General features: G+C 38.3%; 1 protein-coding gene across 1 annotated transcript; it reads left to right on the forward strand.

Moving 5' to 3' along the window:
- Positions 1-3,538: 3,538 nt before the first annotated feature.
- Positions 3,539-7,274, forward strand: LOC131634405 (NAP1-related protein 2-like). Its single transcript, XM_058905068.1, has 10 exons — positions 3,539-3,836; positions 4,050-4,172; positions 4,284-4,334; positions 5,257-5,328; positions 5,470-5,583; positions 5,678-5,739; positions 6,417-6,480; positions 6,616-6,672; positions 6,798-6,845; positions 6,971-7,274. Exons 1-10 carry the CDS (start codon positions 3,714-3,716, stop codon positions 7,037-7,039), a joined length of 783 nt encoding a protein of 260 aa, XP_058761051.1. The 5' UTR covers positions 3,539-3,713; the 3' UTR covers positions 7,040-7,274.
- Positions 7,275-72,089: the final 64,815 nt, after the last annotated feature.

Consider the following 72,089-nt stretch of genomic DNA (forward strand, 5'->3'; position numbering starts at 1 on the left):
CATGCATGAAGTCACATGGTTTTGCATTTGAGTCACATTTGGAGTTATGTGATAATTGGTTTATATGCAATATGTGATAATTGATTATTGGTGATGTATTGATACATGACTGGTAATTGTGTTATGTGCTATAAATGGTGAATTTCTATACTTGTAATATTTGTGAATGATTACTTGTTATATGAATTGTTAAGCCATGTTATGTAGATAACATGAGAAGTGTGTGATGATTTCTTGGAATGTAATTGTTGTTGCTACACATTTCTCATATTATGTTTATCTATAATAATTTGAATTCTCACCCTTTTGTTTGAATGTTACCCTTTGTTGGTAATGTGCAGGTTCAGACGCACAGTAGCTTGTTCGTGGTTTAACCGAAGAGCTTCTGAGTTTATTGTTTGATTAAGTAGCGAGTCATATGCTCTGATCATGTAACACTTGTGGGGTTTCTTTAGACTTATGCCTATGTTTGGATATTTCTATGTTCTATGTTTTGTTGGATATTTTGGATGTATTTGTTTGATATCTTGGATATGTTGTTTAAAGGCTATGTTGCCTAGATTGTGAATTTAAAGTAACATGGTTGTTGGTGTTACTTTGGAATTGGTAGATGAATATAATATGGGATATTTCATTGAATTTATATGAAGCAAATCCTGTTGTTTTCCGTAAGCGTTTATGCATAATGTATGAAAGCATGAGATTTTCAAATTGTGTTACAATATGATTAGTGCATATTATGAATCTTGGATGTTTGTTTTAGGTTTTCATGTTAATGAAAATAACATATGATGCCCTTTTTCCTTTATGCATGATTACTCTATGAATTATATGTTATAATTTTGGGTTAGAAAAGGGGTGTTGCACGTTACGCTAGGCAAACCTAAGAAAAAGCCAAAAGACTACATTATAATGGAAGAATAACTTGTGTCAAAGGAATGAGGCTATAATCCCCTTTCCCCACCCCCACAATGGTTATAATCAAAATGGAAAATGGAAAAACTAAAGGAAGAACAAAAGGAAATCATACTTCTTCAACTTCACCCGTGCCGGTGGAGAAACCTTAGAGGATCTTACGAGATGATTATTGATCTGCTGTCGCGCACGAATAAAAAACGAGTACATTTGAAAGTATAGTTAACGGTAACGAAAACTCGAGTATCGTATCACAAGGATTCTTGTTTTGTTATTAACTAATAGAAATCGAATTGAGAGTTTATGGTTTTAGAATCAATTTATAAAATAGAGTAAATAAATGATTATCAAATAAGCTAAAATGACTAATTCTACTGATTCGGGTTCCGACTTATCATCGGCTATAATAACAACAATCCCTAAACGGCTTCGATCATGAGATCAATAAGACAAACGCTTATCAAAATCATACGTGTTATGTTCCTTACCCAATTAAGCAAACTGTTAAGAATATGACGAGTTAACGAATAAATCAAACGATAACACGCAGTTAAATTTAGGAACATGCATACAATCAAATTTAATCAATTCTATCCTATGAGAAACAATCGAATTAAGAAAACAATTGTAATCAAATTAAGCAAATGATTTCGTAGAAAATAATTGAACAGAAATCGAATTTAAATTAGTATTAGAATAACCTCAAACCAATGGAACCCATAAGCAGCAGGATTTGCCTTCGGGAGTTAGTTCTTCATTCTAATCATGAAAGCAAAGGTAGAATTCGTGAAAAAAGGTCTAAAGTATTGTAGCGGCTGTCACCCTTATAAAAACAAATAAGGTTTTCTTCACTACTAACTCAAACCGGGTCGAAAACATAACCCAGGCCCATAAAATAATGACCCAAAAGCAAGTTATTCTAATGACTGAAACTTCAACGAAATTCTGAGAACTATGCATTCCAAATTTGTCTTTGACTCCAACATGAAAGTCGTAGGTCTTTCTCTTAGTTTTCTGGCGAATACTAGAACACGTCGATCCGATTCTCGTAGCTTCAGTTATGATTTTTTTATTAAAAGCTGTCAATCTTGAAAAATAACATACAAAAAATTAAATAAAGGAAAAAATAAACTAAATTATAAAAACTTCATAAAATATAAAAATAAACAAAGCAAACCATGAAAATTCCTAAGTAAAAACATAGAGGAATGTGCGTCAAAATGCATTGATGAAATTTTCCCGCACTTGATCTTTTGCACTCCGAGCAAAATAAAATCAATACTCAAGAAAACACAACAACATCAAATACTCATTCCAGGCTACAAACTCTTCTTCGGTTAAAATAACATCTATATGTACTAATCTTGCATACTAAGGATATCGTAAGAACACTACTTCGCAATTGTGCAGTCATAAACCTCTTTCCTATACAAATCAATCTGAATCATGTTATTATGCCTAAGTCTAACTTACTCATTCTCCTTGTTGCCCTCTTTCATTCTGGCGCAACCACATTAAGCCTGTTATCTCCATACACTCATAGTAAGACGACCAGTTAGTAACTTTGATCCTCTTAACATGGGGTTCTGGTAACTAAGTAGCATAACCCCTTGCTTACCCAACTGTAACTAAGTGATCATATAAGCTGTCTTTCCCAAAGAGAAATCTTCTACATTTTATTGTTGTTTTTATGATAGTGATATTTGAAAGGAATAATGAAGGAGTAACTAAAACGAAGACTTCAGAGGACAACCATTGCATTGTGGTTGGAATAATAATGAAGAGCATTAGGAAAAAATGAAAATGTTGCATCTACTAGGGTTAAGATTAGGTTTTCTAAGAGGAATACAAACACAGTGACACATGTTTCGGCTAATCAGAATAAACATCATCTAAATCAGGCTTGGATCAAAGCACCTGAATTATATTAAAGCCCAATTTGAATTAGACATGAGGCCCATATAATATACTTCACTTTTTATTAAGAAATTCTAAATAAATCACTTATTTCAACTTTTAATATAATTAAAATAATTATAGTGTTTGATTAATATTATTGAAATAATTATTTATTTAATATCTTCAATTTTATATTTTAAGTCAAAATAAAAGTACCACTAATATTAGTGTTTGATTAATTTTTTTTTTTGGTTCAAAAAAAAAGTACCACTAATAAATGATACTAATATTTAGTACTCTCCTTTCTTTCTTTTTAAGTGTCATTTTAGCATAAAGCTGTTCAACCAAGATAATAAATTATTAGAGTTGTTTTTTCTATTGTATCCTCATTTATTTTCTCTTTCCAAATAAATTCAATCATCACTATCTTTTTTCAATGACTAATTAAGAAATTTATTGAGATAGTAAGAATATAATTGACAAATTATAACATTAAACTATAAAAACGACATTTAAATAAAAACAAAAAAAATTCTCTAAAACGACACTTAATAAAAACCAAAACCAATAATTTTTTATTAGTACAATTGTAATATTAATTAACTCATAGGAATTATGGATTTAACTGCAAATTACAAAAATATATGATGATTTTTTATAAGCCGAAAATATAGCAATGATGAATTTAACCGTAGTTAACAGATGTCATACCATAGTTTACTCCGTGCACTCGCACTTTCCTTTTTTATGTTACACACTTTACACTCTCTCACTCACCGCTATAAACCTCAAAAACCCTAACACCTTCAATCAGACACGCTCGAGCATAACGAGGTTTGTCTCCTAGGGTTTGCACACAACAGACCCTCTGTCTCTCATTCAGAACAACAACAACAACGATGGTGGCCGACAAGAGCAAGAAGCTTAAGGTTTCTGAAAAGGGCGACAACGCCGAGGAAATCGACGGAGAACTTGTCCTCTCCATTGAAAAGTTGCAGGAAATGCAAGATGAGCTCGAAAAGGTATCCAAATTATGTTTCTTGTTATTATTTGCTTTCAAATTATGTTATTATTTCCGGTGTTGAAGTTGAAACGTTTTTTTTAGTGTATTGTAATTACCTCAATTAGCATGAACCCTAATTTACATAAAAATTGATTTTTTTTGACAAAAAAAGTAATGTAATTGAGGGTTTTGTTATTATAAGTTAATTTAGTTGTGATTGTTGTGGTTTTAGATCAATGAGGAGGCTAGTGATAAAGTTCTGGAAATAGAGCAGAAGTACAACGAGATAAGGAAGCCGCTGTATGATCAGCGCAATGATCTTATCAAGTCTATTCCTGATTTCTGGTTAACTGCTGTAAGTTGTTATCCGAGGCTTATGTTTTTATTTTGGTTTGATGATGTGTTGTGGAATTAAGAAATTGTTGTTGGGAATGTGTTGTTTACTTTATTTTTTATGGTTGTGCAGTTTTTGAGCCATCCTGCTCTTGGTGAACTTTTGAACGATGAAGATCAGAAGGTTTGGGTTTTATAGTTGCATGCAATTAAGTTTTGCCTTATGACGTAGTTTTGTTGTGATTCGATGATATTACTTGAACAGCATTTAAAACCCATTAACATGTTTCGTTCCTGTGTTTTATGCCTTGGAATTTGTTGCTAATTAAGATTTGTTGAAATCTATAAAATTGGACCAATTTTGGGTTTGACAATTTTTCTAACATTATTTTCTTACAAATTTAACTCTTTCTGTGAGTACTTGTAAAAATTCCTATGCAAGTTCTATTCTGCTTACTTTCGACTAGAGCTTTACCTGAATAAGTTCTTGGGTTGTTGTTGTGCTGTTAGTTAATGTCATAAGTTCGTAGCATCTATTTTGTATTCCATTTATTTATCGTTACTTCATATATTTTTCTGAAGGACTCCCTTATAGTGTGTCAATTATGGTTATCACATACCAATCGAATCTCAACTCGATACAAAGTAAATCTGATTGATTCCCTGAGTGTATTGGACATTAGTTTTTGCTTGAACCCTGATTCATTAGGATGAATCCCAGTTGACCAGTTCATTACTCATTATGAATCATCCTGAATGATTCTAATGATCACAACTTGAAAGTGTGGTCAGCCACTTTTCTTGTTATCTTTGTATAGCTAACCACCTTTCTTTCCATTTGATTTATGACTTCAATATTGAATTATTTTTGAGTTTATTATGTGATATATCAGTTTATTTTTCTATACCACTTGTTTTTGAATGTCATAATTTTATTGTTCCTGTATGTTACAAATCATAAAAAGTTTTTATTCACGATAAACGGCTTCCAATTCCCAATTTCAATCTTGACTTGATAACTATGTATGTCGTTGAATGTTGTTGCTCCTGTTGTCACAGATACATGGTAAGTTATTTAAATATACTAACGAATCTTTATTTTATAGATATTTAAGCATTTAAGTTCTCTTGAGGTTGAAGATCATAAAGATGTTAAATCAGGCTATTCAATAACCTTCGTGAGTTTCTTTGTCTCTTTCAACTTGGTCCATAATTCACAGAAATGTTTTTTAACTCACATTTAGGTTCTGGAAATTTATATTTTTCTTTAACTTAAGTTAAATGAATTATACTAACTTCCGATAATATTTCCTATGCAGAACTTTAATCCTAATCCCTATTTTGAGGATACAAAGCTTGTAAAGACTTTTACCTTCCTTGAAGAAGGAACAACAAAGGTTACTGCTACTCCCATTAAATGGAAAGAGGGCAAGGTAAGGCTATGATTAAAGTTTTGTTCTTTATCAATCCACCTTTTCTTTTTTTTCATTGTTTTTATATCTTATAACGTGATCTTAAAACATGAAGAACATTCCAAATGGAGTTAGCCAAGAGAAGAAAGGGAAAAAGCGGGCTGCTGCTGATATCAGGTTGGCGTCCAAATATGCTAAATGTTTTTGTAGAAGATATTGAAAACCAAAGAATGCCATTTTTGCAGATGCAATGTTCAAATAGCTATTAAAACAATTATGAATATCACCTTTAGGCTTTGTTTGGATTGATGAAATGAGATGGAATGGAGTGGTATTCCATTGTTTGGATTAATTAAAAAATTGGATGGAGCAGAGCGGAACGGAGTGGTGTGGATTCCATTCCATCACATACCGTCATATTCTTCCCTTCCATTTTGGGCAGAATGAAGGACTCGCGTTGCTTTGTTCTAAAATTTCCAAACAATGTAATGGAATCTTTTGCCCGCTCCATTCCACTCTGCTCCTTTCCATTCCGCGTTGTTCATTTCATAATATCCAAACATAGTCTTTATAATTACACTTTTTCTGGTTAACATCCTATCCAAACATTTTCTGGTTAACATATTCACTGTCATTAATTACACAAACAAGGTTGTAATCAAGCTTATCAACCAGCACACTGTTATTTATTACACAAACAAGGTTGTTGTCAAGCTTATCAACTAGCTCATGAGTGATACCTATTTGGATTTTTGAACCAGACTTCTCCCCCGAGTTTATCCAAATTATTGTCAAAGCTCCTTGATAATGCCAAGTGGATCTAGAAACTAATTATAATGTGCTGATGAATGCAGTTTCTTTACCTGGTTTAGTGACCCCGAAGAGAAAGAAGATTTGGATGACCTCATTAATGATGAGGTATACACTAATTTTGTCTAGATTTTGCATTTGTATCACATATATTTCAACCGTCTATTACAACAATCCTTGGTGTGCCTTAATTTGTTTTCTGTCACATTAGATCCTTGTGTAATTTTTCACTCCAAATTGTAGGTTGCAGAACTAATCAAGGATGATTTATGGCCAAATCCACTTAATTATTTCAATAGCGTAAGTTATCTTTTGATTTCATGCTGATAGTTATTCCTCTACCTTTGGCACAATTCATTTTACTCCAGTTTCTCTACCACTGTCTCTCCTTACATCTCTAATGGTGGTTGATTAAAACGGAACAGGAGGACCCTGATGAAGCAGAAGATGATGATGATGAAGCTGGTGATACGGTAATTATTATTCCTTTAATTTTTTCCTCTCTTAAAGCTTAGGTTGTTAAGGCCATGAGGGTTACGCGTTGAAAAGTTTAGTTACTAGGTGATTTGTAATAATTGCAAAATTTTCTCATTGGTAGGGAAAGGATGACGACGAAGACTCTGAAGATGATGATGAAGGTGATGATGACGAAGAGGAGGATGAATAGTGTTTTGTAGGGGAGGATGAATGGCGTGGTTTTATTTTAAGGTTATTATAGGAGTATGTTAGTGGTTTGTAGGGGATGTGATGAAGACAAGGGCCAGTTATAGTGGTTTTTCTTCTGGCCGTAACTTATTTATTGTCTTTTGAAGTCGATTTCTTGTTTTTATCCAGTGCACAATTTTTAAGTTACATACATCGGTTAAAATTCCAGTATATTTAGTGTGTAGATGCGTATTCAACACCATTTCGTGTATATTTGGTTTCATGTTTGGAGTAATCAAAGTTGATGAAGGTAGTTTGGAAGTAATCAAAATATAAAATCAATTTTCGTCACGGTAGAATCAAACATGCCCCATTGCCATCACCGGAGTTTCACGCCCCATTGCCATCACCGGAGTTTCGATTTCCACGTAAAAAAGAAAATGATATTGATAATTTGACAATTTCAAAATTCATATAATCATGTTAGAGTTTGGTAAGGCGTTATCATTTGAGTTTCTCAAAAACACAATTTAATTATCCAATTTAAGTGTTGTCCGACTTTACATTTTGGTTTTACTTCTATTGACTATCATACATGGATTTATCTGTATGACTGTTATCATCGAATTCATGTTATACATATTATTCATTGTTTATTTATAACATGAAGTTTGTAATCAAGCTTATCAACTAGCGCATTATAAATGGGAACGTTATTAGTGACTGCTACTTGGGATACCAATTTCTCACTTTTATCGAAACTAGTGTTTAGATCCGTGCGACATACGGTTAAATATTTTCTAAGGAGAAAATCTCATTTTAGAAATATTTATAATTTACGAATTTTATTTATAATATGATTACTATTGTATAAATAATGTTATTAATAATATATATAAAAAAAGTTTATTTAATTATTATTTTTTAAAAATTATAAAATAGTTTGGATATTTCTAATTTATTAATAATTTGTGTAAGTTTAAAAAAAAATTAACTTTTTAAATAATTGTATCAACAGTTGACTTTTTTCCCTATATAAAAATATTTGTAACTTATTTTTGTTTATAAAAATAATTATATCATCAGTTGATATTTTTCGGTTTATAAAAATATTTATAACTTATTATAGTTGATAATAGTAATTGTATCAACAATAAACTTTTTCATGTTTATAAAAATATTTGTAACTTATTCCTGTTTATATAATTAAATTAATTAATATTTTAAATGTCTCCCATAAAATTAAATATGAGTATTATCTTCTTTTTTTTTTAATCAATGAAATATTTTGATTAATTCAAAAAACCCTCTATACAAAGCGATCTTGAGGATCCAACCCTAAACAAACAAATAAAGACCAGACAGACAACAAACTATCGGCTACTGCATCATTAATCTAGCCAGGTGTTCTCTAATCTTCCTTCTATGCCATCCCCTATACACAATCATATCTATAACTATATCCTCTACTTTTCTGTTTTGTATACTCTTTCCAAAAATCTTGTTGTTCCTATACCTCCATATCTTATAAATGCATTCAGTAATAGCCAACTTAAGAATAACAGGCTGTGTGCTTTTACCTTTCCTCCTCTGTATAATTCAATTCAGTTCCTGGTCCCGCTCAAGCGGATCAGTTCCTGGTCCCATATGTAAGCACCTTCTTCCATATGTTGTTCATATCCTTACACTAAAAAAACAAATGACTTTGGGTTTCCACCTCATTACAGAATTCACATCTATTCTGCTTAATCAACCCCCACTTATACAATCTATTTTTCGTTGGCAATCTCTTGTGGCAAGCAACCCAAAGCTGAAAAATAGCCCTAGGTCTAGCTGGATTTCCATACACCAGATTTCTCCATGAAACAGGATGCTGAATTGGATGCAGAGCATGGTACATCATCTTCATCTTGAATTTAGTTACATTGGCCTCCCATTCTGGCAGCTGGTTAGCAGTCTCACTTTGCATCAGAATAGCTTTCATAACCCAAGAAAAATGGTCCTTTACATTCATCACCATCAGCAAATTGTTTTTTATGTAGTAGGCATGAACCCACTTCACCCATAAGTTGTCAACCTTACCACTTAAATTCCAAAGCAGTTTCACCATGACAGTCTTGTTCCAGATTTGCAAATCGATTAAGTTCAGACCACCATTCTTTTTTGGGATGCACACAGTATTCCATGCAATCAGACTCTTTTTACTCTTATCCTTCTGACCTGTCCATAAGAAAGTTCGGCAAATAGCTTCAATTTTATGTATAACCAGTTTAGGGAAAGGTAGAGCCTGCATCCAGTAGTTCATTACAACAAAAATAGTGCTTCGAAGTAACTGAAACCTCCTTGCATAGCTGAGTAAATGAGAGCTCCAGTGATTTATTCTGCACATAATGTTTTCTATCAACATATCATACTCCTTCACAACCAACCTGCAGTCTGTCATCGGGATTCCAAGGTATCTAAAGGGAAAGCTCCCTTCTTCAAAACTAGTAGCTTGCATAATGGTAGCCTTCATGACACTATCTACCCCTCCAAAGTAAATCTTACACTTGTTAGGATTTACCTTAAGGCCAGTTGCTTTTGAGAATCTATCTAAGGCTTGCATCATGATATTAACAAAACCAGCACCACCTCTTGTAAAAAGCAGCAAGTCATCAGCAAAGCACAAGTTGGTTATGCCAACTCTCTCACACTTGGCATGGTAATGGAATTCAGGATTATCATGTAATTTCTTAAGCCCTCTGTTCAAGTATTCCATTATAATGACAAAGAGGAGAGGAGAGATGGGATCTTCCTGTCTTAGCCCCCTCTTAGCCACCATGTTCTCACTATGATACCCATTAATATTGATCCTGTAAGATACTGTAGTTACTGCCACCATGATCCACTGCACAAATTGCCTAGGGAAGCCTACTTCTTTCAGCACACACTCCATTGCCTTCCAATCAACCGTGTCGTAATCTTTTTGGATATCCACTTGCATCATGACCCTAGGTGTTCCACCCTTCCTATTATAGCCTTTTAACAATTCATAGGTCGGCAAAATATGGTTATGAATAATCTTCCCAAGGACAAAGGCAGCCTAGTTTGGAGACACAATGTTATATAAAACCTCAGCTATCCTCTTAGCCATAATTTTAGCCACAATTTTATAGAGAGTATTGCAGTAGGATATAGGTCTGTACTCCCTAATCTTCTTTGCATCTTTACTTTTTGGGATGAGAGTAACTAAGGTGCAGTTCACAGCCTTATACATTCTCCCATTAATGAAAAAATCTTTCACAGCTCTAATCACATCATACTTCACAACATTCTAGGACATCTTAAAAAAATAAGCATTATATCCATCGGTAGGGGTGGCAAAACGGGCTTTGGCGAGTGGCGAGCCTAAAATCTCAACCCAACCCTCCATTTTTTGGCGGGTGCGTGGGCGGCCCGGTGGGCCCTGACCCATTTTGCCACCCCTATCCATCAGTACCTGGAGCCTTAAGGTCACCCAAACTCCTCACATCCTTTTCAATCTCTGCCTCCTCAACAGGGGAAATTAAGTACTCTCTGTGCATTAGTCAGTTGAGGGCCACTTCTTAGGACATATATGTCTACCCCATCAAGCTCAGTTTCAGAAGTACCCATGATATTCTTGTAAAATTTGAGGATCCCCTTCTCAATCTCCTCTTTAGTTTCCAACTCAGAACCATCATCAGTTTGTAGTCTGTTCAAAGCCTTTCCTTTGTGCCTTGCTTTTAAGGAAGAATGAAAGTATTTATTATTACTGTTCTGGACTGGGCCAAGATTCGGCCCAATCTACTTTCGGCCCACTTAACCTTGGGGGTCCAAACCATCTCATGGCCCATGAAGAGAAAAGACTACTCATCTACTTTTTGCCCGGCCTAATGCTCCCCGCAAGCTTCCTGGCGCCCGACATGAGTGCTCCCCGCGAGCATCCTCTCTACCGAGGACACTGCTCCTCGTAGGGCTCCTTCATATCCAACCCTCAAATAATGCGGAGTTCACGTGGTCCCTAAAAGACCGCGTCTCCCTTAAACTTCAGAGTGGTTAACCAGGACAGAGGACACTCACGCACCTCCGATATTTCTGCCCAGGAAACCTGGCAGTCTCCTAATTGGGCCTGGGCATCCAGCCCAAATAGCGAGATCGTGGCCCAGTGCTGGGGGCTATAAATACCCTCTTTCACTAGAGGGTCAGGTATTCACTCTTTTCTAACCTTTAGCTCGTACTTGCACTTCTTTGCTCGTTTTCTTACTTTGGCATCGGAGTACCTTCCAGGTACACCCCCTCTACTTGTCAAAGATCCAATCCGAGCAGGCCCTGACGATCTGTCTGATCAGGTATGATCAGTGGCGTCGTCTGTGGGAAACAAGCTTCCCCTTCTTTAACAAACAAAGATCAAAGCAAATTCATCCTGCGATCATCATGGCTGACAACAATAACAACAGAGGCCCTGATCCTTTCCAACTCGATCCCCTCATCCATGCTGCCACCACTGATGGGCAGAATCGACACCGACGAGAAGGACAACAGACCACTGCTGACGGGTAAGGGAGACCGAGGCACAAAATCTCCCAACCCACCAGGAACGAGCAAGCTCAGGTCCAGAACAACAGGAACGAGCAAGCTCAAGTCCACAACAGGAATGAGCAATCTCAAGTCCATAACAGGAATGAGCAAGCTCAAGTCCACAACAAGAATGAGCAATCTCAAGTCCATAACAGGAACGAGCTGGCTCAAATCCACAACAACGAAGCTGACTACAGAGACGGATAACCTGCCTCCTCCATCACTCATACCTCCCAGAGGCAAGAGACCCAATATGAGGACAACCATGAGTAAGTCAACATCTCCGAGGACGCCGACCCCACGACCGTCCTCCTGCTCACGGCCCTCGAAAAGACCAACCGCCTCATTCAGCAGCAGAGCAAACAAATTGACAGGCTAGAAAGAAAGCGACGATCACGATCTCCCCCGCGGAGGCATTACCGATCAGCATCCTCCTCATCATCCCGTTCCCCTCCGAGGAGGTATCGCTGACGGTCACCCTCATCTTTACGATCTCCACCCAAGAGGTACCGTCGCCAAAGATCCTACTCCCGCTCCCCTCGACGAAAGGGGACGAAAAATAGGAAACCCTAGGAAGCAGAAGCCGGAAGCCTATCCCCCGAACAAGATCGTATGGGCCCAGCCAAAAATGTCGTGAATGGCCGAACGTTCCCTTCACGAGGACAGTTGCAAGGCTTTTGGAAAACCGCAAGTAAAACCTCGGCGACAGCACAGTGTTCGCGGAAGACACTCAACTTCCCCCAGTCCAAGTGACGAGGAAGACTTACGCAACCCTTTGTCGGAAGACATCCGAAGAGCCCGTCTGCCTCGGGGAATGGAGAAGCCACCAACCCTGGACCTCTATGACGGGACTACAGACCCTGACAACCACATACGGAGTATCAAAGCTGTCATGGACTACCACGTGGTCCGAGGATCTATCAAGTGCCGGATCTTCCCGACCACACTTAGAAAGGGAGCGATGACCTGGTACAGGAACCTTCCTCCCAACTCCATCCACTCTTGGTCTGAACTCAAGAAATTCTTCTCGAGCCACTTCATGGCCTCTCGGCGGCAACCAAAGTCTGAAGCGACCCTCGAAGCGGTGATCCAAGGAACCGACGAGCCTCTCCGAGAATAGCTCGACAGGTTCAACAGAGAGGATATCCAGGTACAAACAATCGACTACATGAAGAGATACCTCCTAGAGCGGGGACTCCTCCCCGGGAGCGACTTCAAGAAGGCCATCAAAATCGAGAAGGTATGCATCATAGACGCCCTCCTTTGCAAAGCCCAAGCCTACACCGCTTTCGAGGAAGGCGAGGCAACTGTAAAGAAAGCCTCAAGAGGCAACAAAACTGCCTGCAGTTCGAGCCAAGACTATTCACTTTCGCGCCGAGGCCACGGAAAAAGGAAAGATGATAGGCCCCGCGACACGAAGGAACACAGAGGACCAACTGGTCGTTTCAACGACTACACACCCCTGAACGTTTTGCGTGAACGTATTTTGGCCGAGTGCAAGAGCATCGAGTTCATAAACTCCAACGTCAGGCACCCAAAGCCAAATCCCACCAGTCCGGGGACTGACAAGTCCAAATACTGCAAGTATTACAAGAGCCACGGGTATCTGACCAACAAATGCATACACCTCAAAGATGCCATCGAGACTCTGATTAAGGAAGGTCGCCTTTCTAAATACACGAAGAAGGGAGAATCTTCCCGGAGAGAAGGTCCAAGTAACTCCGATGAGGACAATTCACTAGATGGCAGACCATTGTAGGTTGCTCTGTCCGTCACCTGACCAGAAGACTTCATACCCTCGGTCGGAGTGACCTCTTCTCTGAGCCCTTGGGAAGGATTCCCAACTGCCATGGTCATCTCTAACGGCGGAGATCCAGGTTCTCTCACAATCAGCTCGATAAAGAGAAAGTTTGACGAGCTCATCAGCGCCAGTTCAGACCTCGCTCTAAACCTCCAGAAGTTCAAGGGAAAATCAGACCCAATCACCTTTTATCTCAAAGAGCTCCCCGACGGAGCTCCAAATGCCACGATTCCCCTGCTCGTTCGAGCGAGGATGGCTAATTTTGACGTCCGTCGGATCCTGATCGACGAGGGAAGCTCGGTCGACATCATGTACTCCCATCTTTTCCAAACCCTCAAGCTGGACGACTAACATCTCACTCCTTACGTAGGTTCTGACTTCTAGGGCTTCAACGGGACCACCACCAAACCCTGGGGTTACGTCGAGCTGATCCTCACATTTGGGGAAGGAGAAGCTTCCAGAAAAGTCAAGACACAATTCCTGGTGATCGACTGCAAGACCCTTTACAACTGCAGCATCAGACGGCCCACTCTGGCCGAACTCACAGCCGTCCCCTCAACCGTGCACCTCAAGATGAAGTTCTACACAAAAAGAGGACGGATAGCCACCATCAACGCTGACATCAAAGCGGCCAGAAGGATATTCGACGCATCGATGAAAGGACTACAGCTGATCACTCCTCCTTCTAGCACCAACAAGAAGCCAAGAGTCGAAGGCAAGCCAGCTCGGGAAGACCTTCAGCAACCGACCAATGTCAGCTCAGTCGACCTCGATGCCCGTTTTACGAAAGAAGAATTGAAGAACGGCGAAGAGCCGCAACCGAGGACACCCCATCCCCTCCGACCAATTCTAGACGGCGACTTTGAGCTCGTCCCACTGGGCGACAACCCTGACAAGGCGGTGGAGATTGGCAAAGACATCCCAGATCCGCCGATGAAACAACTCATGGCTTGCCTTCGAGCCAACACCGACCTGTTTGCGTGGAGCGCAGCTGAAATGCCCAGACTCGACCCCGAGGTCGCCTGCCACCATCTCTCCATCGACCTAGCCGCAAAGGCAGTAGTTCAACATAGGCGTCGGCAGTCTCCCGAGAAAGAGAAAGCTGCCGAGAAAGTTGTAAAAGACCTCCTAGAGGAAAATTTTATTTCCGAGGCCAAGTATTCAACCTGGCTCTCAAAATTTGTACTAGTTAAAAAATCTAATGGAAAATGGAGAATGTGCATTGATTATACTGATGTTAACCGGGCTTGTCCCAAAGATGCTTACCCTTTGCCTAACATTGACAAACTGGTCGACAACTCGACCGGTTATAAATTGTTATCTTTTATGGACGCTTATTCAGGTTATAACCAAATCCCCATGGCGAGATGCGACAAGCAATGCACAACGTTCTTGACCGAGTCGGGCAACTATTACTACAATGTAATGCCCTTCGGACTCAAGAACGCCGAAGCCACTTACCAGCGGATGATGAACAAGGTATTCTGAGGGAAAATCTGAGACACCCTCGAAGTATACATGGACGACATGATCGTCAAATCCCAAGAAGACACTGACCACACAACGCATCTCGAACGAGTATTCGAGTAGGCCAGATCCTGCAAGATGCGTTTCAACCCAGAAAAATGCACCTTCGGTGTCCGGGCAGGAAAGTTCCTCGATTTTTACTTGACCGAAAGAGGAATAGAAGCCAACTCGGACAAATGTCGAGCATTCTTGGAACTCGCGACGCCCAACAACAAGAAGTCAATCCAAGTATTAAACGGAATGCTCACGGCGCTGTCTCGATTCGTCGCGAAGTCCACCCAACACGCTCTCCCATTCTTTAAACTGTTGCGCAAGGAAGAGACCTTCAAATGGTATGAGGAGTGCGAACAAGCACTATTCCACCTCAAGCAAGTCCTCTTGGAACCGCCCGTCTTGTCCCGACCAGGAAACGACAAAATTTTATTCCTCTACCTGGCCGTCTCGAACGAGGCAGTTAGCGCTACCTTAATCCGAGAAGCCGAAGACGGGAAAAAGCCCGTATACTTCACCAGCAAGGCCCTGCAAGGACCCAAAGTGCGATACCAGCAAATGAAAAAAGTCGCGTTGGCACTAATAATCTCCGCTCGGAGGTTGCGATACTACTTCTTCTCCCATACCATCGTCGTACGAACCGATCAACCAATCAAATAACTCCTCGGCCGATCAGACATGGCCGGGAGGACGCTGAAATGGTCCATGGAGCTATCCGAATTCGACATCCAATACGAAAGCAAGAAAGCACCGAAAGACCAGGCAATGGCCGATTTCGTGGCCCAGATGACCTCGATCACCTCCTGCCCTCCTTCTGCCAAGAATAAGTGGACCATCTACGTAGATGGCTCCTCCAGCAGCTCGAGAAGCGGAGCTGGCGTCATCTTGGAAAACAATGAAGGACTCATCATTGAGGTATCCTTGGTTTTATCCTTCACCACTTCGAACAACCAGGCCAAATACGAGGCTTTCCTTGCTGGCCCGCGACTCGCCAAGGATGTAGGTGCTCGGGAAGTGAAGATTTACACCGACTCCCAACTCGTCGCATCCCAAGTTAACGGAGACTACCAGGCCAAAAACGATGTCCTCGTCGAATACCCCGCGCTAGTCAAAGAGAAAATGAAAAACTTTGCAAGAGCGGAAGTCGAGCACATACCTCGGGAGCATAACTCCTGGGCCGACGTTCTCTCCAAACTCGCGAGCACGAGAAAGAAAGGCAGAAACAAGTCAGTAATCCAAGAAATCCTCTCAAAACCAAGTGTCGATAAGAATGCACCCCTGATGCAAGTACACGCCATTGGCGACGATCATTGCTGGATGACCCCGGTGTATAATTTCCTCACAAAGGACGAACTACCGACGGATGCAAAGGAGGCCTCCACAATCAAAAGACGGGCCTGCTCGTACGTCATCGTCGAGGACAAGTTATACCGGTGGGGATTTTCCATCCCTCTACTCAAATGCGTCGACGCCTCCCAGGAACTCGAGATACTGCAGGAACTTCACGAGGGGATCAACGGCCAACACCTCAGTGGTCGATCACTGGAAAGAAAAGCTCTCAGAGCCGGATACTATTGGCCAACCATGCAGCAAGACGCCAAAGAACATGTCCAGAAGTGCAATAAGTGTCAACGCCACGCCGATATGCACCTAGCTCCCCCACACGAGCTCAAATCCCTATCATCACCCTGACCGTTCTCCACTTGGGGAATGGATCTCCTCGGACCATTCCCGGTAGGATCGTACCAAAAAACGTACCTGGTGGTCGCCGTGTACTACTTCACTAAATGTATCGAGTCCGAAGCGCTCGCCAAGAGCACAACCCAAAACGTGCTCTGTTTTTACAAACGAAATATGCTCGCTCGATTTGGGGTGCCGCGGGAAATAATAACCGACAATGGCACCCAATTCACCGATAGGAAGTTCCAAGAGTTCGTCTCCAAGCTCGGCACCAAGCAACACTTCACTTCGGTGGAACACCCCCAAACAAATGGGCTAGCCGAGGCGGCGAACCGATTCATTCTCCAAAGACTAAAACGAAGACTCGACGAAGCTAAGAGAGCGTGGGTCGAGGAACTGCACAGCGTACTCCGGGCTTACAGGACGATACCATATTCGAGCGCTGGTGAAACCCCATTTAGATTAACCTACGGAACCGAAGCCGTCATCCCCGTGGAAATCCGAGAACCCTCTCGTCGGACCGAGTCACTTCTCGAAGAAGAACTCAACGACAAAGCTATGAGGGAAGAACTCGACATGGTCGAAGAGATCCGAACGGGGTCTTCCCTCCGTGAAGCCAAGCTAAAGCAACAGATAGCTCTGCGCCTATTATACCCCAAAATTTGCCCGCATCTTTTTTCAGAGAGAAGGCAACAGACTTCTGTCTAAAAATCGGGAGTTTCATATAATCTTGGATTTTATTTCATAAATATCCCGATTTTATGAATACTCAGTTTTTAGAATATTTTTTATACGGTATTTTGGTTCGCTGTTGAATTTATTCTTACACAAACGCCAAATACTGTTTATCACTTCACACGTTGTTTATTTGAGATTTATTTTCAGATAAAATATACTGACGCAATTGGTACAGAATTAAATTTTGCAGGCGCAGAGTCCGGGGATTCAGACTGTACTGGTAACAATTAAATTATTATTAGTTTTTGTTTCCCACTAATTTTTGTACTATATTATTGTTTTCAAATCTTTTCCTTTCTTTTCAAATCTCTTTCTTTCAAATCAAATCCTAACTTTATTCTATACATCTTTCTTTTCAAACCCTACCATACACTTTCTTTCAAATCCTACTACCACTCAAATTTTCCTTTTTTGTACAGTATCACTTTATTCCCCAATGTCTCCATCCTTCTTTTCACTCTATATATACACCTAATTTTTTTCATAAATTCTCACATCAAATTTCACTCATTTCTATCTCATAGATATTTTCTCTTCTTCCCCGGCAAAAATGGCAAAGTGGATGGATACGTTTTTTCTTATGGTCATCACTGTTTTGGTGGTGATCATGTCCTTTTTCTGTCTGCATAGTCCTGAAAAATGCGGACCTGGGATGCTTACACTCCCGTGCATCTATATATTATTATTTATAGCATGGTTTTTTAATCTTCATACTTAAAGTTTGTCGTATCTTTCGCTTTCAAATAATGTACCGTTCATTATATTTGTCGTACTGTTCGTTATATTATGTAATATTTGTACTGTCAGTATTAAATGTTGTACTATCTGTCGTACTGTCGTTTAATTATCAAGATAATATTATGTGTGTTTATTGCTAGTTAAATATTTATTTTTCTGTGCATTAAATCTTTTTCAAGATTATTATCGGTAATTTCGTTCGCGTACGGTATATTTTATTTATTTATTTATTATGTTTGTGTTTTTCTAACAACTCATGTAAATAAATTTTCACCATTAACACAACAAAAAACAAAAAGAAAAAATTAACTTTAACTGTTAAGTTTTCACTTTAACCGTTACGTTAATTCCAGACAGCCAGTTAACAGTCAAACCCGCTGACGGCACGATTCTCCGTGTTTTGTATCATCATTCAAATCAATCTTTCACATTTCAAAATTCCAAGATTTTTGTTCTAGAAGTCTTCTGATAATCACATGATCAGCAAAGACTCAACACTGCACAAAAATCAGGTACGCTTAACTGTCTCCTACATAAACAGTCCCTAATTAGGGTTTTTGTTTTTTTAGGAGAACAAGTTTTTTGAGACCTCAAATGGATTTCATGGATCTCCATATGTGTCAAAGTACCACTAGACAAATTTTCAAACTTCGATTCGCTCGGACGCACAGTCAACAGCTCAAATAGTCAACAGACGACGAGTTTGACCGAAAAGTCAACAGACAGTGAAAAATGAAATTTTTTGTCAACATCCATATTTTGTCAAAAGATTCATCATTTTATCAATGGTTGATCATAATTCATCAAGAAAAGTTCAGAAATCAACAAAACCCTAAGTTTCAAAATTAGGGTTTTCTCCTAAAAAGTCAAAAATGGTTTTTTGTCAAAGCCCATAACATCAAGATAACTTCTCCAAATGCAAAAAAGCTTCCAAATTAGCTTGTAGAGGACATCTTGAGGTTTCTAAAAAGTACAAGAACTCCTTCATATGATCAAAATTGAGGGAGTTATGCCTTGTTGAAGTTGGCTATTTTTTGGGAAAATGCATGAAACCAACATTGATCAAAAATGTTTTTTTCCAAAAGAGGCCAAGTATTCATGATCCAAACATGTTTCTAATGATGTTAAAGGGCTCCCCCGACCAACATTAGGCCCATAACATTTTTATTTCTTTTTTAATTTAATTTTATTCCATTTAAAATTAAATTAAAAAAGAAATGGTTCAAGACAATTATCCAAAGCTTTTGTCCTTAGATTGAGTCACCAAGTTAGCTTAACTTCTGCAACATAGAGGCATAAAGGACCTATGGAAAGAGGGGTGAAGAAAATTAAAGCCATGGCCAAGAAATTCAAAGCTTTTATATTAAAAAATTCAAAAGTTCAAAGACAATCAATGCTTGTTAGCTTAAGTTTGCAGCACATCTATTGCCTATAAAATGCTTAGAACACTTCAGCAACAATAGAGACACGAATTCAGAACCAAACATATGCTTGTATCACTCTTGTATCAACTTGAAATTTTCAAAGAAATTCAAATTTTGAATTTTTAGTTTAAGCTAATTTCCAGTCCAAATAATTATCTAAACACGATCCTCAAACATCCTTGAACTTATCCCAATCATTTTCAGCAAGCAAAGCACTCAAAACCAAGCACCATAGCTCACGGTTTGTCCAAACATAAACTAACACAAATACAATCATACACACATGTTTAACAAGATGTAATTGTATATTTGTGTTTGGTTAGAGGTTCTGATCGTTTTTGGAACTTTAATTTGATTTTAATGGAGGTTTGAAGCATATGCCATTTTAGGGTTTATGAAGCTCGAAATGGGACTTTTCGTTTAAGGCAAAATCTGACAAAAATAAGGCCATGGTTGTGATCAGTGGATCATTTGCAGTCGATCCATGGTCTCATGTCTTATTTATATTGCTTGTCTTGTGATTTTTAATTTGCAGGAGCTCTAGCGACAGAAAAAACCGTTGGTAAAGCCTTTACCTACGGTTGCAGGATTTTGAAATGAAGAAGACGAAGACGTGGCGTCTTCTGGTTGGTGATCCGCTGTCGCGCGCGGGTCAAAAACGAGTTAATTTGTAAAACTGTAATTTAGCGGTAACGACAACTCGAATATCGTTCTCACAAAGATTCTTGTATTGTTATTAACCAATAGAAACTATTATGAGGGGTTTTATGATTTCAGAATCAATTTATAAACAGATTAAATGATTAAAATAAATTCATAAAAATATAAAAACACTAAATTTAATCTAATTAAGACAAATAAGAATTTTGAGAATTTTTTTGTATTTTTTCGACTCTATGAAAACAGTAAAAAATTCATTAAAAATAGAAAAACGATGAATTTGGCGATTTGGAGTCGAATTCCCTTACTCTAGAGGAGTATTGATCGCACAATTTTTCTGCTCCCAGTAGGCAAAAACAGATTATCGATCAGACTCAATTTCCAAAAAAAAAACGTTTTTTCGACTCAAAAAGGCGTTACAGCCGAAACTGCAAGGAACCTATGGCCTAAACACACAAAAACTAAACCTAAGACTCTAAAATCAGTTAATAACAACAAGAATCCCCGGCAACGGCGCCAATTTGATCCGCTGTCGCGCGCGGATCTGAAACGAGTATTTTGAAAATATAGTGTAACGGTAACGACAACTCGGATATCGTTCTCACAGGGATTCTTGTTGTTATTAACTAATATTAGGCATAGTGTTGTTGCTAGGATTTTTCTTTTTTTTTTTTGTGTTGTGTTTGTTGATTTTCAGGGTTGCAATACCGGTTGCAGTACAATGATAAGTTTTCCAGCCTATCAGGTAAGTTTTGAAACTACTGTTTCGATTTGCTCCGATTTTTTTCCAGAAAATCAGAAAAAAATCGAGGAACAGTACTCATTTAGAATAGAATTCTAAGAGAATTTGACCCTCAAAATCGTAAATTCGTTGTTTTTCTATTTTTTATGAATATTTTACTGTTTTCATAGTGTCAGAAAATTCCAAAAAAATTCTCAAAATTTTTATTTGTCTTCATTAGATTAAATTTCGTGCTTTTGTATTTCTTTGAATTTATTTTAATCATATTTGTTCTTTCGTGTCAAAAAAAATGGGAGACTCATTGGATCAAGAGAACATCAACTGTGCTATCAAAATCATATTCCACTTACGATTTGTAATATTTGTTTTTCAAATTTTCATGGTAATGATGCATGTCCTATGTTGTTAGATACTAATTTTTGTGGTGAGGCCCAAATGATAGGTGATCTTCAAGGACAATACTCATACATTGAAGAGCAGCCTATTTGGCCATATCAACAATTTCAACAAAATGCATCATTGAAAGCTGACACACAATCATATTTGGAAGAAATTATTAAGGAAATGGCTGAAAATAATAAGCGAATGACTGAAAATAATTTGCAATTTCAACAACATATGCAATCTATGTTTCCAATTAAAAAAGTCCAAGGTGAACAAATAATCTCAAGTGTCCATCAAATTCAAGAGAACGACGGGATTTGCCTTCGGGAATTAGTTCTTCATTCTAATCATGAAAGCAAAAGTAAAATTTGTGGCAAAAAATGTCTCTAGTATTCTAGTGGCTGCCAACCCTTATAAAACAAAATAAGGTTTTCTTCTCTACTAACTCAAATTGGGTCAAAAACATAACCCAAGCCCATAAACTAATGACCCAAAAACAAATTATTCTAATGACTGAAACTTCAACGAAATTCTGGGAACTATGCATTTCGAATTTGACTTTGACTCCAACACAAAAGTTGTAGCTCTTTCTCTTAGCTTTCCGGCGATTATTAGAACGCCTCAATCGTATTCCCGGAGCTCCACTTATGATCATTTTAGTGCAGACTACTAATGCTGAAAATAAAGTGCGAAAATCAAATTAAACAAAAAATAAACTAAATTAGAAAAACATTATAAAACATAAAAGTAAACAAAGAAAATTAAAGAAATGCTTAAGAACAAACATAGGAGAATGTGCATTAAAATGCACTGATCAAATTCCCCCACACTTGAACTTTTGCACTCCGAGCAAAATAAAATTAAAACTCAAAAGAAACACCCAGCAATATTTATTCATTCTGGGCTACAAACTCTTATGCGGTTAAGATTGCATCAATAGGTACTAGTCTTGCACACTAAGGATATCGTAGGAACACAAATTCGCAATTGTGCGGTCATAAGCCTCCTGAACACACAAACCACTTCGAATAATGTTATTATGCCAAAACCTAACTTAATCATCCTCCTTTTTACTCTTTTTCATTCTGGCGCAATCACATTAAGCCCGTTATCTCCATACACTCATAGTAAGGCTACCAGTTAATGACTCTGATCCTTTTTTGCATGGGGTTCTGGTACCTAAGTAGTATACCCCTTTTATTCCCCAATTGTAGTTGCGGGGGATCGGACCGTAATCCTCCCTACCAAGTTCTGTACCAGAAACCTCTGAACCAACTAACAACAAGACTTGAAATCTCTTTTTTTGTAGGTTTTACAACCGTTGGGTTAAGTGATCGGGTGAGGGTCACCAAACTTAGAAGGTGCGTTCCTTTTTTTTTTTTTTAAAACTTGGATCACTCACTTATTTTTATCGGCCTCCTTACGTAGAGCATGTGTGAGATGGTGCCGACTGCGAAGATAAACTACTCAAGAGCTATTAGAGAATGATAATTCAAGGCTATGTCATAACAAGTATTCAAAACAATTTCCATACTCAGGAGACTTACGGTATTAAGACGATACCGATCTTGTGAACTTTTCTCAAGTCTCCACAACTAACCTCATATTAATCTATAGCCCAAAACTTTCAAACATATATATATTTTTTAAGAACTGAAAAAAATTGAAAGAAAGCAAAACAAGTAAATAAAAAAAATTGAAAGAAAACAAAACAAATAAATGATTCCCTCCCCCACACTTAAGACATACATTGTCCTCAATGAAAGAACATAAATATAAAATAAGAGTGAGAAAAAGGAAAGAACACACCCGAGGAATCAAGGAGGATAAGTGATCACATAAGCTGCCTTTCCCAAAGAGAGATCTTCTACATTTTCTTTTTCCAAAGTGGGGATCTCATGGAGTAGCTTTGGGTAATGCCCATTGAACTTGAAATTTTTATTAGTGCCTTCGCCTTTTATTCCAGGATCAAAGAAGAATCTTCGATAAGTAAAAGTGTTGAATGGGAACGTGATCTTCTTTTCCACAACATCAGAGATCAAAAGATTGAGGGGCTGTCTCACTACTTTTGTTTCATCTTCACCTTCAATTAAGACCCTATGTAAAATCATAGATGGGCTAATATCGAGAATTTCGGTCAAAGTCCACCAAATCACCTTCTTATGCTTCTTCAAAACCTGCAAAATCTTATTTTCTTGATTAAAATCAAGGTTAGAAGAAATTATAACCGGCAGCATTTCATTCATCTCTAAATAAGCATATTTAAGATTTTCAGGAATTGGTTTCAGCTCAGGGGAATGTGGCTGCTCAATGGAAGGAGTGCTTGGGGCAGCTGGGATGTCAAGAGTATCAGCTGCATGAACAACTTCATCGATAACAACTTCACCTGTAGTAGATATGTTACCCTGCAAGGCAGCATCAATCTCAGCACATACAACACAAATATTAGTGTCAGTACAATCAGAACATGAGTAAACATCATCAAAATCAGACAGTGATGGAAAATCAGATGCAAGCAAATCAGTATAAGTATCATCAACAGTTTCAGAAAGCAACTCTATTTGAAAAACAGAATGTTCTTCCAAGGGTTGTTGGTTTGATCCTTGAGATTGCTGCATGGCATTCAATAAAGTGGCAAGTTGTTCAATTTGTGTTTGCAAAGTCTAAAGAGTAGAATCTATTTGTTGTTGATACTGAAGATTATTTGCAGTCATTTCTTTGACAATATCCTCTAGTGAAGGTTCGGAAGGTGCACAACACATAACCTCAAATTCATTCAGATGCTTATGCGGATCCTCACCTGCAAAACCATTAAACCTAGGCAACAAATGTATTAAACCAGATTTCAATTCAAAGGGAACAACAACATCAACATATTCAATATATAAATCATTATAATTAACATCAAGCGCAGCTAGCTGCCTTAGTGTTCTTTGATCAACCATGTTATCAAAATCAAGTTCAGAATCAAAATCAATTAAGCAATGCAGCAACAAATGCGAAACTGCCAACAATGTCCTATAACAAGCATAAACAAATAGAATGAAGGAACACGATTAAAATAACAAAACAAGCGTGTGTTTTTTAAATTTCAGACCAGTCATGTGCTTTGCGTTCCACCATCATACCATGTGCCTCATGATCTCAGCTTTCAGATCCATCTGTCCCCTCATCCAACGCACCTGAACACGCATCCACACCATAAGACCCTCCTATCAACCACACTTGACCCAGATTTAATATATTTTCCATTTTATTATATTTTCTTTGCAAAATTATTTTAAAATAGTTTTAAAAATCAGAAAAATATGTAAAAAAATATTTTAGGTTGATAAAATATTGTCTTAATTTTTGACACAAAAATATTTTATTTTTCTTAATAATTAAAATATTTTGTTTAATTAATCAATATATATTCATGTATTTCCATTTCAATAATTTTTAACCTATCAAAAATCAGAAAAAAATATTTTCTTTTTATTAAATTAAGTTTATATATTATAAACTAATTTTGTACATGTTTAGAATATTTTTCTCTTTAAGTTTAATTTATGTGTATAATTATTTGTATAATTGTATGTTAATTAACTTAATAATTCCAAAACAACTTAAAAAAAAAATCACAAAAAAATCAATTTTATTTTAAAATTAATTGACAAACAATTTGGACATATTTTAGACTTAATTTTTTAGGTTTAAATTTTACTTCTAATTCCTAACCTTTTAATTAAGTTAATTATGCATTAATTTTAATTAAAATCAACCATCCAAAAAACCAAAAATATTTTCCCTTTATCTTATTGCAATTTAAATTCATAGATAAGTGTATAGGTTGTCAAACTCATGTAAATAATGTAGTTTACATTTCTCGCACAATCGATGTAATAACGTAGATTTACTTTCCGCATTTTACATTCCCGCACTTTAATTTCTGTACATATAAAACTGCGTGTATGACAAGAATAAAACTGAAGCGCTAGATCACTAATCTCAAAGATAATATATCTGAAAATAAAACACAATCACATTTGCACCTCTTAGGGTAATCCCTCTGTTACTCTTTTCAAAAATCAAATCTTACTGTTTCTAATACAATTCAAATTTCTTTCTGTATCCAGTCAAAGAAGATTTTCTAAAGAAATGGAAAAAACCTTACGAACTTAGGGTAGATCTCCTAATTGCTTGCTCAAATAAAACAAAACAACAAATGTTTCGCATATCACTATTTTTCCAAAAAAAAACTTTCAAAAGACAACACTTTGTATATATCCAAACAGGGATCATTATGAAGTTAAAAATCTTTTTTTCGAACCATCAAGATATCTTTCGAAAGATAAACACTTTGTATACATCCGCACAAGGATCATTACAAAGTTAATTCTTTACAAAAGTATTTAAAACCACATACAAGCATTTCAAAGCAAGACAAACGATTCAAACAAGTGAGCTAAGCAATTAAGAGCCCATGGATAACCATGGATACAAAGGGTGCTAACACCTTCCCTTTGTATAACCTACCCCCGAACCCAAAATCTCTTTAAGGTCTTCTTTTATAAACCTTTCCTTAATTGGATAAAATAAAAGTCGGTGGCGACTCTCTGATTTTCACAACTCAAAAATAAAAGAAGAGTCAGTTCACATCCCACAAAAAAAACCGAGGACGATAGAACTGGCGACTCTGCTGGGGATTTCATAAAAACAAAATGTTTTCAAAAGGGGTTACCTTAGAGTTTAGATCACTTTGATGTTTTCAATTGGTTGTCTTGTTTGCTCTATTTTTTTTCAAAGGTTTGTTTGGGTATTGGATTTACTTGTGTGAAAGATTCTAGCCCGAATCTCGAGATACCTTAAGTATGTGACAATAGACCAAGGAAACTGTACGGCATGTACCGATACAGTTAATATGGTGTCACCGTTAGTGCGACACTTTGGTCTGTACTGATATCCCTTTAAAACGATCAAGGAGTATGTTAGGCTTCTGAAATGTCATCAAGCACTAATTTGCCTTAGAACCTTTAGTGGAACTTGACTTGTGGCCTATTAAGTGACTGGCTTTGAAATTGATCGAAGTTAGTTATCCTCGAGGAATGTTTTGATCGGCCGTCCGAGTGCCGTATTGAGATGTTGTCTCCAAGGATCATAGAACCCAAATACCATTTTAAGACAGGTTTAAACCAACTCAACTTCAGTGGGGAGGGTATCACCTATGAACCTCGTGCAAGCCTTTAAACCTAAGGCTATTGTGTGATTTGTTTGTGTTTTCCACATGTTTGACATCATGACATCATAAGCATCATAAACATATCATTTTCTCATTAATCATTTCAAGGATCGAAGAGTTTACTTTTGTTCTATTGTTGTAGGTAATGGCTCCCGCTACCAGAGATTATATCCAGATCAACATCTCAACAGTACCATCTGAACTTAAGGACTTAATATCAGAATTTCCCAGAAATGCTCAATTCATCGAAAATCACGGTCACCTACTCCATTTGGTTACCTTAAAATTTGAAGAAGACATGATACGGGTCCTATTCCAATTCTTTGATACCAAACATCATTGTTTTACATTTCCTGATTACCAGCTAGTACCCACCTTGGAAGAATTCTCTGAATTGATTGGGTTGCCTGTTCGAGACCAATTACCTTTCACTGGTTTAGAAAAGATCCCAAAGCCTAAAATCATTGCTGCTGCCTTACATTTACGAAAGTCAGAAATCGAGTCTAATTGGGAAACAAAGAGTGGAGTCAAGGGTTTGCTTGCTAATTTCTTAATGGGAAAGGCTGGATCACTATTAAAAGAGAGGAGTTACCAAGCTTTTGAAGAAGTTGTGGCTCTTTTGATTTATGGTTTGGTTTTATTCCCTAATCCCGACCAATTCATAAGTGTGCACGTTATCAACATTTTCTTAACCCGCAATCCGATACCTACTTTGCTGGGAGACATTCTACATTCTTTACACACTCGTACCATGAAAAAGGGAGGAACTCTTATGTGTTTTGTACCACTACTGGCTAGATGGTTTAAATTACACCTTCCCCGATCAGTATTAAGAAACAAGCAAAGGATGCAATGGTCTCGCAAGATTATATCTTTGTCTCATTCAGATATCCGGTGGAACAACTTCTTTCAAAAAAACATCACTCTCATTGACCATTGTGAGGAGTACCCTAATGTGCCACTCCTTGGCATTAGGGGAGGCATCACCTACAACCCCTCTTTAGCTTTGCGCCAATTCGGATATGCACGAAGAAATGGTCCTCATGACATGATTATCCATGGCATTATGTTCGACTACGAAGATGATTCCCAAAGATATCGACGAAGGTTTATACATGCTTGGGGAAGTGTCTACAAAGTAGAAAGCAAGACTTTAAGACAATGGAATTCTATTCCCATGGAGCCTTACCTCAAATGGGTGCTGTGAATACAAGATTACACTCAAAGATGTTTTTGATTCATGGCAAACTCAAATAAGCATTCAAACAACAAGGCGGAAGCAGAAAACTCAAAGAAAAGCAAGCATTGATCACTCATGATAGTACAGGTTGATCTATTATACTTATAGGTCGACTCAACACAAGCAGATCAAGAAGAATGCAGAAAACCAGCAGTTAGGTTGACCTACTGTCAACCCAGGTCGACCTAAAATGGAGAAAAATCCATATACTTCTGCTAGGTCGACTCACACATCATCTAGGTCGACCTAAATTGATGAAATTTACATACCAGCCTGCTAGGTCGACCTACACAACAACTAGGTCGACCTAATCTGAGAAAATGTCCCCAGAATGCATTTGAAGAGGATTCTGGTCGACCTACTCCTTAAACAGGTCGACCTAACTGGGAGCAAAATTCTGCAAGCTCTGCTAGGTCGACCTAAGCACTACAAGAGGTCGACCTAACTGATCAAGAATGCCAAAAATTCTGTTTCTCTCATCTCCAACTGTTAAGCTATCATATATATTGTCCAAGGTTCATTATTCAAAGCAACACCAACGACTGAAAGATACACAAAGGCTTCTCATCTTCGTTCTTCGTCATCTCCAACACAATTACACATAATCATTCTTGCGTTGAGGGTTAGTGATCGAGTTCGATAACGTCCATGGAACGGAATTGAAGATTCCTAGTGGGTGAAGATTTGTGGGGTTTTTGGTGAATAAAATCTGCGGGTTTTGTCCTCCAAGATAGGTGTTTCTTGGGGGTTTTTATCAAGAGGCTTCATCGAGGATCCGGCTGAGTGTGAAGATTGAAGAACAAGGGTTCGAGGGAATTGAAGACACTGCAGAAAGGGATCAAAGTGAAGCTCTTGGATAACCTTGATCTGACTCAAGATTAAGGGGGAAGAAGATTCAAAGGATCGACATAATTGGTTTATGGTTTATCGCTTTGTTATCTTCTTTGTATATACTACTTTCAACATTAATGAAAGATTACCCAATTTCAGTTTGGAATTGGGGGCAGACGTAGTCGTAGCGAGGACGATCGACGAACTGCCTAAACAAATATCGTGTTCTTGTCGCTTTTACTTTTTCATTTACATTCTGTTCATATTTGGTTATAATAGCAAATTGATCAATGATTCGAGTGTTAAGATTGTGAATTAAGAACTTACATAAACATCACAATCCACCACACATTGAATCACCTTCAATTTGATCATTATCACCAAGTGTTTGTATATTTGTTTCTATCACTCTTACTGCATTGCAAACATTGTCCATCATACAAGAAGTTAATCTGATTTTCAATAAGAGCAACGCTTTGATTCTGCAACGTATACTCTTATCACTTACCTCAAGTCTTTGACTGGTTTTAAACACATATATAATCGTTTCGATAGTGGTTCGGAATAGACGCGAGTCGATTCAGAATCACTTCCGCTGAAAAGTCGTTTAACTCCGTAAAACTGTGAACGATCTATTCACCCCCCTCTAGATCCCAAGGCCAGCGTCTAACAAGTGGCATCAAGAGCTCTGGTTTATTCCGTGCTACATGAAACACTTATTGGAAAGATGGCTTCCGGACCTAAAGGGGCTCACAATAGAGCTCCAGTTTTCAACGGTGAAAACTATGGCTATTGGAAGGATTGTATGTGTGTCCACATCAATGCAATTGATAGGAACATCTGGACAGCTATTGTCAATGGTCCCTTTCAGATCACCATGACAAATGCAGCTGGTGCAGTTGTTCCAAAACCAGAAAATACTTGGGATGCTGAAGATGAAAAGAGATATGCATACGATTGGAAAGCGAGAAACATTCTAATCTCATCTCTAGGAGTTGATGAATACTATCGCGTTTCCCATTGTAGATCAGCTAAAGCTATGTGGGACACATTGCAAGTTGCCCACGAGGGAACGGATGATGTCAAACTAGCTAGGATCAATACGTTAACTCAAGAGTTCGAACTCTTCCACATGGAAGATGGTGAATCCATCGAAAACATGCAGAAGAGATTCGTTCACCTGAAAAATCGGTTAAATTCTCTTGATAGACCTGTTTCCAATGCAGTTGCTACTAACAAAATCTTAAGATGCTTGAACAGGGAATGGCAACCCAAGGTTACAGCAATAAAGGAAGCAAATGATCTAAACACCTTAGACATTACCACTCTCTTTGGTAAACTAGAGGAACATGAACAACACCTTAAATGCCTTGACATGCATGAGAAAAGGGCAAAGAAAGAAAAGAACATGGAGAAAGAGGTAGAGAAGAAGTCAATAGCTCTAAAAGCTTCAACCTCCAAGACCTCAAGACAAGAGCCAAAGGATAGTGATACAAGTGATGACGAAGACTCCGATGATGAGGAAATGGGACTGTTTGTGCGAAGATACAACAAATATCTAAAGAAAAATGGAGCAAAACATTCTGACAAAGGCTTGATCAACTATAGAAAGCAATCAAACAAGTTCAAACAAGATGACGACAACAAAGGAAAAATCAAAGGTCTTTGCTTCAATTGTGGGAAAGCCGGTCACTACAAACCGGATTGTCCATACCTTAAGAAAGAAAAGGAGAAGAACCAAAGCAAAGGTCATAACAAATCTAAAAGAGCCTACATAGCATGGGAAAGTGATTCATCTAGTGAAAGCTCATCAAGCGATGAAGAAGAATCAGCAAACCTATGTTTCATGGCTCATCAACACAAGAAAAAGAAAACTGTAAGTCATCTTAAACCTGAACTCGTAGATAAGGTATCTCATTCTCAACTAAAACTTGCTTTTGAAGAATTACATAGAGATGCAATTAAAGCTTTCAAACTTTTGGCCTCAAATAAGAAAATATTTTCATATCTTGAATCAAAAGTTGAGAAAACCGAAAAGGATATGGAAGCTTTAAAACAATCTATGCTAGACATTCAAAAGGATAAAGTTGAAATAGATCCTACATCATGGTTTGGTTGTGAGACATGTCACATTTGGCAAAAAGAAGTAAGCAATCTAAAAGCCAAGTTAGACAAGGCTCTACAACCAAAAGTGACTTTTGCGGTTGATCCAAATAAGTTCAAAAGATCGTATACTCCTTTATATAGTAAATACACTTTTGTACCAAAAATATCAACTAGCAAAACTCCATATTCTCATCATATTACCTGTCATTATTGTTGCAAAAAGGGCCATACCATTGAAAAATGCAAATTTAGGAGAATTTTAGTTCCTAAAGGAGTATTTCAATGGTTGCCTAAGTGCAACAATGTCTGTACTCACCATCCAGGACCCAATGAAGATTGGGGACCTTCCACTCTAAATTAATTTTGCAGGAAAAGTGTCTTGACATCGCCGAAAGGTGGTGGTCCCTTGACAGCTGGTGCTCAAGACACATAAAGGAAGACATACCACTCTTGGCATGTCATCTATAAAGACAGATTGAAGAACCATACTTGGCAGAGGAAATGTAGGTGACCTGGCCATCACAAATGTATAAGATACATCACAAATACAGTTAACCCGAAAAACACAAAGGACGCATTACTTGACGTGCAATTGGCAAGTTGCATTGCAAAGAGATTTTAAACCTATTCTTAGCAGAATATTGTTTGGGACCATGTCCCGCATCCGGGAGAACATCAAGTAATCGATACTAGATGAGTTTTTCGCAAAAATCAAGCAAATCAAGCTGTGAAACATTCCATCAAAACAATTCATCATCAAATCTAGGAGTATGGCACACTAACAAGAAGACTCCACACAATGATGACAAAACACTTACATATTGAGAAAGCGGTAACATGTTTATTGTTCACTTCCAAAAATTTTATTGATGCTATAATATGCTATCAATTAACATGCTTATAGTGACTTCATATATGTTTATCTATATATCTCAATTACATATGTGTTTATCATCTCCACTCATAACATATCATAATTAGGGCATACAAGCAAGCAACTAAGCATAAATCCATCATATAGCAACATCTCTAAGTCATTTCAAACATTTTGAAGCAATTTAGGTCGACCTACCTTGTATCTGAGTCGACCTACAGAGGAAAAATTTCAGCAGAAACTAAAATTGTCCAGTTACGTCGACCTACTTACTCTTTAGGTCGACCTAAACTGGTTATTTTTCTCACTACCTCTGTTAGGTCGACCAGGTTCATTTAGGTCGACCTACTGGTTCAAAAATTCCCAAAATTGGGTCTGTTAGGTCGACCCGACCCATCCCCATACATAACCATTCTTCATTCTTTCCATCTTCATTCATTCTCACTCCATTGTGTACGGCCAACCCTAATTCCTCAAAGTTCAAAAAGTGTCAAAATCATCTCTCTCTCTCACAAATCTTCAACAACCATGCCTCCAAAATCAAGAAAGGGAAAGGAAGTTGCGTCTGGATCATCCTCACAACCGGTAAGTGTTGTAGCCCTTGTTCACCCTGATTGCAGAGATAATTTTGAAAAATGGCAAATGAAAAGGAAGGTAGTGAAGCAATATATCTTTAACCAACATGTTGCTAAGAATATGCATATTCCTGATGTTGTTAGTCTTATTAAGCATCAGAACGTTCACCCCCTTTTGGAATGTGCCACACCGTACTGTGAGAACACTGTTAGGGCCTTCTATGCAGGGTTCACAAGAGAGGAAGGCTGTAATTTTAGGTTTAAGATGGGGTCAAGATCTCATATTGTTGACAAACGAGCATGGATTAGTATCATTGGTCTTACACTCTTGGGAGACGAAGTTCGTATAGAAGACGGTGACCTTCCGACCAATTATGATCATGTCGCTTACATGACATCCATTCTCAAAGATCCTGCTGTTCTTGACAAGCAAAATGAATCCATCACAGCCGGTCACCTAAAAAGGGATCCCAGGCTCCTTAACTGGATTATCTCAAGAGTCATTCGACCACGAGCAGGCGGATTTTCCAGAATTGAAAGGAATGAGATTGTGTTAATGTACCTGATTCAAAACAGGACGCGTGTGCACTGGCCACACTTTCTGACTGCCAAATTTCAAGAGATACAACAAAAGACTACTGCTTTATGCTATGGCTCGATCATTCAAACCATAGTAAACCACTTTGGCATGAAACTGGATGGGTTGTCTTATGTGCACATGAAACAGAACCAGGATTTCTCTCAAACAACTTTAACTCTCATGGGATATCATTGGGATCCGAATAAGAAAACCTACTATCTTATACAAAAGGGAACCGGAAGAATTATCTACAACTATGATGATCCTACTGAATTTGGTCATACTGTAGGAAATGAAGAAGAGGGAAATGATCAAGAAATAACAAATGATGAGGATCAAACCATGGAAGATATAGCTCATGACACAGATCCAAATTGGCAATATGTTCCGTCTCAAGAGGAAGAAATCCCTTGGGGATACACGGCTCCACCTCCACAAGATCAGTCCAACATTATCTCCATGCTTGAAAATATGCGACTTCAACAACAACAACATTTTGAATCACAACAGCTCCAGTTACAGACCATGCAACAACTTCAACAAGAGAGATATAATGAACAACAACTTCAATATCAATCACAACAGCTCCAGTTCCAAACCATGCAACAGCTACAACAAGATCGATATGATGAACAACAACTTCAATATCAATCACTATACGACTTGATTCAAGACCACAAGAATGATTTTGAAACATTTGCATCCAACTCTGTCCTAAGACAAAATCAGTCTGAAGAAACTGCTCTGAATCGTCATGCAAACATAAGCCAAAGCTTCAACACTCTCAACTTATCTGTGCTGGATCTGTTGGAACAGGTTGAAGAAGATCGCCCGCACACGTTTCAGAGAGGAAGAGGAAGAAGGGGCAGGCGCTAGGATGCATTCTTCATCATATCATCATATCACTGCATCTTATCTCATCATAATTATGTTATATTTCTATGTGTTGTCACACTCTTTTGTAGTTTGCTTATATCTCGGATCATTGTTATGTTAAAATGTACTGCTAAACATGTTTGGATCTTATGTATCTTATGGTTTATCTATGTTATTTTATTGTCAACTTCACTGTTTCATCATTTTCATGTCATTTTATCTATGTTTCTCTCGTTGCTCTTCTACTCTCCTGTTTTCTCTTTGTTTTCTCTTTTTGATGTTGTCAAAGGGGGAGATAGATGCTGAGTGCTGAGTGTACGGGGGAGCTTTGTTGAGAGATTGCCTTGTTGAGAGATAGATGCTGAATGTACGGGGGAGCCTTGTTGAGTCTTTATCACTTACTACCAAAGCTTCGACTAATGGTTTGCCATCATCAAAAAGGGGGAGCATGTGAATACAAGATTACACTCAAAGATGTTTTTGATTCATGGCAAACTCAAATAAGCATTCAAACAACAAGGCGGAAGCAGAAAACTCAAAGAAAAGCAAGCATTGATCACTCATGATAGTACAGGTTGATCTATTATACTTATAGGTCGACTCAACACAAGCAGATCAAGAAGAATGCAGAAAACCAGCAGTTAGGTTGACCTACTGTCAACCCAGGTCGACCTAAAATGGAGAAAAATCCATATACTTCTGCTAGGTCGACTCACACATCATCTAGGTCGACCTAAATTGATGAAATTTACATACCAGCCTGCTAGGTCGACCTACACAACAACTAGGTCGACCTAATCTGAGAAAATGTCCCCAGAATGCATTTGAAGAGGATTCTGGTCGACCTACTCCTTAAACAGGTCGACCTAACTGGGAGCAAAATTCTGCAAGCTCTGCTAGGTCGACCTAAGCACTACAAGAGGTCGACCTAACTGATCAAGAATGCCAAAAATTCTGTTTCTCTCATCTCCAACTGTTAAGCTATCATATATATTGTCCAAGGTTCATTATTCAAAGCAACACCAACGACTGAAAGATACACAAAGGCTTCTCATCTTCGTTCTTCGTCATCTCCAACACAATTACACATAATCATTCTTGCGTTGAGGGTTAGTGATCGAGTTCGATAACGTCCATGGAACGGAATTGAAGATTCCTAGTGGGTGAAGATTTGTGGGGTTTTTGGTGAATAAAATCTGCGGGTTTTGTCCTCCAAGATAGGTGTTTCTTGGGGGTTTTTATCAAGAGGCTTCATCGAGGATCCGGCTGAGTGTGAAGATTGAAGAACAAGGGTTCGAGGGAATTGAAGACACTGCAGAAAGGGATCAAAGTGAAGCTCTTGGATAACCTTGATCTGACTCAAGATTAAGAGGGAAGAAGATTCAAAGGATCGACATAATTGGTTTATGGTTTATCGCTTTGTTATCTTCTTTGTATATACTACTTTCAACATTAATGAAAGATTACCCAATTTCAGTTTGGAATTGGGGGCAGACGTAGTCGTAGCGAGGACGATCGACGAACTGCCTAAACAAATATCGTGTTCTTGTCGCTTTTACTTTTTCATTTACATTCTGTTCATATTTGGTTATAATAGCAAATTGATCAACGATTCGAGTGTTAAGATTGTGAATTAAGAACTTACATAAACATCACAATCCACCACACATTGAATCACCTTCAATTTGATCATTATCACCAAGTGTTTGTATATTTGTTTCTATCACTCTTACTGCATTGCAAACATTGTCCATCATACAAGAAGTTAATCTGATTTTCAATAAGAGCAACGCTTTGATTCTGCAACGTATACTCTTATCACTTACCTCAAGTCTTTGACTGGTTTTAAACACATATATAATCGTTTCGATAGTGGTTCGGAATAGACGCGAGTCGATTCAGAATCACTTCCGCTGAAAAGTCGTTTAACTCCGTAAAACTGTGAACGATCTATTCACCCCCCCTCTAGATCCCAAGGCTAGCGTCTAACAGGTGCGTGCTCGTGCTCAGAAGTTCATCATGCCATATCCCGCTAGAATTTGAAGGGGAGGAACCTCGAGTTATTCTACATCCGGACATGCCAACTGACCTGGAAGAACTGCAGAAATCTTGGGTTCAACTAAAAGGAGAAAGGGACACCTTCAAAACACACTGTCAAGACTATGAAAGGAAAGTGTTGGAGCTCACCAGACAACTCCATGAAGAACAGCAGATCAACACGTTCCTGGGTGCAAAGAGAAAGCTTCCATGGGAGGATTGAAGAATCCTTTATTTTCTTTATTTTTTGCTTTATCTTGTAAGCCCAAAAGAAAGAAAAGAAAAATAAAAAAAAGAAACAAAAGAAAAGAAAAAAAAAGAAATAAAATGTTTGACTAATAAATGTTTGTTTCTCTCTTGTTTAATCAAATCAAAATTCTAATATCCTTGAAAACATTGCATATACATTTCATTCATAAACATTGCATAACAGGTTCACATAACAGGTTTCTCATCTCCTCGCTGTTTATTTCAGTTAGTAGGGATGGATTCCGAAACGAGCATCAAGAATCTCGAAGCACAGAACGCCCAAGTTCAGATAGCAATTTTGGAGTTAGCAAAGGGGAAACAGGAACTGAAAGCCCTGATGATCAAGAAGAAAAAGAAGCCCAAGGGATCTGTAGGTTTAAGTCACCTTGCGAGGAAAGTTGTCGCACGCTCGCGAAAAATGAACAGAGTCACCACCAATATATTTATCCCATAAGGGAAAGGAATATCAGAAAACCTAACAAAGGAAGGAACAGGGCCTTGCGACCAGAGAATCAAGGTACGGGAGTCGGTTACGCGAGGGGAAGGTATTAGCACCCCTCGCGCCCATCGTACTCGATGGTATCCACCTATGTTCGTTTCTATCTAAAGGGTGTGTACTATGTCTATCTATATGTGAATGCATGCAAAAAGAAATACGGGGAAAAGAATGAATTATTTACAAATGTGCTCGTTCAAGCCCCGCGACTTGATGCCTACGTATCCTTTTCAGGAATCAGAGCGCCGTAGTTCGGCTAAAGATTTTCTGTTTGTTTTTGTGTTTTTTAGTTGGGCGGAGTTAACGCTCGCGCTCTTGCATAAGGGATCGACCTAGGATGCAATAGAGCGGAGATAACAATGCCCTTAAGAAAGGAGAGAGAGAGAGAGTTTGAGTGTTTCGAGGAAATCCCTAAAGCAAGGGAAACTCGAGTTACTCTATGGTTTGTGTTTTTTAGAAGTGGGAACTTACGCTCGAATGGTTCCCTAAAGCAAGGGAGATCCAAGCACTCGAACATTCCCTAAAGCAAGGGATGTTCAAGCTTCCATTCCCTTTTTAAGATTTTCACTTTGATTATTAGTGTTTTAAGTATTTTCTTTGTATTTTTTAGAGGGATTTTATTTTGATATTTATTAGATGTTTTAATGTTGTAAAAGAAAAAGAATGAAAAGAGGGGGACTAGCCTAATTTCTAAGCCTAATTGTTGTTTATATACAAATCTAGCCTAAAGTTAATATACTAATGGTATTAACAAGGTAGACCTAAAATGTGGCGAAAAACAAGTAACAAAATCACACAACAATTACAAAAATAGCATGAAATGATACAAGAGAGATGAGAAAATAAATTCAAGCATTAGTGCAAAATTAAACTAGAAACTACTATTTTTCATGACCTTTTATGGGAAATTAGATGCCAAAATTAAACTAAAAACTCTACTATTTTTATGAGTTTTCTAAGGTCAAAGATCACCTAAAAATCTAACGAAATATTAAAGGTTTTATCATGTTTTTATCACCTAAAAGTAACAAAACTATTGTGAAGTGAACTAAGATCTAACATTGATTTTATACATTTTTTAATTTGATTTAAAACATGATTATGAATAAAAAAGGGAAGCAAAACAAAGATTAAAGTGAAAACTAAATCTACACTGCAAGGGAGGGTGCAACAGCAGTTTTCTAATGAACTAAAATTATGTATAAGCAAAAACAGGGCCCAAGATAGGGGGTGTAGAGAGCAAGGCGCTCAGGCCCATGTTTACAAGGCTGTAGGTGCACTAATGAAACAGGGGTGTGATAAGCGTTCTGAACTAAGGCCCAAAGCTTGTTTCTGTACAGATTCTATGGTCAAAAATGGTGCATGGGCCTCAGGGGGTGTAGTCAAGCGAATTTGCATTGAGCCCAGGGTTTTCTTTGTGTTCAGATTTTTATTAAATTCTATTAAAAACAGAAATTAATATCTAATTAATAAAATAAGTTGCAATTGAAAATTAGGAATTAGGGTTACTTGACCTTGTGGCTATTGGATTTCTGAAGAAACTCTCTCTTCTCGTGTAACGGCGGCGATTTTTTGGGTTTGCCCTCTCCGATCAACTCTCTAGTCTTCGCCGCTCAGCTTCCGATCAGCAACCTCCAACCACCACGCAAACACTTCTCTCAGACTCATTTTCATTTCCCATCCGTTAAAACCATAAAACCATGAGCTTTCGTGGCGGAACCAAACGCGATACACAAAGATTCGGAACTCGACTCTCGGATAGGAGACCAAGCGTGAAGAGAACGAAAGCCTGAGGGGATAATCCGGTGAACATCTATGCGAAATAAACGCAATAGGCAGAGAGTTCTTCAGGTAAGCTTTTGATTTTGATGCTTTTACTCTTAGCCAATTCTTCGTCTCCTTCTTCTACTTCTTCCCCTTTTTTGCGATTTTCTGTGATTCTTTGTATTGTTGCGTTGAGGGAGAAAGATTATATGCACGTTGCTAAGAGATAGATGAGGTTTAGCTCAACTACTTAGAGCTTCAGATGTTGAAGCTTTAAGAGTTCTTGTTTTGAGCGTATGGTGATGGTGAGGGTTGGTAGAGAGATGAATTAAGAAAGAAGGATTGCAGAGAGTGAGAGAAGATGAAGATGAAGATCGGTGATTGATGGATGAATGTGAAGGAGGGAGAGAGATGAATGATGAATGAATAGAGGGAGAGTGAAGAAATTGGCGTGTGTTGGTGGAGAATGAGTGTGTAATCTGAAAAATGGAGGGAAAGATTGTTTATATAGGCTGAGGGGATGAAGTGTGAGCCATTAGATTGAAAGGGAGTTTGTTAAAGATTGAAGGGCTTGGATTGAGAGGTTAGAGAGTTAGTTAGGGAAGTTAAGTTGGTTAGAAGTTTGTTATAGGGCAGTTGGTGATTCTGTTATGGACTGTTATAAGGTGGCTAGAAGGACATGGTTTAGTGAATCTGTTTTGCTATGGATGTTAGTGAAACTGTTAGGATGATAAGTGGTTAGGAGGTGAGAAAGAGTTACAAACTGTTTTTCTGTTTCAGTTAGTAATTGGGGTTAGGGAAAAAGTTAGTATGAGCAGTTAACATTAGTTAAAAGGAACTAGTTCAAACTGAAACTGAATTTAGATAAAACTGATTAGATTTGAAACTAGATGAAATTAATGGTGAGGGACTGGAATTTGAATGTGTATTGGAATGTGATTATGACTTGTTTTAAAGAATATGTGCAGGACTGATTGAATTGGTTTATTCGACAATATACAGAGATGTGTGAATGATGAGATACATGTATGGCAGTGTGCATGCTTTCATGATTTAGTGAATCTTGTTAGTTCTGAATGTGTGATGTGGGACTGATTGTATTTATTATGTTGCAGATGTTTGGAAACGCAAAGAAAAAATTGAAGGTGGCATGGAATGGTTTAAGGATCTAGCAAGAGTGATGCTGCTGATGTTGAAATGGGTGGAATGGTATGCTTTGTATGGTGATTGATTCATGGTTTGAATGTTTGATGTACAGGCTGCTGGTATGATTTAAAAATGCTTTTGAATTTTGTAAGAATTGAATCATGTATGCATAATAACTGTGGCTGAATTGGGTTGGACTGTTAGTGACTGGATCTGAACTGGTTTTCCTTTTTTGTATTGATGCAGGGCTGCCATTCTTTTTGGTTATGAGCTTTGTTTCTAATTTAATGGCGAGGCTGAATTGGTTTTATGTGCAGGGTTGATTTGAGATTGTAACTATAATTAGTTACTGACTGTTGAATTTGATTTAGATCTGTTCTTGTTTTCTTTGACAGGTTCGGATGTGATTTGAAAGGCGTATCGAGGGGCATGACATGGTGTGGATAAGAGTGATGAAACTGAAGATGGTTTTGAACTAAAGACATGGTTTAGAATAGGCTTCCAACATTGTGTCTTTAAATTTTGTGAAGATGTAAGGATACTTTGGTGGGATTGGAACGGTCGAATGTATTTGTATTTTGAAATTGGTTTCTGAATTTTGTAAAGGGTTTTCTTTTAATGACTTTTCTTGTGATGACTTTTCTTGTGTTTCAAGTGACACCATCCATGTAATTCGATGATTTTGTGTATGAAAAAGAATCTTCTTCATTTGTAGAACTTGAATTCCGACTCTTCACTTATTTGAACTCCATGCTAAATTTGAATGAAAGATGAAAGCCCATGACAACATCCTATGGGCTTTGTACCAAAAGCAAATTTCCCATGGTTTGCTTGGACTAAAAAAAATCAAAGTTTTCATTGTATGCTTTTCAAATTTATTAAGATGTACAAAGTCCACCATGTTTAACTAGAATCTTGCACAGAATCCAAAGCGAATGTCTTGCAACACAGCTATTCAAAGTGAAACTTAGAATCGAACACAAGGGTGTGAACATCAATCCCCAATCAGTAAGGCGTGTCCAAATTCAAAGAATTTGAGTGAAGCCCAATAGAAGGAATTGTATTACAGCAATAATGAAGCCACTCCGAAATTGATGAATAGCCCAAATAAAACCCACAGATGATCATAAGGCCCAAACCTTTGGACTTATCTGATAATCCCAAGCATACAGAGAGTACTTTAATCCATGAACAATGAACACCTCTAGTGAATGAATTTGCATAGTGTAGAGACTCTGGATATTGTGAAACCTTAGATCCCATGCTTGTACATGTTTTATTTAATGAATGAATGCGAAGTCATGCAAATGCCCTCATGATGGTATGCAGATGAAATGGAAAGTATAAGCCAGTTAGAGATAAAGGGTAGGACAAATTTGGTGTATGACAGCTGCCCCTATTTAATCGTCTTAAACCTGAAGGTGAGATTGGCGTCAGCCTTTCGAGCATTCGAGGTAGAAGAAGATTAAATATTAAAGTACCAGAAATTTGTCCTGAAGAGAAGATGGTGTAAGTGTTATCTTTATTTTTTGATGCCTGCTGGGGAAAGAGAATTTTGTTTTTCTTTTTCTGATGGAGAATATTTACAGTGAGTAATTGGAAGAACGGTGATAGCTTGTAACGTAGCCAAAGTGCCAATACAAGGTTCTCAAAGGAAATGTTTACTACATGGAAGTGGTCGGAGCAGAAGTATGTCTGGTGAGAAGGTAAGATAGACAAGTGTTTTAAAGGAGAATCGACAGAATGACACATACGAGCATCAAAAGGGAGATACAGACGAGTATCGAAAGAATGACACATACGAGCATCAAAAAGAAGATACAGACGAGTATCGAAAGAATGACACATACGAGCATCAAAAGGAGATACAGACGAGTATCGAAAGAATGACACATACGAGCATCAAAAAGAAGATACAGACGGGTATCGAAAGAATGACACATACGAGCATCAAAAAGAAGATACAGACGAGTATCGAAAGAATGACACATACGAGCATCAAAAGGAGATACAGACGAGTATCGAAAGAATGACACATACGAGCATCAAAAGGAGATACAGACGAGTATCGAAAGAATGACACATACGAGCATCAAAAGGAGATACAGACGAGTATCGAAAGAATGACACATACGAGCATCAAAAGGAGATACAGACGAGTATCGAAGGGATGACACATACGAGCATCAAAAGGAGATACAGACGAGTATCGAAAGAATGACACATACGAGCATCAAAAGGAGATACAGACGAGTATCGAAAGAATGACACATACGAGCATCAAAAGGAGGATACAGACGAGTATCGAAAGAATGACACATACGAGCATCAAAAGGAGATACAGACGAGTATCGAAAGAATGACACATACGAGCATCAAAAGGAGATACAGACGAGTATCGAAGGGATGACACATACGAGCATCAAAAGGAGATACAGACGAGTATCAATAGAATGACACATACGAGCATCAAAAGGAGATACAGACGAGTATCGAAAGAATGACACATACGAGCATCAAAAGGAGATACAGACGAGTATCGAAAGAATGACACATACGAGCATCAAAAGGAGATACAGACGAGTATCGAAAGAATGACACATACGAGCATCAAAAGGAGATACAGACGAGTATCGAAGGGATGACACATACGAGCATCAAAAGGCGATACAGACGAGTATCGAAAGAATGACACATACGAGCATCAAAAGGAGATACGGACGAGTATCGAAAGAATGACACATACGAGCATCAAAAGGAGGATACAGACGAGTATCAAAGGAACGACACATACGAGCATCAAAAAGGAGATACAGACGAGTATCGAAAGAATGACACATACGAGCGTCAGAAGGAGATACAGACGAGTATCGAAGGAAAATACAGACGAGTATCAAAAGAATAACACGGACGAGTGTTTGAATCAATACAGACGAGTATCGAGGAAAGATATAGACGAGTATCAAAAGAATAACACGGACGAGTGTTTGAATCAATCTGACGAGTATCGAAAGAAGATACAGACGAGTATCAAAAGGGATAACACGGACGAGTGTTTGAATCAATACAGACGAGTATCGAAGAAAGATACAGACGAGTATCAAAAGGGGTAACATGGACGAGTGTTTGAATCAATACAGACGAGTATCGAAAGAAGACACAGACGAGTATCAAAAGAAAGTATGGATTCAAGATCTTGGACTATAGGACTCACTAGGGATTGAGAGTTGGATTTGAAAATGGTGTGCCTGGACGAGAGGCGAGGGATGCACAACACAGGGGTTGGATCTGAAAAAATTTCCCGTACGAGGGAAGGGATCACGGAGACTAGGGACGACTAGGCTCGGCAATAAGATGACAGTAACCACGGGGGATTACGGGGATATTGATGCTTACGAAGCGTAAGAATTACATTAATCCCTCAGGCCAAAGGCGGGGTGTAACTCTTCAAGAGTGGCAATCGTTCGAATCGCCACACACCAAGTATGATTATTCAAACGATTGAAAAATGAAATGGGTTGAATGTCCACCCTCATTCGCACTCTGATTTTCGCGCGGCACACGGGAAATAACCATGACAAGACTAGAGACGACTAGACTCGACAAGAAGGCGATAATAACCACTGGGGATTACGGGAATATGGGTGCTTACGAAGCATAAGAACTACATTAATCCCTCAGGCCAAAAGGCGGGGTGTAGCTCTTCAAGAGTGGAAATCGTTCGAATTGCCACACACCAAGTATGGTTATTAAAACGATTGAAAAATGAGATGGGTTGAATGCCCACCCTCATTTGCACTCTAATCTTCGCGCAACACACGGGAAATAACCTCGGAGACAACGATTCTGACGAAGAAAGACATTGCATCCGATCCATATTGGGGAGATTTCTTTTGGGGTTGAGGACACCAGGTATCGGCACCATGGCTGGAGGAGATTTGTAATGGAGTAGCAGATATCAATCGGAATTTGTAAGGATATTTTTTTATACGGGGAGTATTGTCGTCTTGATTGAGTGATGATTTGTATTATCTGGCTTATGCTTTGTATGCATGTTTGAATTTTCTATGGCGTAATGATCCGCTTTGACGGATATGCTACGCTTTTGAGGATGCAATGTTATATGCAGTGAACACTATATGCAGGATGCCAAATAAAGGCATTAGTGAGGTAAACACCGGGGAGAGTCCCCTTAGTGTTAAGAATTATGTACAGGTGCCAATAGATATTGGACTTTGATTTGCAAGATGCACCTTCTTTGACTTGAAGAATGATTTCTGACTTCTCACAATGTGCCACTGCTTGGAGGATTTTCAGCTTAAGGAGATTCCCTTGATTCACCATGTTGGGGATGAGAAATCCAGATAAGGAGCCTTGATTAGGGAAGTAGGACAACTCCTAGGAGAAATAAACTCCTATGCTTGAGGAATGGAACAAACTCTCGGGAGAAATAAACTCCATGCTTGGGGAGAGACCAAGGTTCTAGGAGAAATAAACTCCTATGATTAGGGAGAGGACAATAAAACTCAGAAGATCGTGCCCCAAGTTTCATGACTTATGGAGGAATTTGCCCTAAAGGATCCTTGGAGAGATTTGTCGAATCTCGACGTAGTTGCCCCAGATTGGTTGAACTTGAGAGAGATTCCTTGACATGATTGCCCCAGATTGATCAAAGCTTGAAGAGATTTATCGACATGATTGCCCCAGATTGGGTACATCTTACTAGAATCCTCAAGCCTTTGTTGTTTTGAAGTCAAACAAACATGGAAACAAACTTTACCACGCTCAACGGAGTCTTCAAACTCTTCCCCTCAGGGTAATCAAAGGAAGCATTAACTGTTCATGCCCAACGGAGTTTTTAGAGAACCTGCCCCTTGATGGTCAACATTTGAAATGATTGGCTTTTACTCCTCAGAGTTCTCAAGTCTCTCGTACTTTGACATAGTCAAGTTATTCACTGATTCTCACCATGGTAATTTCCTTGATGTTAAGCACATATTTGTATGCAAAAGAATGTTAATTCTAAGAATGATAATTCTAATGCAAAGCCTATGTTAGTCTTGAAGTTGTAAAACTTTTTATGAAATGAGGTTGCGACCTCTTGTGAATGAATCACTAGTTGACACAACCTCGATTTTTGCATATGGAAGATAAAGCAAAAGTACGATACCAACATGGATATGGGTCACACTTCATTGGGAGTCAGTTAAACGCTATCTCATCGGAGTGCGCTTTCAAGATAAACCCTACTTCAATTAGGACTTTTAAGGGTTGTAATTTGGCCGGGTTCACGGTTTTTAGAAAACAAAGGATTTTTAGTCTCAAAAATATTTATACCCACCCCCTTCGTGATGTTCTCCATTCCTAGGTTCAATTAACTCGACATGAGAGTTCATTCCTCACAAGGAATTTGGAATGGTTGAGGAATCAATGAGGTTTTTTGGACATGGCAGTCACTCACTTTCTTGTTCTTCTGATTGATTATCACACGACTTTGTTCTTCTGAGAAGGATTTTTATTTTGTAATCCTTGTTTTTCGCTTCTACTTTGCTTTTCTTTTTTATTTCCCTAACTTTTGCCTGGACAAATTCTTTCGAATTTTATTTTGGAGTCCAGCGGGATGCCCTAACTTTTGCCTAAGTCACTTATTTTCATGTTGTTGACTTAGCGGGCTCTTTCTTTTTCTTTTTTTTTGAACAAGTCGTGTGATAATGCGTTGATTTCGATTTGTTTGAAAGATTGTGACTGCCTCATTCTTTGATTTGATGAAGGATTACCATTGTGGTACCGTCATCTCTTGATCTCTTGATGGAATAAGGATAATCATTGCGGTTTTGACATTCCTCAACCTTTTGAAGGATAACCATTGTTGTATCCTTAGATGCATACCCTTTTGGTGAGTTTTGAAAGCTCGATCAAGTTAAATGAACACTACCCTTCCCCAAGGTCAAAATGAGGGTTTTTATGATTAGAAAAGAAACTCCTACTTCAAGGCTCAAAGGGGTTAACGAGGGTCTATCTCCCTTATATCTCCGGTGTTTGGGGATTTGAAATAATGCCTGTACATCCTCAGTAGGGTTTTATTCAAAAACACACGATTAGAGATTTTGCATTTTTATTTTTCATCATTCTCCCTCGGCTCTTTGCCTAAGCAAGAGATTAGTAAAGTTGGTATCGTAATGCCAAAAACATTTTATGAGTGAAAACGAATGGATTACTTCGAGACAAACATAAACAATGTATTTTATTTTCATTCCGAAATTAACAAGTTTTTACATGCTAGCAATGCTTAAACAATCAATGAAATGTTACAAATGAGAATGCAATAACGAAACTAAATGAATGCCATTGTTGAGGAGACTTGACTCCGTCTGGACTTATTGATCTTGAATACTTTTTGCAGTTCTTTCCAAACACTTCAGATTACTTCAAAAGAGAACTCCAATGAAGTCACCCAAGAGTTGTAAACCTTTGCCTTGCTTTAGGGATTCGAGCAATGCGAGTGATGCAATGCTCAAGATAAGAGTACGTCTTGCTTATCCCTCGTGCGGGAGCCCCAAGCATATTCATTGAAGAAGTATTTGCCATCAAACATGGAGGAACCTTGCGTGGTCACCAAACTTAGAGAAGCTACTTGTGGTGAAGAAGACCCATTACTCGAATCTTAACCAATTGAAGTTCCAACAAACAGGGAAGCAAATGGGAACAAGGCAATAGAATCACGTCAATTTGTTTCTCATATTCTTCTTGTCTCTATTAACAAGCGAAGGCCACTGAGAAGGAAATTCCGCGAAAAGGCGACTGAGATGTGAAGTAGAACCTTGACAATGAGGAGCATTATGAAGAACACTCTTGATTACCACACGGAAGAAGATTCTGACGAAACCACCTAGGAATTTGTAGTGCTTTAGGGGATTCGAGCAATGCGAATGATGCAATGCTCAAGATATGAGTACGTCTTGCTTATCCCTCGATCGGGAGCCCCAAGCAACTTCCACACATGTACAGGAGATGATTACCTTTTTAGCTTCAATATCCATCATTAGGAGTGAGAGTGGATGATCCTTGCATTTCTTGATATCAGGCATCAGGCACAAACCAACAACATCTGAATCAGTGGATTCACGACTTTTTATGGCTTTCAATCTTTCCTCTAAGAGGTGGAACCTTTTGTCAATTTCAATACTCGGAAACTTGAATACTTCAATGATGTGAATTCTCCTTACCAAGAATAGGAATCTCAACAATACTTCAAACATTCTGATTCATAAGACCTTCTCATGGATGAGATTAACATTGACATTCAGTCTCTGAGGAACTTGTCTCAACTCTTCTTGTCAAAGAGAAAAGGCTTGAATAACCTCCATACACTGATTCATGTCAGCCCCTATTTCCGTTCTTATCTCAGTCAAAACCCCACGAAGTTGTTCCATTGTTAACTTTCAAGCACATAGCGGTGAGAAGTCAATTTTGTTGCTGAAGTCGGAATTTGAGTAGAAAAGGCCCCCACAAGCTTCTGATAGAACCATGAGATGCATGATAGTATGAATGCATGTTTCATTTATGAGAGATCCTAAAGCTTTCCACACACTTTTGTTTTTTTTTCTTTTTTTCCTTTTTTTTTGAATCAAAGCTTCATTTTGTATAGGATATCTTTTCTTTTCTTTTTTTCTGATTTTCTATTTTTTCTTTTTTATTTTTATTTTTCTCTTTTTTTTTTGACATAGACTTTAGGATCCCTCATAAATGAAGTGGATAAAGCGATGATGTTATGCAATGCAAAAGCATGGGATCAAGGTCCACATAATCTTAGTAACCACCGCACAATCCTCTGAATAACTGATATGAAACCTCTGTACAGGCCAAATGTCGCAGGATCAAAGGTTCGACGCCTTCTTGAATACCAGAATGTCAAACACCACGAGAATAGACCAAATAAAGGTCCAACCTCAACTATGAAGAAGCAATGGTGTGTAGGAGTCAAGGTTTCCTGTCCCACCCCAATCTCACGGGTATGTAGTCTAGACACGGACAGGTGGTCCCTAATGGTCACTAGGGTCTACAGTTCCCATGGGGTACAAAGTGTTTGAGGCAGCAAGGGTGCCAGACACAGTGTTCCATGAAAGAACCTCGCCCAGTTGTGGTACCCCATGTTGAACTCGATCGTAGCAAGGGCCACGGGAGTCAACATGAGCATCCACGCTAATCCTATGTGTCACTGGCCTGGGTAGTGGGCCTTTTACCTCATACAAACCCCCCACCTGCAAAACAGAACAGAAGACCCCAGGGAACACAAAATATAATCCATATGCATGATGTGCAAACAGAAATAAACATGATATGCAAGCAGAAAATAAACATGCAAACATATATACAATATATAGACATAAAACAAGTAAACACCCAGTAAATAAACAAACAAACGCAGGCTAGGATCGACTTGCTTAGGTAGTCCCCAGCAGAGTCGCCAGCTGTCGCACGCTCGCGAAAAATGAACAGAGTCGCCACCAATATATTTATCCCATAAGGGAAAGGAATATCAGAAAACCTAACAAAGGAAGGAACAGGGCCTTGCGACCAGAGAATCAAGGTACGGGAGTCGATTACGCGAGGGGAAGGTATTAGCACCCCTCGCGCCCATCGTACTCGATGGTATCCACCTATGTTCGTTTCTATCTAAAGGGTGTGTACTATGTCTATCTATATGTGAATGCATGCAAAAAGAAATACGGGGAAAAGAATGAATTATTTACAAATGTGCTCGTTCAAGCCCCGCGACTTGATGCCTACGTATCCTTTTCAGGAATCAGAGCGCCGTAGTTCGGCTAAAGATTTTCTGTTTGTTTTTGTGTTTTTTAGTTGGGCGGAGTTAACGCTCGCGCTCTTGCATAAGGGATCGACCTAGGATGCAATAGAGCGGAGATAACAATGCCCTTAAGAAAGGAGAGAGAGAGAGAGAGAGAGAGAGAGAGAGAGTTTGAGTGTTTCGAGGAAATCCCTAAAGCAAGGGAAACTCGAGTTACTCTATGGTTTGTGTTTTTTAGAAGTGGGAACTTACGCTCGAATGGTTCCCTAAAGCAAGGGAGATCCAAGCACTCGAACATTCCCTAAAGCAAGGGATGTTCAAGCTTCCATTCCCTTTTTAAGATTTTCACTTTGATTATTAGTGTTTTAAGTATTTTCTTTGTATTTTTTAGAGGGATTTTATTTTGATATTTATTTGATGTTTTAATGTTGTAAAAGAAAAAGAATGAAAAGAGGGGGACTAGCCTAATTTCTAAGCCTAATTGTTGTTTATATACAAATCTAGCCTAAAGTTAATATACTAATGGTATTAACAAGGTAGACCTAAAATGTGGCGAAAAACAAGTAACAAAATCACACAACAATTACAAAAATAGCATGAAATGATACAAGAGAGATGAGAAAATAAATTCAAGCATTAGTGCAAAATTAAACTAGAAACTACTATTTTTCATGACCTTTTATGGGAAATTAGATGCCAAAATTAAACTAAAAACTCTACTATTTTTATGAGTTTTCTAAGGTCAAAGATCACCTAAAAATCTAACGAAATATTAAAGGTTTTATCATGTTTTTATCACCTAAAAGTAACAAAACTATTGTGAAGTGAACTAAGATCTAACATTGATTTTATACATTTTTTTTTGATTTAAAACATGATTATGAATAAAAAAGGGAAGCAAAACAAAGATTAAAGTGAAAACTAAATCTACACTGCAAGGGAGGGTGCAACAGCAGTTTTCTAATGAACTAAAACTATGTATAAGCAAAAACAGGGCCCAAGATAGGGGGTGTAAAGAGCAAGGCGCTCAGGCCCATGTTTACAAGGCTGTAGGTGCACTAATGAAACAGGGGTGTGATAAGCGTTCTGAACTAAGGCCCAAAGCTTGTTTCTGTACAGATTCTATGGTTAAAAATGGTGCATGGGCCTCAGGGGGTGTAGTCAAGCGAATTTGCATTGAGCCCATGGTTTTCTTTGTGTTCAGATTTTTATTAAATTCTATTAAAAACAGAAATTAATATCTAATTAATAAAATAAGTTGCAATTGAAAATTAGGAATTAGGGTTACTTGACCTTGTGGCTATTGGATTTCTGAAGAAACTCTCTCTTCTCGTGTAACGGCGGCGATTTTTTGGGTTTGCCCTCTCCGATCAACTCTCTAGTCTTCGCCTCTCAGCTTCCGATCAGCAACCTCCAACCACCACGCAAACACTTCTCTCAGACTCATTTTCATTTCCCATCCGTTAAAACCATAAAACCATGAGCTTTCGCGGCGGAACCAAACGCGATACACAAAGATTCGGAACTCGACTCTCGGATAGGAGACCAAGCGTGAAGAGAACGAAAGCCTGAGGGTATAATCCGGTGAACATCTATGCGAAATAAACGCAATAGGCAGAGAGTTCTTCAGGTAAGCTTTTGATTTTGATGCTTTTACTCTTAGCCAATTCTTCGTCTCCTTCTTCTACTTCTTCCCCTTTTTTGCGATTTTCTGTGATTCTTTGTATTGTTGCGTTGAGGGAGAAAGATTATATGCACGTTGCTAAGAGATAGATGAGGTTTAGCTCAACTACTTAGAGCTTCAGATGTTGAAGCTTTAAGAGTTCTTGTTTTGAGCGTATGGTGATGGTGAGGGTTGGTAGAGAGATGAATTAAGAAAGAGGGATTGCAGAGAGTGAGAGAAGATGAAGATGAAGATCGGTGATTGATGGATGAATGTGAAGGAGGGAGAGAGATGAATGATGAATGAATAGAGGGAGAGTGAAGAAATTGGCGTGTGTTGGTGGAGAATGAGTGTGTAATCTGAAAAATGGAGGGAAAGATTGTTTATATAGGCTGAGGGGATGAAGTGTGAGCCATTAGATTGAAAGGGAGTTTGTTAAAGATTGAAGGGCTTGGATTGAGAGGTTAGAGAGTTAGTTAGGGAAGTTAAGTTGGTTAGAAGTTTGTTACAGGGCAGTTGGTGATTCTGTTATGGACTGTTATAAGGTGGCTAGAAGGATATGGTTTAGTGAATCTGTTTTGCTATGGATGTTAGTGAAACTGTTAGGATGATAAGTGGTTAGGAGGTGACAAAGAGTTACAAACTGTTTTTCTGTTTCAGTTAGTAATTGGGGTTAGGGAAAAAGTTAGTATGAGCAGTTAACATTAGTTAAAAGGAACTAGTTCAAACTGAAACTGAATTTAGATAAAACTGTTTAGATTTGAAACTAGATGAAATTAATGGTGAGGGACTGGAATTTGAATGTGTATTGGAATGTGATTATGACTTGTTTTAAAGAATACGTGCAGGACTGATTGAATTGGTTTATTCGACAATATACAGAGAAGTGTGAATGATGAGATACATGTATGGCAGTGTGCATGCTTTCATGATTTAGTGAATCTTGTTAGTTCTGAATGTGTGATGTGGGACTGATTGTATTTATTATGTTGCAGATGTTTGGAAACGCAAAGAAAAAATTGAAGGTGGCATGGAATGGTTTAAGGATCTAGCAAGAGTGATGCTGCTGATGTTGAAATGGGTGGAATGGTATGCTTTGTATGGTGATTGATTCATGGTTTGAATGTTTGATGTACAGGTTGCTGGTATGATTTAAAAATGCTTTTGAATTTTGTAAGAATTGAATCATGTATGCATAATAACTGTGGCTGAATTAGGTTGGACTGTTAGTGACTGGATCTGAACTGGTTTTCCTTTTTTGTATTGATGCAGGGCTGCCATTCTTTTTGGTTATGAGCTTTGTTTCTAATTTAATGGCGAGGCTGAATTGGTTTTATGTGCAGGGTTGATTTGAGATTGTAACTATAATTAGTTACTGACTGTTGAATTTGATTTAGATCTGTTCTTGTTTTCTTTGACAGGTTCGGATGTGATTTGAAAGGCGTATCGAGGGGCATGACATGGTGTGGATAGGAGTGATGAAACTGAAGATGGTTTTGAACTAAAGACATGGTTTAGAATAGGCTTCCAACATTGTGTCTTTAAATTTTGTGAAGATGTAAGGATACTTTGGTGGGATTGGAACGGTCGAATGTATTTGTATTTTGAAATTGGTTTCTGAATTTTGTAAAGGGTTTTCTTTTAATGACTTTTCTTGTGATGACTTTTCTTGTGTTTCAAGTGACACCATCCATGTAATTCGATGATTTTGTGTATGAAAAAGAATCTTCTTCATTTGTAGAACTTGAATTCCGACTCTTCACTTATTTGAACTCCATGCTAAATTTGAATGAAAGATGAAAGCCCATGACAACATCCTATGGGCTTTGTACCAAAAGCAAATTTCCCATGGTTTGCTTGGACTAAAAAAAATCAAAGTTTTCATTGTATGCTTTTCAAATTTATTAATATGTACAAAGTCCACCATGTTTAACTAGAATCTTGCACAGAATCCAAAGCGAATGTCTTGCAACACAACTATTCAAAGTGAAACTTAGAATCGAACACAAGGGTGTGAACATCAATCCCCAATCAGTAAGGCGTGTCCAAATTCAAAGAATTTGAGTGAAGCCCAATAGAAGGAATTGTATTACAGCAATAATGAAGCCACTCCGCAATTGATGAATAGCCCAAATAAAACCCACAGATGATCATAAGGCCCAAACCTTTGGACTTATCTGATAATCCCAAGCATACAGAGAGTACTTTAATCCATGAACAATGAACACCTCTAGTGAATGAATTTGCATAGCATAGAGACTCTGGATATTGTGAAACCTTAGATCCCATGCTTGTACATGTTTTATTTAATGAATGAATGCGAAGTCATGCAAATGCCCTAATGATGGTATGCAGATGAAATGGAAAGTATAAGCCAGTTAGAGATAAAGGGTAGGACAAATTTGGGGTATGACAAAAGTCAAAATCCCAGCCAGGAGATCCAAAAAGGCGCCGATCCCTGAAGTAGTCGGTGAAGGTGATCAAGACGACAATCACAGCAACCAGGGTTCTGCCAAACACTCTCTCTCTTCTAACGAAGAAGATTATCATTCCGAAGACGAACAAGGTGATAGCAAATACCAGCAGTTGGAAGAACGCATGAAAGCAATGGAAATACGGAAAATACCTAGTTTAGACTTCAACGATCTTGGATTAGTCTTAGATGTTGTTATTCCTCCAAAGTTCAAAGTTCCTGTCTTTGCAAAGTATGATGGAGTCTCTTGCCCAAAGCTGCATCTAAGGTCCTATGTGAGAAAGATACTACCTCATACGGCATATAACAAATTGTGGATTCATTTCTTCCAGGAAAGTCTGTCGGGTACACAACTCGAGTGGTACTACCAACTGGAAATTGCAAAAGTACACACCTGGGAAGATCTGGCTGCTGCTTTCTACAAACTGTATCAATATAACGCTGACCTTGCACCAACCCGTACTCAACTACGGGGCATGACCATGGCACCAAAAGAAAGTTTCAAAGAGTATGCACAAAAATGGAGAGATCTAGCTGGAAGGGTTCAACCACCCTTATCTGATCGAGAGCTGGTCGACATGTTCATGGGCACTTTAACTGGCCCTTTCTACAGTCATTTGCTGGAAAGCTCGTCGTCAGGTTTCACTAACCTGATATTAACTGGAGAGCGTGTCGAAAGCGGCATTCAAAGTGGAAAAATTCAAGTAGGCTCCTCCTCTGGTACTACAAAGAGGCCCATCAGTGGGAGAAATGAAGTCAATACAGTGCACAGTCAGAAGGGTCGCAAAAGTGAGCATCACCAATCTGTAAGGGCTGTTCTGATCTCTGCATCTGCACCTCAAAAAGATCAACCGCCGAAATATACGCGTCGACCAGATGCACCAAGAAGAAACTTCACCAAAATTAACATGCCAATCTCTCTAGCATTGCAACACTTGATAAAAGTAAATCTGATTACATTAAAAGATCCTCCAAAGAATGTCAACACTTCCTCTCCTAGTTATCGCCCCGACGCAACATGTGCATACCATTCCAACTGTCCAGGACATGACGCAGATCACTGTTGGGCCCTAAAAAATAAAATCCAAGACATGATAGATGCTGGGGAAATTGAATTCGATCCACCAGAGACTCCAAATGTCATCACTGCGCCTATGCCAAAACACGACAAAACCGTTAATGCTATCGTGGACACTGTTTATATCTATGATGTGAGAGACCTGTCAACTCCGCTCTTGGAAATCAAAAGAAAGCTAATACGAGCTGGTTTATTTCCAAGTTGTGACCCTGATTGCTTTTATTGTGCACACCTACCCAATGGTTGTGAGAATCTGAAAAGAGGAATTCAAAAGTGGATGGATCGTCGTATCATTATGTTTGAGAAGCTCCCTTCTATAGACAATTTATGCGAAGTTTTTTCAAATGGGATGAAGATAGAGGACGTCTCAGTGGTTTCTAACATACCATTGAAAATCCCTACCAAGGCTCCCTTCAAAATTTCTGCTGCACCCAGAGTGGCATTTGTAATCATCACCAATCCGGCTCCATTTCCATATTCCTCAGACAAAGCTGTCCCGTGGAGTTATGACGCTAATGTTTATGTCCATGGAGTTAAGCAAGACACCTTGACTGAAGAGCCCGTGAATTTTACTACTCCACTTGTCGATAATATTGTGGGGACTAGTAAGATTACAAGAAGTGGAAGGATCTTTTCACCAAAAAATTTCTCCAAATGTTGCTACTACTCCAGTCCAGGTCCCAGTTCCAAATCAAGATGTCAATGCTCGAGGCAAAGAGCCACTAGTTGAACCAGTTCAAGTACATGTTGAAGTCACTATTGAAGATCCTTCGAGGCAAGAAATGGAGGAGATATTGAAAATCATTTGCAAAAGTGATTACAATATTGTCGAACAACTGGGGCACACTGCTTCAAAGATTTCAATGCTGTCTCTGCTAAAGTATTCAGAAGCTCATGCCAAGGCCCTGATGAAGTTCGTGAAAGCTGCACATGTACCACATGAGATTTCAGTCGGCCAATGAAAATTGTGTTGCCAGTCTAACAGTGGATAATGGTCTCGGTTTCTCTGATGCTGATTTAACCCCTGCTGGGAAAAATCACAATAAAGCCCTGCACATCTCTATTGAATGTAACGACACCACTTTGTCTCACGTGCTGGTAGACAATGGTTCCTTGTTAAATGTGTTACCAAAAGTAGTACTGGAAAAACTTGACTTTGAAGGAGTTGTGTTACAACCAAGCGATGTTGTGGTAAGAGCCTTCGACGGGTCAACAAGAACAGTATACGGAGAAGTTAAGCTCCCAATTAGAGTGGGCTCTCAGATCTTTGATTCTACCTTTTACGTGATGGAAATTCATCCAGCATACTCCTGTTTACTAGGACGCCCTTGGATACATGGGGCAAGTGCTGTAACTTCTACCCTGCATCAGAAGTTAAAATATCCTATAAAAGGCAAGGTCGTCACGGTTCATGGTGAAGAAGAATATGTGGTTAGCCACCTGAGTAACTCCAAGTATGTTGAGGTGGATGGCGAATTCATCGAAACCCCCTGCCAATCTTCTGAGGTGGTCCCTCCAGCTATCTCTACTGCCAAACATATTTCTGCTACTCCTGCTACAAGAATAACTCCAACAATGGCTTCTCTCAAAGATGCTAAAGCTGTGATCGAAGAGGGTGGTTGCACAGTATGTGGACAACTCCTTGATGTGCCTTAAAAGTTCGATAAGTTAGGTCTGGGCTATGCTAATGGAACTCAGAAGAATGATCAAAGTCCTTGTTCTGAAGGATTAATGTCCCATTTCATCAGCCAAGAAGTAAATGCTATTGAAGACGACAAATTGATCTCGAACCATATTACTCAGCAATATCCAAATGAAGTTCCACCCGCTTCCAAGGAAGTTTGGGATACTTTGGGAGAACCAAGCGGTAAGTACGACTTCCTAGTGAAGTACACTGCTCCTCAGAGTTCTTTGATTGCCATTGAAGACATTGTCCCAACTGGATAGGATGATCAGTTTGAAGATGACATAAGCATCACAGGTTCCATTGCTAAGCAATACCAAAGTCCACCTATTCCAAGAGAGGTACGGGATACACTGGGAGAACCAAGTGGCAAGTATGACTTTATGGTGAAGTATTTCGCTCCCCTGAGCTCGCAAGTCGCTATTGAAGACATCATCCCAACTGGATGGGACGATCTTATCGAGTATCTCTCTCAACCAACAGAGGTACCTCAGCCTGGGCTCTCGTATCCAGCAGAGCATCTTGCTCATCCTGAAGGATCAACAGCTCATCTCGTCACCAAAGAAGTCAATGCTGTGGAAGACGAAGAAGACAACTGCAACTGGAGCAACTGGATATTCCCTACTCACAACAATGGATTGAACAACTGGGAAGCCGAAGATGTTATCTCCTTGGATCAGGAGTAATTGTAATTTCCTGTTTTTGTTATTTATATGTTCAAAAAAAATGGTTCCTGTACTATCGAACCATGAACTTAAAAGCCAGTTTCCTTGCCTGAAGCACACTGGTCCTTTTTATAAGGGCTTGTCATACCATGATCATATGTTCATTCAATAAATCATGGGACGTTTGCATATTCAAATTTTGTGATCCTTTTTGTTTCTTTCTTTACTTTATTCATTTTCAAAAATCTATGTGTTCTTACACACACCCACATAATAAATGCAGATTCACATTCACTCTGGATCCTGTTGATAACAATTCTGCTATTGCCAGTCATGACATTGAAAATCCGATCTACCAAACTGAGGACGAAAGTGAGGAAGATTGTGAAGTACCTAGGGAACTTGCAAGGCTATTAGAACAAGAAGAAAGGACTATACAGCCGCATGAAGAGCCAATTGAGGTTATCAACCTGGGCAGTGATGAAGAAAATAAAGAAGTCAAGATAGGGGCTGATTTAGAAGACAGTGTCAAGCAAAGACTGATTCAAATGTTACAAGACTACGTCGAGATATTCGCTTGGTCCTATGAAGATATGTCTGGTCTCGACATGGATATTGTGGTCCATCGCCTGCCGATCAAAGAAGGAAGCACTCCAGTTAAGCAGAAACTGCGGAGAAGTAGGTCCGATATGTCCAAGAAGATTAAAGACGAGGTTGAAAAGCAATTCAACGCCGGTTTTCTAAAAGGTGTGAGTTATCCTCCATGGATAGCTAACATCGTGCCTGTGCCTAAAAAAGACAGGAAGGTTAGAATGTGTGTAGACTACAGAGATCTGAATCGGACAAGCCCCAAAGATGATTTCCCTTTACCTCACATCGATGTACTGGTTGACAATACTGCACAATGCAAGGTATTTTCCTTTATGGACGGATTCTCAGGTTACAACCAAATCAAGATGGCGCCCGAAGACATGGAAAAAACAAACTTCACAACACCTTGGGGAACCTTTTGTTACAAAGTGATGCCCTTTGGTTTAAAGAGTGCAGGAGCAACATATCAGCGTGCAATGGTAGCTCTGTTCCATGATATGATTCATCAGGAAATAGAGGTTTATGTGGATGATATGATTGCAAAGTCCAACATCGAAGAAGAACATTTGGGTCATCTGCACAAGCTGTTTGATAGACTCAAGAAGTATAGGTTGCGACTGAATCCGAACAAGTGTACCTTTGGAGTAAGATCCGGTAAACTCTTAGGTTTCATCGTCAGCAGCAAGGGTATTGAAGTTGATCCTGCCAAGGTCAAAGCCATTCAAGAAATGCCCATACCCCGTACCGAGAAACAAGTCAGAGGATTCTTGGGACGTCTGAACTACATCGCTAGATTTATTGCCCATATGACTACTACTTGTGTGCCAATCTTCAAATTGTTGAAGAAAGATCAAGTGGAAAGATGGAACGACAAATGCCAATTAGCCTTTGATAAGATCAAATAATATCTTCAAAAACTACCAATCTTGTTACCACCAGTGGAAGGAAGACCTCTGATAATGTACCTATCAGTGTTAGAAGATTCAATGGGGTGTGTACTGGGCCAACATGACGAGTCTGGCCGAAAAGAGCATGCAATCTACTATCTTAGTAAAAATTTTACCGATTATGAAACAAGATACTCACTGCTCGAGAAAACTTGTTGTGCCTTGGCATGGGCGGCTCGCCGACTAAGACAGTATATGCTAAACCACACCACTTTGCTGATCTCCAAAATGGATCCTATCAAATATGTGTTCGAAAAACCTGCTCTCTCTAGAAGAATAGCAGGATGGAAAATGATCTTAACAGAGTATGACATCCAGTACACTTCGCAAAAGGAGATCAAAGGAAGTGTGGTAGCTGATCATCTGGCTCATCAAGCAGTGGATGATTATCAAGCATTGAACTTTAACTTCCCAGATGAAGATATTATGCTAGTTACTGACTACGAACAACCCAGACCGGATAAAGGACCCGAGCCAGGATCCCGATGGACTATGGTTTTTGATGGAGCCTCTAATGCGCTTGGCAATGGCATCAGAGTTGTAATCATTTCTCCTACAGGAGGACATACACCATTCACTGCCAGATTATGTTTCAACTGCACTAACAATATAGACGAGTATGAAGCATGTATTCTGGGTCTCAAAGCTGCAATCGATCTGAGAATCAAGTTCCTGGAGGTCTATGGAGACTCGGCCCTTGTAATTTATCAAGTCAAAGGGGAATGGGACACGAAGCACCCGAATCTAATTCCTTACAAAGAATATGTGCTGAGTTTGATTCCTTACTTTGAAGAAATCACTTTTGAACATATCCCGCGAGAAGAAAATCAACTGGCTGATGCCTTAGCTACCATGTCATCAATGTTCAAAGTCAGGTGGGATAATGAGGCGCCAATGATCACCATTTACAGACAGGATGAACCAGCCTATTGCAATGAGATTGATACCGAAGGAGTGGAAGAAAAACCATGGTTCCATGAAGTAAAAAGATATCTCGAAGCCCAGGAGTACCCTGAAGGGGCATCCATTAATGATAGAAATTTTCTAAGAAGATTTGCTGCCAAATTCTTTCTAAGTAATGGAATCCTGTACAAACGCAACCATGACTCAACTCTGCTTCGTTGTGTGAACAAGAAGGAAGCGGAACAGATTATGGAAGATATACACGATGATGCCTTTGGTACTCATTCAAGTGGACATACAATGGCTAAAAAGATTCTGAGAGCAGGTTACTACTGGTCTACCATGGAGATAAACTGCCACCATCACTCCAGAACTTGTCACAAATGCCATATATATGTCGACAAAGTACATGTACCTCCAGTCCCATTAAACGTTCTGACAGCTCCTCGGCCTTTTGCAATGTGGGGTATTGATATGATTGGAGAAATCAAGCCTACTGCCTCCAACGGACATCGTTTTATCCTGGTCGCTATTGACTACTTCACAAAATGGGTAGAAGCAGCTTCGTTTGCTTCAGTCACCAAGAATGTGGTGGCCCGGTTTATCAAGCACAATCTCATTTGTCGGTATGGCGTCCCTGAAAGGATCATCACAGACAATGGCACAAATTTAAACAACAGGATGATTACCAAACTCTACACGCAGTTCAAGATCAAACATCATAATTCATCCCCATATCGACCAAAGATGAATGGCGCCGTGGAAGCTGCCAATAAGAACATCAAGAAGATCATCCAGAGGATGACAGTAACCTACAAAGACTGGCATGAGATGTTACCTTTTGCTCTTCATGGTTATCGCACCTCAACACGTACCTCAATAGGGGCAACTCCATTCTCCTTAGTCTATGGTATGAAGGCAGTTCTTCCAATTGAAATTCAGATTCCTTCCCTAAGGATTATGAAAGAAGCCGATCTAGACAAAGACGATTGGATTCAGACTCGGTTGGACCAGATAAACTTGATTGATGAGAAGAGGCTTGCAGCTATTTGTCATGGTCAGTTGTACCAGAAACGTATGATCAAAGCCTTCAACAAGAAAGTCAAAAGTCATGCATATCAAACCGGTGATTTGGTTGTCAAACGTATCATCTTACCACAGGGCGACCCCAGGGGCAAGTGGACTCCCACTTATGAGGGACCATTTGTAATCAAGAAGGTATTCTCCGGTGGAGCCATGTTGCTTACCACTATGGATGGCGAGGATTTCCCACTCCCTGTAAATGCGGACATAGTCAAAAATTACTTCGCTTAAAGAAAAAGCTCGCTAAGTTGAAAACCTGAAAGGGTGACTTAGGCAAAAATGAGCGTCTCGGTGGATTGAAAACATGAAAGGGCGATCCAGGCAAAAATTAGAGACTAAAAAAATTTACTATCCCGGTAGGCCGAAAAACCTGAAAAGGCAGCCTAGGCAAAAGTTAGGGAATAAAGCGTACGACTATGTCCCGTTTGGCTACCTACTCACTTTCAAGGTTCAACACATCAAAGGCACCAATCAGTCCAATCATTTTCTTCCAACAAGTGAGGGATAAGATACTCAAAGACAGATTGGCAATAGCAGAGTTGAAACTTGACTGGATTGTTTTCACATAGCTATTTTCCTTTATAAGTACTTTTCAAAGTTTTATGACAATTTCCTACTACTAGGATTTTAGTCTCCTTGTACTAATCCTCCTATTATGGCTCTCTTTCAAATCAATACAGTTCATGCTCAAAATCAATGTTTCTTTTTTTTCTGTTTTGAACGCGTAAACGTCCCAATGATAATTTTGAATGAACATATGCATTTGAATATGATTGATGTTTATAAGAAAAACAGGAGTAGCATTCAGGTAATGTCCCAATCATTTGGACATCATCCCAAAACCAGCAACATGGGAATATCCCCCACAAAGCAGTCTTCAAGGAGTTATCCCTGGATAAGCAAGGCTCAATTAATTCCCCGACGGAGTGTCCTATCACCGACACTGAGTACGGGCATCAAAAGAAACACTTCCCCAACAGAGATACGTTTCTCAGCAGATTCCTCAATGAGATTTCCCTCTCCAACAATAGGATTCGAGAAGCCTTATCTCCAAGCTTGGATAGATATTACATCGAACGACTACTCCTTATTCCCCAGCAGGGTTGTTCAAGATCACTATCCCCATAAGGTGTGATCCTCCACATCAAGGCTTGATAAAATAGTGCATCGGAGGATTACACATTTTTCTTATTCCCATTCAAGGTACATCAAAATCATAACTTTCAAATTACCTTCATCCTCAAGCGGTAGTCAAAGATCCCTCAACAGAGCATCCTGGTCCGTAAGGAAGTTCCCCCAGCTGAGTGTACTCGAACAAGATAGCAAAGATCATCAACGATCATAATGCCTTCGTTTCCGAAATAACAAGCAGGGATTTATTTTCCCAACCAGAAGTTTGATACGCTCTAAACTGCATAAGTCATACATCATACACATATTCATACATAGCATATAACGTTTCATGACAAACGCATACATAACATACACGGTTCTCATTTAGGTTGAGAATCTCAACATATACATTACATGCATCATGATATTGCATGTCACTAAGTTGGTTTTTTCAGGTGGATGAATATCCTCAACAAGTTATTCTCAATCACACGCAATATTCTCCTGGATTCTATTCAGACAAGCATTCCTCTCAGATATAATCAAACCAAAGATTCATTCTGAAGAGATCTCTCTTTCCAAACCACTTATCAACTCTAAACAAGCAAAGCAGATACGGTCTAATGGTGACTCATTCTAACGCTTCCAGACTATACTACAGTCAAATAACAACTTCAAATCCTTCAGATCTAAGTTGATACCTTGGACGGTTCCTTAAATGATCTACCTTGAGATCTAAGTCGATACCTTAGACGGTTCCTTAATGATCTACCTACAGATCTAAGTAGATACCTCAGACGGTTCCTTAAAGCAATCAATCTTCAAGATCTAAAAGCGGACACCTCGGACGGTTCTGTAACGATCAACCTTCAAAGGTCTAAAGCGGATACCTCAGACGGTTCCACAACGATCAACATTCAAAATCTAAAGCGGAAAAACTTTGGACAATTCCGTAACGATCAGCCTCCAAGATTTAAAGTGGTAACCTCGGACGGTTCCGTAACGGTCAATGCAGAGGTTTTCAAATCCTTCATCAAGATATAATCAATTGATTCATTCTGATGAACAAACCATCAACCCATTCGCTAGATGGCATCTGAAAGCCCATCTCAGGTAATGTTTTGATCCGCCAACGATATTTCTCAAGCCACATTCAATGCAATTTTCAACATCACTTTCGGTGGAGGTAAGTGCAAATTTTCAGGGCATCTAAATATTCAATCATCTTCTACCTTCAGATTCCAATCGGTCTCTTCAGGTTTAAGAAGATTGAATAGGGGCAACTATTATACCCCAAAATTTGCCCGCATCTTTTTTCAGAGAGAAGGCAACAGACTTCTGTCTAAAAATTGGGAGTTTCATATAATCTTGGATTTTATTTCATAAATATCCCGATTTTATGAATACTCAGTTTTTAGAATATTTTTTATACGGTATTTTGGTTCGCTGTTGAATTTATTCTTACACAAACGCCAAATACTATTTATCACTTCACACGTTGTTTATTTGAGATTTTTTTCAGATAAAATATACTGACGCAATTGGTACAGAATTAAATTTTGCAGGCGCAGAGTCCGGGGATTCAGACTGTACTGGTAACAATTAAATTATTATTAGTTTTTGTTTCCCACTAATTTTTGTACTATATTATTGTTTTCAAATCTTTTCCTTTCTTTTCAAATCTCTTTCTTTCAAATCAAATCCTAACTTTATTCTATACATCTTTCTTTTTAAACCCTACCATACACTTTCTTTCAAATCCTACTACCACTCAAATTTTCCTTTTTTGTACAGTATCACTTCATTCCCCAACGTCTCCATCCTTCTTTTCACTCTATATATACACCTCATTTTTTTTCCATAAATTCTCACATCAAATTTCACTCATTTCTATCTCATAGATTTTTTCTCTTCTTCCCCGGCAAAAATGGCAAAGTGGATGGATACGTTTTTTCTTATGGTCATCACTGTTTTCGTGGTGATCATGTCCTTTTTATGTCTGCATAGTCCTGAAAAATGTGGACCTGGGATGCTTACACTCCCGTGCATCTATATATTGTTATTTATAGCATGGTTTTTTAATCGTCATACTTAAAGTTTGTCGTATCTTTCGCTTTCAAATAATGTACCATTCATTATATTTGTCGTACTGTTCGTGATATTATGTAATATTTGTACTGTCAGTATTAAATGTTGTACTATCTGTCGTACTGTCGTTTAATTACCAAGATAATATAATGTGTGTTTATTGCTAGTTAAATATTTATTTTTCTGTGCATTAAATCTTTTTCAAGATTATTATCGGTAATTTCGTTCGCCTACGGTATATTTTATTTATTTATTTATTATGTTTGTGTTTTTCTAACAACTCATGTAAATAAATTTTCACCATTAACACAACAAAAAACAAAAAGAAAAAATTAACTTTAACTGTTAAGTTTTCACTTTAACTGTTACGTTAATTCCAGACAGCCAGTTAACAGTCAAACCCGCTGACGGCTGTCATACCCTAATTTTTGACCCCCCTGAGATGGCATATCTTCAGGATTTTTCATCAGGTCAAGACAAGTACCCAGAGCAGTCATTTCTCCATCTGGTACCTAATCAAGGATGCTCAAAGACAAGAAAGCTCAGGCAAAGGATCAATCAATACAAAGATTAGTCTCTAATACAATCATGGGGCTCAAAAACTTCACTTTTCTCATCTATGATTGATTAGACATCCAGTCATATGAGTACAGGTTTACTCAGGTCACCAGACTAGGGTTTTGAGCCTATCAAGGACTAAAATCAGGGATCACATTTGGGAAACCCTAAAAAACCTCAGAGGGTCATTCAAAGACATCAATCATCTTCAAATAACTCATATGACAAGATCTACTAGACATCACACTTCAATTCAAAGTCTACAGTCATTATTTTCACATGGTCGACAAATTAGGGTTTTGACCTAATTCACCAAGATAGTTGACTTTTGATCAGGGCATGAATCCAAAACTCAAGACATGATTCAAGGATCTCTACTACCTCCATATAATCCATTTATATCATCCATTTGGGGAGAAGATCTTATTTCTACACAAAAGCCCAAAAATTCACTTTGTCAGGAAAAAGTCAACTGTGAAGGATCATCATTGACTTTTAAGGTTTTTTGTCAAAAAATGACTTTCAAAGATCAATATCATCAATATATGGATGTCAAAGTCATTTGGCCAAAGAAATTCATCAAGGAGCGAAAAGTCGGGAATTAGGGTTTTTGAAGGCATGGTGAGATCTCAAAATTTCACCTACACAACTCAAAAAACTTCCAACATGAAAGTTGTAGATCTTGCCAAATAAAACAACATCTTACAAGGGAACTTTTTTCAAAAGATCAACCATTTATGAAGTTTTGGAAATTTTGAAGTTTAGGTCATAAACACTTAGAAATTTTTCTAAGTGTTTTAACCTAGTTTTCTTCCAACTTTGGGCTCATTTTTCACAAATTTCCCAAAGGATTCTGAAGAAGACATAAACTAATGATTTAAAGTAGATGTTTAGGGCTTTCCAAATTGTGTTCAACCTTCTCAAAATTCAATTTGAGCTAAGAGTTATGCTTGTTCAAAGTTGGCCTCATGAAGTGAAATTATAGGTCATGCATCATTTTGGAACTTTGAAGTTTTGTGCACATGACCTCAAATACAGATGCTACATGACCCATAATACATCTGCAAACATGCCATGCATTCATTTTCACCATGCCATGATAATTGAAGAAGATTCCTAAAACAAGAACATGTGATTATGTAATGATTACATTTGAGAATTTATGGCAAATTGATGAATCACCCAAGGAATCTTCTCACCAACCAATTAGAGCTCACTTTGCATCTGAATTGTCCCCTAAGATCAGATAGAATCAATGGATAGGGGAGGTGGCTCGAAAATGCAATGATCACACTTGGATATTCTTTGAAATTTCTTCATGGCTAAGAAACCAAACTTGCTTCACTAAGCAAGCTCACTCTCTCACTCAGTACTGAGACATTTGCCTATAAATAGAGGCCTCATTCTCATTCAGAAAACACACCAAAGCAACCATATTACTTGCTTTCTCTTTCTCTTCTCTTGTTCATTGTTTTTCAAAGTTCTTTGGCAAGAAGAATCGATTTCTTCAAACCAAAGCTTATCTTTGGGAAGTGAGCATTCTAACATCTCAAGGGAGGTCATTTGAGGTGATCCAAGCACCTGGATCACTTCTGTAGGTGGAGGAACACCATTGTTGCTCTCACTTTGGAGCATCTGCAGTTGGAGGTCCATGGAGTGATTCAGAAGGTTTCAAGGCAAGCCAATCATCCACACACACTCCTCAGGTCATAGTGAAGCTAACCAGATGGCTGCAGCTCATCTGTAACTCGAGAATCAACACCCTCCATGTTCACTTGAAGCTGAAATCGAGGGAGGTCCATAGAACAATTCAGGAGGTTTGAGGTCATTACAAGCATTCAGTTAGCATCACTGAGCCACAAGGAAGCTTTTGGGATCATTCATACAAGCCCAGTTGCTCTCTATCATCCTCACGATCTCCATTTTCAGAGGTAAGAATCTGAACTCCCTCTCTTTAATTTAAGTACTCTTTGTGAAATAGCTCGATTCTATCTTGTTCAGCATCATCAGAGGATTGAAAACCCTCTATCATCATCCATTTATCTTTCAGTATAGTCATTTAATTTAATTTTGAAATTTTAGGGTTCTTCACGATTTCTGGTAAATTAGTTAGATGTAGTTAATGATAGTTCATGTTAGTTACATATTTAGAATCGTGAGTGAATTTAGAGCAAGTTTCATGTTTACATCGTTGCAAATGGTTGAGAAACGAGTAAGTTCAGAAATTCAAAAATGGAGAGCTTGAGGTTGAAGACGAAGATGGTGGTGGCGCGCAAAATTTGAATTCTCAGGGGAGAGTTTATTTTATTTTGAATGGTGTGCGTTTTATTAACGACTGAACAACTTGCCCTAGTGGCCACACATGCACTCTTAGTCTCCTCATGCCCAAGGTCTGGGGTTCGAATCCCCCTCGCCCCAGACTTTTTGCTTCACTTATTTCAAATGTTTTGCCACTTGTTTGAAAATATAATAAGTTGGATGTGCATCTTAAACAAACTGCGCGCGTAGCCCAGATGGTGGGTGTTTTGGCCAATGACTTGGAGGGCGTGAGTTCAACCCCTCTAGGTGACAAAACCATTTTTTTTATCACTTTTCACACTAAGTTTCTTCATAACTTCACACAATTAATTCACCTATCAAAATGAATCATTTTCACTTCATTTTTCATACACCTATTATTTAATATATCTATTTTGTGAATAGTCAAAAAAATCATAAAAATATTATTTATTTCTTGAATTTTAATTAGGTTTAAAATAGTATGTTTTTAAGTGTTTTCTTAAATACTTTAAATATATATTATCACTTTATTTTAACCTAATCACTTTGTAAATAATTTTATGATAAAACCCTAATTGTTTAGGTCTTAATTAAGTAAAAATCTTTATTTTTACTTTAATTAAGTTGACTTTTGTCAATTCTCAAAACTGTTTTCAATCTCTGATTAAATCAAATGATTAAGGTTTTCAAACAACAAAACCTTATATCATTTCAAATCATTTCCAACTGTTTTTATCACCAGTACTGCAAAGTATTGGGCCTCTAATAGAGTGTAAGTCCCAAAACCAATAAAATCTCCTCAGTAGAGTCAAAACCAACAAAAACAGTTAGCCTCAACCTTGGGCTTCATACAAGGCACCAAACAATAAAACTCCCCTGTCAAGAGTCAGCCTCAACCTTGGGCATTGTACAAGGCAGATAATAGAGTCTCCCCAGTGAGTTCTTCATCATTCAGTAGCCACAACCTTGGGCTTTGTACAAGGCAGTTTAAACCATACTTTCATGTGTCAAAGATTCCTAACACCTAGGATCTTTTCCCCCATAGAGTCACCCATACTCAATTCATTAAAAAGAGTCCGCCACAACCTTGGGCTTTGTACAAGGCAGAAAATAATGTTTTCCCTAGCAACAGTCAGCCACAACCTTGGGCTTTGTACAAGGCACATAAAATAGAGTCATTCATTCAATTATCCTCAACAGTTAGCCACAACCTTGGGCTTTGTACAAGGCACATAAATAGAGTCTCCCTAAGTAGAGTCAGCCTCAATTCTGGGCTTTGTACAGAACACAAAAATACCCTGTAATTAACCCCCAGTGGAGCCATCTCCCAGAGTCAATAATAATAATTAAATCAATCAAAAAGCCTCAAGCTTGGGCCTCATACAAGCCAGCTAAAGTCAAATCTTTTATACAGTAGATAGACATAGCTTATCTCTATAGAGAGATATTTTTACTACTCTACCACATTCAAACAAACATTTCCATTTCAATTTCAATTTTAATCAAGTCTCCCATTTAGGATTTTGAAAGGCATGAGCTGGCAGTAAAACCCAGACATGTGGTAACTTTCCCTAATTTGGATGAGCATCTTTCTTTCATTTAAGAGGCATTTGACTGGTATACTTGCACATACACAAGTAAGGTCCCCCTCTTGAATGAAATGAATTCAGTTATTCTGTCACTCCTTTAAATGTTTGTGGTAGAATAGTACAAATACCTCTCTGTAGAGATAATTTCATGTCTCTTTACTGTAAACAGAGATTTAATTCCAAGCTTCAACCTTGAGCTTCAAGCAAGGCACCAAAAATAATTAATTTCCCTAGTTAGTTCCCCGAACTACATTAAGCTCTGACTTCCACTAGGGATATGTAGGCATGAGGTTCACAAGGAATCTCAGCGAGCTAATAAAATACCAAAAATAGTCAGTTTGTCTGTCTGTCTGTCTTTCTTTAATCAATTCAATTCCTTCTCCTAACACAAAGGAGAAACTTTCCCAATCATTAGCAATAAACACAAACACAATGACACAGAGAAGGTTCCTGTAGAGTACTACAGATATGTAGGGTGTTTAAACACTTCCCTATGTATAACCGACCTCCCGGACTCCAGAATTTCTAGTCTAGGTGAAATCCCCACACTTAGCAAACTCCTAGGGTTTGGTTGAGATCTTTTTTTCCCTTTCCTACTCGTAGGACAAATAAGAAAGTTCGTGGGATATCGTAGGAAGAACTGAAACAAAATTCATCCCACCACGGGCGCATTCTCCTTCCAAATTTCGCGTGAAGGGTCTAGCGTGCCGTCCTCCCAAGTGAAACGGGGAGGTAAAAGAAAACGACCACCACAACGGCACGATTCTCCGTGTTTTGTATCATCATTCAAATAAATCTTTCACATTTCAAAAGTCCAAGATTTTTGTTCTAGAAGTCTTCTGATAATCACATGATCAGCAAAGACTCAACACTGCACAAAAATCAGGTACGCTTAACTGTCTCCTACATAAACAGTCCCTAATTAGGGTTTTTGTTTTTTTCAGGAGAACAAGTTTTTTGAGACCTCAAATGGATTTCATGGATCTCCATATGTCTCAAAGTACCACCAGACAAATTTTCAAACTTCGATTCGCTCGGACGCACAGTCAGCAGCTCAAATAGTCAACAGACGACGAGTTTGACCGAAAAGTCAACAGACAGTCAAAAATGAAATTTTTTGTCAACATCCATATTTTGTCAAAAGATTCATCATTTTATCAATGGTTGATCATAATTCATCAAGAAAAGTTCAGAAATCAACAAAACCCTAAGTTTCAAAATTAGGGTTTTCTCCTAAAAAGTCAACTGAACTTTGACCGGCCATAACTCTTTCCTCGTTCATCCAAAAAATCCCAACCAAAGCTTATTTTGAAGGAAATTCAATTATATTTCAAATGAAATTGGTCCCATAGTCATTGGATTTATCATTTGGAAAATATGAGCTCAGACATTACAGGTCATTTTCAAAGTCAACAAAAAGTGGTTTTTTGTCAAAGCCCATAACATCAAGATAACTTCTCCAAATGCAAAAAAGCTTCCAAAGTAGCTTGTGGAGGACATCTTGAGGTTTCTAAAAAGTACAAGAACTCCTTCATATGATCAAAATTGAGGGAGTTATGCCTTGTTGAAGTTGGCTATTTTTTGGGAAAATGCATGAAACCAACATTGATCAAAAATATTTTTTTTTTCCAAAAGAGGCCAAGTATTCATGATCCAAACATGTTTCTAATGATGTTAAAGGGCTCCCACGACCAACATTAGGCCCATAACATTTTTATTCCTTTTTTAATTTAATTTTATTCCATTTAAAATTAAATTAAAAAAGAAATGGTTCAAGACAATTATCCAAAGATTTTGTCCTTAGATTGAGTCACCAAGTTAGCTTAACTTCTGCAACATAGAGGCACAGAGGACCTATGGCAAGAGGGGTGAAGAAAATTAAAGCCATGGCCAAGAAATTCAAAGCTTTTATATTAAAAAATTCAAAAGTTCAAAGACAATCAATGCTTGTTAGCTTAAGTTTGCAGCACATCTATTGCCTATAAAATGCTTAGAACACTTCAGCAACAATAGAGACACGAATTCAGAACCAAACATATGCTTGTATCACTCTTGTATCAACTTGAAATTTTCAAAGAAATTCAAATTTTGAATTTTTAGTTTAAGCTAATTTCCAGTCCAAATAATTATCTAAACACGATCCTCAAACATCCTTGAACTTATCCCAATCATTTTCAGCAAGCAAAGCACTCAAAACCAAGCACCATAGCTCACGGTTTGTCCAAACATAAACTAACACGAATACAATCATACACACATGTTTAACAAGATGTAATTGTATATTTGTGTTTGGTTAGAGGTTCTGATCGTTTATGGAACTTTAATTTGATTTTAATGGAGGTTTGAAGCATATGCTATTTTAGGGTTTATGAAGCTCGAAATGGGACTTTTCGTTTAAGGCAAAATCTGACAAAAATAAGGCCATGGTTGTGATCAGTGGATCATTTGCAGTCGATCCATGGTCTCATGTCTTATTTATATTGCTTGTCTTGTGATTTTTAATTTGCAGGAGCTCTAGCGACAGAAAAAACCGTTGGTAAAGCCTTTACCTACGGTTGCAGGATTTTGAAATGAAGAAGACGAAGACGTGGCGTCTTCTGGTTGGTTGGAAAACGTGCGTGTGTTTTTTAAAATTTAGACCAGTCATGTGCTTTGCGTTCCACCATCATACCATGTGCCTCATGATCTCAGCCTTCAGATCCATCTGCCCCCTCATCCAACGCACCTGAACACGCATCCACACCATAAGACCCTCCTATCAACCAAACTTGACCCAGATTTAATATATTTTCCATTTTATTATATTTTCTTTGCAAAATTATTTTAAAATAGTTTTAAAAATCAGAAAAATATGCAAAAAAATATTTTAGGTTGATGAAATATTGTCTTAATTTTTGACACAAAAATATTTTCTTTTTCTTTATAATTAAAATATTTTGTTTAATTAATCAATATATATTCATGTATTTCCATTTCAATAATTTTTAACCTATCAAAAATCAGAAAAAAATATTTTCTTTTTATTAAATTAAGTTTATATATTATAAACTAATTTTGTACATGTTTAGAATATTTTTCTCTTTAAGTTTAATTTATGTGTATAATTATTTGTATAATTATATGTTAATTAACTTAATAATTCCAAAACAACTTAAAAAAAAATCCCAAAAAAATCAATTTTATTTTAAAATTAATTGACAAACAATTTGGACATATTTTAGACTTAATTTTTTAGGTTTAAATTTTACTTCTAATTCCTAACCTTTTAATTAAGTTAATTATGCATTAATTTTTATTAAAATCAACCATCCAAAAAACCAAAAATATTTTTCCTTTATCTTATTGCAATTTATATTCATAGATAAGTGTATAGGTTGTCAAATTCATGTAAATAGCGTAGTTTACATTTCTCGCACAATCGATGTAATAGCGTAGATTTACTTTCCGCATTTTACATTCCCGCACTTTAATTTCTGTACATATAAAACTGCATGTATGACAAGAATAAAACTGAAGCGCTAGATCACTAATCTCAAAGATAATATATCTGAAAATAAATCACAATCACATTTGCACCTCTTAGGGTAATCCCTCTGTTACTCTTTTCAAAAATCAAATCTTACTGTTTCGAATACAATTCAAATTTCTTTCTGTATCCAGTCAAAGAAGATTTTCTAAAGAAATGGAAAAAACCTTACGAACTTAGGGTAGATCTCCTAATTGCTTGCTCAAATAAAACAAAACAACAAATGTTTCGCATATCACTGTTTTTCCAAAACAAAACTTTCAAAAGACAACACTTTGTATATATCCAAACAGGGATCATTACGAAGTTAAAAATCTTTTTTTCGAACCATCAAGATATCTTTCGAAAGATAAACACTTTGTATACATCCGCACAAGGATCATTACAAAGTTAATTCTTTACAAAAGTATTTAAAACCACATACAAGCATTTCAAAGCAAGACAAACGATTCAAACAAGTGAGCTAAGCAATTAAGAGCCCATGGATAACCATGGATACAAAGGGTGCTAACACCTTCCCTTTGTATAACCTACCCCCAAACCCAAAATCTCTTTAAGGTCTTTTTCTGTTTCTTTTATAAACCTTTCCTTAATTGGATAAAATAAAAATCGGTGGCGACTCTTTGATTTTCACAACTCAAAAATAAAAGAAGAGTCAATTCGCATCCCACAAAAAAAACCGAGGACGACAGCGCCACAACACCAAAGTCATCAAACGCGAGTTCAAAATCGGCGCCCTAGTGCTCCGTAGAAACATGAAAGACTCACGCGAGGGAAAACTTGCCCCAAACTGGGAAGGCCCATTCCGAGATTACGATAAAACCGAGAATGGCGCCTACTACCTCGAGAACTTCCTCGACGAAAAACTCGCTCGACCTTGGAATTCTGAAAAACTCAGACGATATTACAGCTAGAAACAGCTAAGTTTCCCAGAACATTCGCCCCGAAAACGAGAGGGTGACCGGGCACGGACGCACGTCATGGTACAAACGCAAGCGCTCCATGACAACGACAGTTGGAATTCCTCGCCAAAGCAAAAAACCGACTACACGGGGAATCCTACACCTGGATCCACCGTGACAGTACCTGCACGGCAGAACCCCAGCTCGCGATGGGACCGTTCACGCCGCGAGCACTTGGACCCGACCGTGGTCTCGTACTCGCTCATAGCACACACCTGCTATGCGTACCCGGGTCGTACCCCACACGCCCGGAAAATCAACCAAGGCCGAGCACTATCCATTAACAAATATTTCTAAGTATAATGTCATTCGCCCGAATTGCCAAACGTAATCCGATCACAAAATTTCCTGAAACAACAAACATTCTAGGCACACAGCAGAACGTCAAAACACGAACATAAATTGCAAAACAGGAATATAATTGATACCCGACCAAATTGACCGGTGATATCCAAATATTACAAAAATAGACGGGCATGCAGGCCCCTAAAATATGTCGGGCAAAGCCCAAAATCCAAAAAGATAAACAATGGCACGCAGGCCGAGAGAACACGGGCACGCAGACCCAAAATATCAAAACCAGAAAGATCATTCATCCTCGTCGGGAGTACCGCTTTCAAATCCTTTTTAAACACTAGTGTTTCAACCAATTTAGGAAGATGATTCAAAGGTATAAGACCCGATTCCTTGACTCTAGATGATAGTAATTCTTCAACTAAAAATATTTTGAGAAATATTTCTTTAGGTTTTTGAAATGTATCAAATTTGTTTCCACTATGGCACCCTTTTCCAATCGAAGTTATGG

The sequence above is a fragment of the Vicia villosa genome, unplaced genomic scaffold, assembly GCF_029867415.1.
Source record: "Vicia villosa cultivar HV-30 ecotype Madison, WI unplaced genomic scaffold, Vvil1.0 ctg.001290F_1_1, whole genome shotgun sequence".
Lineage (NCBI taxonomy): Eukaryota > Viridiplantae > Streptophyta > Magnoliopsida > Fabales > Fabaceae > Vicia > Vicia villosa.

Excerpts from the sequence above, each read along its gene's own strand:
- LOC131634405 (XM_058905068.1), top strand. The coding sequence starts at position 3,714 with ATGGTGGCCGACAAGAGCAAGAAGCTTAAGGTTTCTGAAAAGGGCGAC. Across the intron at positions 4,173-4,283 it reads CTGATTTCTGGTTAACTGCT|TTTTTGAGCCATCCTGCTCT; the intron begins GTAAGTTGTTAT and ends ATGGTTGTGCAG. Across the intron at positions 4,335-5,256 it reads TGAACGATGAAGATCAGAAG|ATATTTAAGCATTTAAGTTC; the intron begins GTTTGGGTTTTA and ends TTTATTTTATAG.